Source organism: Nyctereutes procyonoides, unplaced genomic scaffold (assembly GCF_905146905.1).
Source record: "Nyctereutes procyonoides isolate TBG_1078 unplaced genomic scaffold, NYPRO_anot_genome, whole genome shotgun sequence".
Taxonomy (NCBI): Eukaryota; Metazoa; Chordata; class Mammalia; order Carnivora; family Canidae; genus Nyctereutes; species Nyctereutes procyonoides.
The window spans coordinates 22814623-22886711 of NW_026575145.1; the positions used below are offsets into that span (position 1 = coordinate 22814623).

Here is a 72089-nt window from a genome sequence, read left to right on the forward strand (position 1 = left end):
AGTAAGATGTCTTCCAGCAGTTTCTTGGTCACAGTCTGTGCTGTTTCATGTTTGGTGGGAAATGGCTTTGTCCATCCTGAAAAAGTATGTACAAACACTAGTAAATAACTGTATCTGTATTTTCCAGGTTTTACCTCAGTGTAGTCCACTTCCTAGTAGGCTCCTGGGCGGTCCCCCCGTAGCTGGGTACCCGGGTTAGATCCATGGGCAGTGGTATTAGTTAATTGGCACACGTGGCAGCTCACCACAATCTGCTCGATCTTTGCTCAAGAGTCTTTATTTATTTTTTTAAAGATTTTTTTATTTTAATTTTTATTTATGATAGTCACACAGGGAGAGAGAGAGAGAGGCAGAGACATGGGCAGAGGGAGAAGCAGGCTCCATGCACCAGGAGCCTGACGTGGGACTCGATCCCGGGTCTCCAGGATCGCGCCCTGGGCCAAAGGCAGGCGCCAAACCGCTGTGCCACCCAGGGATCCCTCAAGAGTCTTTAATAGTGATCTTTGCTTGTCATATGAGGTCTTCCATCCTTTTGTTCCCATGTGAGTACTCCGATGCATTTTGGATAGAACTCGCTGTCCTAGTTCCTCTGGCAGGATGATGCTGGAGTCTGTGGCCCTCCACCAGCCACGCAAGCACTGGGTCATAGGCAAGCTTTTGATCCAGTGTAAGTCAGCATCAGTATAGTTGGGGGTGTCCGGCAGGGTCGGTGCCCCTGGATCGGGTAGCGTGGTTGCTAAGACTTGGGTCATCGAAAGGGCCATCTCCTTTGCTTTTGAATCGGCTAGCTGGTCACTTAGTTTAGTTTGTTGCTCTTCCAGACTTTCTCTATTATTATAAACTCTTTCTGCTACTATTTTAAGTCCTGCAAGCTCTTCTCTCCGAGTCTCTCTACTCTTTGCAATTTTCTTTTGGTGTCTGGAGCGGCCTGGTTAACAAAAGCCATGATAATTGCGGCCTTTCCGCAGGGCTAGAACCTTGGTAGGTCCTGCTTTGGGGGGTAAAAATGGTTTTAGCCAAGGAGGGGGATTCTCGATCATGTCCTGCCAGGCCAGGATGTAGGGCACCTGGTCAGGGTGGCTGTCAGATTTATTCCTGAAGATCACAGCCTAAATCTGTAAGATAATAGGTAGGTGGAAAGTTCCTTCTCAGGGCCATCCCGCATCAAAGTTCGGCCATTCCGTCATGCAGTAAGTTCGAAATTTTTCTCTCCGTATGTCTGTGCTCAGATTATGAGCTCTTTCCCTAACGTCCGAGAAGTGGGAGAGCATGAGACAGGGGCTGGTTTGTGTCTGCCCCATTATGTCCCCAGTCCCACACCAAGGCACAGACAGTTATGACAGTTAACAAAGAACACAGACAAACGTTCCAGTGCGGCCGCGGAGACAAAACGGAAAGTAAACTGAAGGGCTGGCAGTCGACCCTCCTTACAGATGAGGACCCCGTCCTCCAGGCGGGGGCAAGGGACGTCTCCCAAGACCCCCGATCGACTGCCTGCCAGCGTGTCCACCTAAGCCAATGTCGACCTAATACACATTGGAATTCCTACAGGTTAAAATACAGTTTAGAGCTCTCAGAGAATATGCACGCAAAAGGTAGAAAAAGTTGAGTGCACTCACCACTCGTGGGACCCTCCAGATGGGGTCCTGGGGGTTTCTCGGATCCCAGACGAGCCCCCAAATGTCGTGCCCAAGATTGCGAATCCGAGAAACCACCAAGGAGCCGACGCCGACACCGATGCAAGCGCACGAGGGTTTATTAGCAAGCTCGAGCTTGGGTCCAAGTACACCCGACACAGTGGAGCAGGGACTTGGACCCTGAGGTGGGTTCCAGCTGGGTTTTTATGGGCTGGTCTAGGGGACCTCCAGAAGGGGTGGAGGAATTTCTTCATTCCAATATGGGGGAAAGGGTGGGGGGAGTTTCTTAAGCTCTGTTTTCATTCCGATATGGGACTTTCTGTCAAGGGCATTCTGTCAAGGGCGTTCTGCGGTTTTTCCTGTAACTGACGTAGGGTAAAGTTCAGCTCTTGTTCACAGGGGCCTGAGAGGGCTGTACTTGTGCTAACGCTAATATGCTTATGATGTTTTTGCTGGATACACAGTTGTAAGATTGTGGGCCTGGCTCTTAAAAGGTTGAATTTTTTACTGGATGTAATGGGGCTAGGAGGTGCGCAGGGAGAAACACAGGGATAATAACATAAATGAAATAGGGCTCAGTGCTTAAGCGTATTTCTGATGTCTGACAACTAAGACAGCATTCTAGACTTTAAATTGGAGGAATAAAGAATCCATAATGGGGGTTGATTTTGGAGGGAGTATACGGGGAGAGGTGGTGTCTGGAATGCAGAGCGACATCTGAAATTGTTTTATAAATTACTGTAGTTATGTAAACTATTAAGTGACCGAAATAGGCAAGAAGAGACTGACTTTTTTGAGGACCAGCATGAGAACAAAAGAATCACTTCAGAAAGGACTGTTCCCAAGTTTAGTCTGAAGACTAAGAATCCAAAATATAAAAACTTTCAGCCCACAACTTAAGAGTGTGTGGCGACTTTGGTGAAAAATCCATTTTACCGCCATCCCTTTCTTGACAGCAAAAACGAAGGTTCCTAAAGACAAGTCAGAGTTCCAGGTCCTCCTCCTCCCTGGGACAGAGGGGGGGCCTAGGGGTCTGGTGGGTCCCAAACAGGTGCTCCTTGCAGCACTTAGTCTTTGGGAACACTGGTCCGGTGTTCCGAGGGTGCCGGGCTCCTAGGATCCTCGTCTTTCAGGCGGCAAGACATCTGATCCAGCCGGGGAACAAGTTCCCGTTGGCTCTAGGCGCCTCGTTTTACAGTGACGCTGCTGACGGCTGGGCAGGCGCGGCGCGGCGCGGCGCGGCCCTACTTGTGCGTAAGGCTGGCAAGGAGATGCTGAAAAAGTCTTCCTTCAGGAGGAAGGGACGGGGAGTAGTTGCAAGGGAGTCCTGGACAATTCCGCAAACTGCGGCGGATTCCTTGGGGGACTCCTCCGGGAGGACCAGCGCTCAGCTGCTCCGGAGGTCCGGCGCGTAAGGTCGGAGGCGAGGGAGGGGGGACCGTTCGCAGCACCCTGGCCCCGGGGGACATCTTCCCTGCCCCAAGCAGCCAATCGCCACCCCAGCTGAGGCCCACGCAGCCAATAACCGACTTCAGCCGAGATTCACGCAGCCAATGGCCGCCCCCGTGCACTCCGCCGGTGCCCGCCCGCCGCCTCCACCAATCGGGGCTCGGGCCACCTTGGCACCGCCCCCGGAGCCCGCCCCACCCAGCCGCCCCGCCTCCAACTCGCTCGAGCAGGGTTGGGCTAGACGGGCGCGCTCTCGGGGACAGGGGGGGCAGTCCCGGTCCCGGCCCTCCGCGCGGGTGGGCTTGGAGCAGGCCGCACCGGGCGGGAACCCCATTCCCACCCCGGAGGCCCCCTGCCCTTTCTCCCCCTTTCCCCCCGGCCCATGGTGCGAGGCTGGGAGCCGCCGCCCGGGCCGGACCGCGGTGAGTGATCCCCAGCCCCTTCGACTTCCCCTCCCAGCCCCTGCGTGATCTCCGACCTCCGGAGCCCCATCCCCAGGCTCAGGGGGGGAGGAGAATTCTAGGCTCGAAGTCGCCCGGTTCTCTCTCCTTTCTCCTCTGGACTTTTCGGTTCCCTGTTGTAACTGGGGGAGGGTGAGTGGGTGTGTAGGGAGGAGAAGGCTGGGTTGGGACGCCCTCCGCGAGGGGAGGACCGAAATTCGTCTGCTCCCTGGGGCTCATCGCCCCAAGTGCAGCAACTTTTTGTTCTCTGACCCAGTTTGGAGCCTTGTAGACTGCCTGCGAAATGGAGGATAGGAGAAATGTTTCCTTCCCAGGCCTCTCCTCCCCCCACGACTACCTTCTGGCGACCTCAACACACGTACAGAAATCTGGCCTGCCTTCTGGGGAGCAGTGGTCTTTGGGAATGAAAGGTTTGGGAGAAACTGCCCTTTCTGACCCCCTACCCAGCCATACTCCGAACAAACCGGGAAGGTGAGAACCCGAATCCTCAGAGGTTCCTGGTTTTGCGTCCTAATCTGAGACTTCTAAACTGAAAGAAGACTCAAGCCGAGACGTGTTTGGTAATGTGGGCCCACATCAGATCTTTTACATATGAACCTCCTCACCATACATCTGAAGCTCTTTTATATTATAGGATTAGAACAGGTAAATGGCAATGATCGAAAAAAAAAGCCAGTCAGACTTGGGAATTTTTTTTAATGATTCATACGTATCTTTAATCGTTGTCATTAAAAGTATGTTCATTTCACCAATCTTTTGGGGTAGTGTCCAGGCGTTTTCTTTGTGTAAGTCTGATGATTGGAGTTCCCAATTGCCTTCTAGTATAAACTACACAAGCAAATCTCAAATCTGTTGGCACCCTGAGAACCTTTTAAAGTACTGATGCCTGGGCCCCAGTCCAGACTAAGTCAAAATGAGGAAGGTTCCCTGGTTTACGTTTCCCAGGTAATTCTGATGTGTCACCACCTCTCATCTATGATTTCTAGGTTTGGGGTTCTTTTTAATGCAGTGAAAATTTGAACACTTTTGAAGCAATCTGAATGCAGAAAACTTTTGAGAGTTTTAAGTCCCCTGCCCTTCCAGTCTTTTATAGTTGCCTACTACTCCCAACTCAACAATTGTACACTCCTTTGTATTGTCTTTCCAAAACATTTGCCTTTGTTTTCATAGAAACAACTTTTAGTGCACTAATTTTTCATAGGTTTTTGTGCTATTTAATGACATTATTATATGAATAAAAAAATATGGGCATAAACAGGTTGGGAATCACACAACTGGTCCAAGCACACAGGGCAGCTGAAGAAAGATGGTTTTGGCACACTAGAGAATAGGCCACCAGCCTCTAGTATGCAGTTCACTGTAAGGTGTTGGTCATATAATCCAGTGGGTCAGTTAAGCCCGGCTCCTGGCCCAATTGAACACCTCTCCCTTCCACTCTCTCCAATTAATATCACCAATACCCCAGTACCTTCTAGATTCTCTTGAGTCTTCCATCCACTCTTTCGATTCATTCACATCAAGCTGTATTTCCTCTTTAAGCAGTTACCATAGAAAACTGCTTTTCTAAAACATACCATAAAAAAACTGCTTTTTTTTTTTTATTAAGTTGGGAGGACATAATTCAGAAGTTCTTAACTGGGGCTTCTGAGATTATATATATAATGTGAGTTTGGATGTTTATGGGGGGGGGTAGTCATAACTTTCTGAGGGAGAGTCCATACCTTTATCTGATTCTCAAAGAGGTTCATGATCCAAAAAGTTGAGAAGCACATAAGTTGAATACCACTAAAAATTCTCTAAGGTCCTTAAAACTATCACCAAAACACATTTCAGGGAGTATTTCAATTCTTTGAATAAAGATAGAGGGTAACTTTGCAGGATCATTAGTTTTTCATTTGAACTGTCTTCTGCTTTAACCATAAGTTTAGGCTCAAGCCTAAAGTTGTGAACACCTCTTTTCCTAGACTTGTATGGACACCTAGACTGGAAGTTTAAGGTAGCCCATTCTTTTCTGCTGCCTGTCTATGGGTATGGAAAGCCCAAAGGGAAAGAAGGGTGCTGTTATTCTCTCTATATATATATATGTTTTTCTCATATTTTTTATTAGCTGCTTGATGTAGCAGTAGGGCATATCCAGCATATTTAATAAGGGTACAAATTTAGTAATTATTCAGAATTGATAATCCCACCATCACTATCATCTCTGCCCATAGGAGTCCTTATTTCCCCAGTTTTGATTCCCTTCTTTTTCTTCCCCTTCCAGCTGGAGGCGCAAGAACACAAGACACCATAGTGTCTTCACTGTGGTTTTGACTACTGTGAGGTATACCCTCCTCGTTATAGTTCTCATGAGCCACACTCTGGTTGTAGTTTCTTCCTATGTCAAAGGCAGATTCTTCCAGGGAGGTACCAGGTAGCTATACAGCTGTGCCTTGATTTAAGTCACTATTCTATATCAGGAAATCTTCCGTAATTTGTTTTGTGTAATTAGAAAACTGGATGCATACAGTACACCAAATTTGGTATTTGCATTACTGTATATTATACTGAAACATCAAACTGATACCATGGGAATCTGGAGGATAGCACACCACATGAACGAAAGCAAAATGCTTCCTTGTAAGGCTTATAGCTGTGCCTGCCTTATTTCCTGTCCGGCAGTCTTCATCCTTACACTGGACTGCTTTATTCCTTATGCTACAGTTTTCTCTTATCTAAAGTGTAATTGTGTCCTTAAAAAAAAGGACACAAATAAGGTTAAGTAGATGTCAAGTGTTGCGGTCATAAAGTATTCTCCACCTTAGGTTTGGTGGTGGTCTTAACGGGCCACAGTGTCTAAATGGTGGCTTAGCACCTGGCTGTGCAAACAATTGCTCACAGGCCACTCAGCTGTGTCTGGGATAAACTTGGAGACTAAAAGTAGAGCTACTACTACATTGGCAATTCATCTGGCAATCAAAAAGGATTTATGTCCAAATTATGGATTCAATTCTAAAGCTGTGATTTTCATCCTTTTTTTTTTTTTTTTGTTTTGTTTTAACAGCATAATCCATTCTGGAATTATTTCCAACTCCCAAAATATAAAAAGCATAAAATCATGGATATCCTGGTTTCCTCCACTGCTCATTAGAATTAGGACTCTGCAAAAACAGATTGAAAACCATGATTTTAAAGAATGTAGCCTTTGTTTCACTTCCCTCCTTGTCTAGGAGGAGCATTCCCTTATATCAGAATCACCCTGTGAGGCTGAAGTAATGAGAAAAGCTGTGCTTTATTGAGCCTTTACTTTGTTCTAGGCATCATGTCAACTGCATTTTTTCTTTTGGCCATAAACTTGTGAGGAAGGTGCTGTTTTGACTGCCTTTCTTTTCTAATAGGAAACTAAGGCTTAGGTTAAATAATTTGTCCAAGGACTGGCAGGACTCTAGGAAGAGTTAGAGCTGCAACTGATCTCAACTCTGCCTCACCCCAGACCTCCACCCCAACAGCTGCTTTAGGTCTTGCCTACACCTGACACCTAGCATATAGTAGGTACTTGGTAAAAATATATAACTTTACCAGACAGCACTGTGTGCATTTTTTACACATGAAGAAACTAAAGCTCATTTAAATTCAGGAACTTCCCCAAGATCACATAGCTGGTAAGTGGCAGAGATGGGATTCAAACTGCAGGTTGGCCTTACTCAAGAATCATATTTCTACCTACTGTGCCATGCTGCCTCCATTTACCCTCTTAAGGTTCTCTTCGAGCTGTATAGACTTTAGGATCGGATTTGCCTTTGGTTCATTAGATCCACTTGTTAAAAGGAAACCATGACACATTAAAATGCTTCCAACTTTTTCTAATCGTCATATAAAGTCCCTTGATAACCACACTGTACTATAACTTCCTGGACTTGAGATTTTCTGTTCATCATATAGCATTTACATAGGAATCCTATCCCATCCTTAACCTACCAAAAGTAAATATTTATAAACTCAGATGGGATTCCTCTAGAATTAAGGGTGACAGATGTGTCAGGGAGTTACTAGTGCCCAGACAGGGAGCTGAGTGAAAATTTGGTCAACAGACCTTTCTGGGAAATAACCTGAACAGGTATTTCAGGAACGATGCAGAGTCAAGGGCTCTCCCTGCAGCCTCCATACCCACAGTCCTGGGAGCAGTGGTGCTGCTGGGGAGCTTTCAGGACCTGGCTGCAATTCATAGTGAATCTGCCCACCTGGCCCTGAGAAGAAAGCTGGGCTGCAAAGATAAGAGGGGCAGGCCTTCCACCCTGTGTGGAGGGGCTGTTACATTCTGAGGGAGCTCTCCAGGCTCCCGGGAGAGAGAATGAGCTGTTGGAAGAGACAAAGGCTGGGGGGAGGGGCTAACCTTTGTTCCAAGGATGACTTGGTGGAAACAGTTCCCTCTCTCTACCCCCACAGGACCCCAAAACCAGGAGGAGTAAGCGCCATTTATTCTAGATATCTGACTTCTTATCCCACAGAGAGAAAAAGCTTAGGGGGGTTTGGGTTTAGGGCTTACTTAAAGGCACCATCATTCCCCTCCCCAAAGGACTCCAACACCCAGAAAGGAAGTGGAAAGGGGCTGGGGGCTGGGCAGAGGAACAGTGCTGTCCTTTCTAGATATTCCGCTTGTATTCCTCATTCGTCTTCACATTTTAGAGGTAATCCTAAATTGTCAGGAGCTAAAGCATTTGCATCAGTTCTGAGATTACTGCACCTCATGGTTTTTGTGGTGGAGTTTTCATTTTGTGACTCTTGTGAACTTTGAGGGTGAAGTGAGTTTGAATTAGAAAAATAAAGGCAATATAAGGATGAATTTTCCTCCTTAACCTCTAAAGACAGAGTTTTGTCCTGGTGACAATATACACCAGTCGTGTCACTTGGGGTTAAATTAACTTCTATGGAACTTTGTTTTTTTTTTCCATACATATGACAGGAATTATAACAGGCTCATAAAGTTAGGAAAATTAAATGAGAAATTATTAAAGCAGTGTAAAGGCAATTCAACACGGTACACATAGATGATTGAATTGGAGTCCAACATTTTGTTTGGCAGAAATTGAACAATGGGCTGAAAGAGGAGCCCCAGTGATTGAGCTGTTTCTCTTCTTATTACAGCTATCTCTGAAGGGCACAAATCAGAAAACACCATGCCTCCTAATAAAGAGGCCAGCAGTCTTAATAGCTCCCCGGCGGGGCTCATCTGCCTCCCTCCAATCTCCGAGGAGCTACAGCTTGTGTGGACCCAAGCAGCCCAGACCAGTGAGCTGGATGGCAATGAACACTTGCTACAAACCTTCAGCTACTTTCCCTATCCCAGTCTAGCAGACATTGCCCTTCTCTGCTTACGCTATGGGCTGCAGATGGAGAAAGTCAAGACTTGGTTCATGGCCCAGCGCCTCCGCTGTGGCATTAGCTGGTCATCTGAAGAAATAGAAGAGACTCGAGCCCGAGTGGTCTACCATCGGGACCAGCTCCATTTCAAATCCCTTCTGTCTTTTACTCATCATGCAGGGCGGCCCCCAGAGGAGGTGCCTTCTTCTCCAATGCCACCCCCAGAACAAATGGGTCTTGGAATAGTGCCCCTGACTCTTAGTGAGTCCACTCAGATGAAAGGATTGAAGGTAGAGCCTGAGGAGTCCTCAGAGCTGCTGAGTCAGCAGAAGGCAAAGGAACCCCTGATTGCACCTGGCAGTGGGGCATTCCCCCACCAATCAGATTTTTGGCAGAATCTTCAAAGCAGTGGCCTCTCTAAGGGGCAGTCAGGCAGGGGTCCCAACCAGTCACATGGGCTAGGTTCTGCTTCCTGGAACCACTCCACAGCTATCCACCAGCCATGTGCTCGGGAAAAGCCCCCCCCAATCTCACTACTTACTAGTACTTGTAAGCAGGAGTCAGTATCTAATATGACTCCTTCTTCTTCCTCTACCTCTTCTTCTACTTTCCCGGTACTGGCTAATGGAGCTACTGCCACCTCTAAACCCCTCCAGTCACTGGGCTGTATCTCACAGCCACTGTCACCCAATGAACAGGCACTGCCCCCACATCTGGAGCCAGCCTGGCCTCAGGGGCTAAGACATAACTCAGTACCAGGTAGGGTTGGCCCTGCAGAGTACCTTTCCCCAGATATGCAACGCCAGCGAAAGACCAAACGCAAAACCAAAGAGCAGCTGGCTATCCTCAAATCCTTTTTTTTACAGTGCCAGTGGGCACGGCGTGAGGATTACCATAAATTAGAACAGATCACTGGTTTACCTCGGCCTGAGATTATTCAGTGGTTTGGTGACACACGCTATGCCTTGAAGCATGGGCAACTAAAATGGTTTCGGGACAATGCAGTACCTGGTGCCCCTAGTTTCCAGGACCCAGCAATTCCCACACCCCCACCTTCAACCCGCTCCTTGAATGAATGGGCTGAGACACCACCTCTGCCAAACCCCCCACCCCCACCGGATATACGACCCTTGGAGAGGTACTGGGCAGCCCACCAACAGCTACGGGAAAGTGATATCCCTCAACTGAGTCAGGCATCAAGGCTTAGCACCCAGCAGGTACTGGATTGGTTTGACTCTCAATTACCTGAGCCAGCTGAGGTGGTGGTTTGTCTAGATGAAGAGGAGGAAGAGGAGGAGGAAGAACTGCCAGAAGATGATGAGGATGAAGAGGAGGAGGAGGAGGAAGATGACGATGACGATGATGATGTGATCATACAGGACTGAGTCGAGGGGACTAGGGGAGGGAAGGTCTGTTACTAAAAGATGAACCAACTTAGTAACTGTTTAAAGAAACCACATTTTTTAAATTACCTTGTGGCAAAGAACTGAAAAGCTTTGTGTTCTTGAGGTTGGGGGATTGGGAATGTAGTGAGGGTGGACCAGGGACGATGACCATAGGACCCAAAGAGAAAGGTGGGGATTGGATGGGCAGAAATCAGGGTTCTAGTCTCAATGAAGACAGTGCTAAGGATCTGGTCCATGAGCTGGGAAAAGACTTTTGGTCTCTTCAAGTCTGCTGTTCTTTTTCCTTAGTGTACTATGGAGAGGCCAGACCTTGGCCCCACATCTATAGGAGGATTGGAAAGGAGGAGTAAAGAAGTTTGATTCAGTTGATGATTACAGTGCATCCCCCAATCCCACCATTTTCCCTGAAATGTAAGGCTGCTTCGTATCTCTTCTCTCTCAGCACAAGTCCATGCCATAATACAGCTATGAGTCTTAGTATGTCCCAGTCTCATCACAAGTATTTCCTTAACGCATACCAACTTGACTGTATCTTTTACCTTCCTCGTTACTGAGTTGCACAGGTAGCAGAATGTTTTCATTTTTGATACTGGGACCATCTTGCCTTGTACTTCTTAAATCTTTTTCCAAAATCCCCATTCTGTTCACTATTTGTCTCAGGGTAAATCTTCCCCATGGAGCTTGTGAAAAGTTTAATAATTGGGTGGAGAGTAATTTAGATTGGATATTTATTGGATGTGGGAATTAGGGGAAATGTCCTTTTAAAAAGTAGAATTAGGTTATGGAGAGATAGAGAAGAGGGATAGTTTCTACTGTTCAGAAGGTGGGTGCAGGTAGGTTCCAGGTTTGGTTTTACAAACCTGAAACTCCCTCCTGCCTAGCTTGACAAGAGACTAATTTTTCATCTTTTTGGTGTTGGTTCAATTTGTGTCTGTAATTGAGACTTTTCCCTCTCTTTATAGGATCTGTCTTGGGGACAGAGGGACCCTGGTCTTTAACTGACTTGATTATTGATGTTTTAGAGTGGTTTTCATGAGGTGGAATCAGATATAAAGATATCAACGGGTAACCATCTAGAAATAAAAGTGGAAGCCCCAAATTGCTAGAATAATAATAAAAAGGCCAAAAATAAAATTATTTCTCTCTCCTCCACTTTGCCACTTCCATGGTTTAGAGATTAATGGAGCCAAATCCATTAACATTCTGATTTAGTATACTCTTTTTTTTTTTTTTTTTGGTAAAGCAGCAGGATATACTGAGGTAGATTAAAAAAAAAAAAAAAACTTGGAGTGCCTGGATGACTCAGTCGGTTAGGTGTCCAATTCTTGTTTCCCGCTCAGGTTATGATCTCATGGGTTGTGAGATCAGGCTCCATACTAAGTAGGGCCTCTCCATGAAGATTCTCTCCCTCTCTCCCTTCCCTGTTCACATGCACACATGTGCTTGCTCTCTAAAATAAATACACCTTTAAAAAAATTTAAAAACAAAAACTTTAAAAGGCAGCACATTAGTATCTATCACTGGGCGGATGTGTTGCCTGTACCTGCTATATAGCACAGGCTCTTGCCCAGAAGAGGTGTCTAGAAGTGCCCTTAAAAAAATTCAGAGCTCCAGAAAGAATAGGCAATCCTGGTTCAGCTTCAAGGTCATCCCCAGGACCTAATTTATTGCTGAGAGATGTTTGCTATCTTTATTCTTTTTCGATATTTTTGCTTATGGTCCTCCTGCAGGTGGCCGACCTATTTAATCTGTTTCTATTTCGTATCTAAAGAATACATGTTTCATCTCGGTGGTGTTCTTTGCCCATTCCACCATTCTAGAGCTTGTGATATAATACCAATAGAGCTGCAATAACAATAAGACATCTTTATTTTATCTATATACTTTAGTAAGCTGAAAGTCTGGGTCTCCAACTGTAATCCAACAGACAGGAAAATCAACATAGTTAACTAGGCATAGACAAAACTACATGCAAACAGAAGAGGTATAATAAATTAGGACAAGGAACAGAGCTGTTGCTTATTAACACTGGCAATGGAAGAATATATTCAAAGCTAAAAGAATGAAATCTAGAAATGAACCAGACTTAATGAGTATATTACCTTCCATCCTTACTGATGCCAAGAATTGTTTTTACAACTTTTAAGTTGTAGGAAATGAAAGAGTTACATGAGTGTGGGAGAGATCTAAACCCTCCTGAAGTACTAGCCTTATATAATGCCTGACCATTTTTCCAGGAGGTAATACAGGGTGTATATGGTAAAGATCAGGAGAGGTAAGGATACACAATGAAACGAGGAAACATTTTCCAAGGCCATTACACTTAATGCGTATTAGATGTTATAGGCCTTCCTTAAGCAATATGAAGAGATCAGACCTTGAAGATGATCTATCTGGAAGTAGTCCATGCTTCTCTTGACCTGGCTAACCCCATCTGTCTCTGTTCATAGAGAGTCTGCAGCAGAAGGCAGGAAGGCAGATATGGGCGATTTATAACAAGGTAATTAAGGCCCTCTCAAACCATTACATGAAATTTATCAAGACAGCAAACCACTGCTGTTATTTCTCTATAGTTTTCTCTTACTGTGTGATAACTAACGTTTCCAAACTAAGGCTTGATACATCTAGTACGACAAAGGCTTTGTTGCTAATTATGAAACTCTCTAGAACATTTTAGTGGCTTATGGTAATAATAGGGCAGACTATTTAAAAACTATTTTGGAAGACCTAGAATATCTGACTACTATGCCCAGAGACGATTACCAGGGAGGCAGGATTCTTATGCCTCTGGGGAGGTGGCACTTCCTTTAATAGTTTCTTTTTGATTTTACTATTGAAATTTTCAAAAAATACAAAATTAGAGTGGTATAATGAACTGATGAGTACCTATCACCCAACTTCAACAAATAACTATGGCCATTTTTTTTCATTTCTACTTTCTCTCTGTCCCATGTCCACTAGATTATATTAAAGCAAAACCTAGAAAGTCGTTTAACTTCCTATCTCTAAAAATTTTAGTGTGTATCTCCAAAAGATAGACTATTTTAAAAACCTTAACCACAATAGCATTATGCCTACAAAAAAAACAAAACTATTAACAATTCTTTAATACAAGTGTCCAGTAGGTATTCAGTTTTCAACCTTCTCATAAATGTTTTTGTTTTTTTGTCCTCGTTTTTGTTTTTTTACACTTTGTTTCAATCAGAATCTAATTAGGGGCCATATATTTGTAGATGGTTTATATGTCTCAGGTATTTTTTCATCTGTAGGTTAATCCCTCCATTTGTGAGGATCTCAGGGATGCTATTTCCCCAGTGTTGCCTCTTAGGGCTTAGACCCTAATTTCTTACCAATGAAAGTAAAGGGCACTTGGAGTATGAGAGCAAAATACTACCTCCCATAGTATGTCTTTGGGGTCACCAGGAGGTTGGCATGGAAAAAGGGCCTAAATATCCTCAAAACTTGAGCCATAAAAGTTAAAAGGCAAGATTGGCCTTTTCATGTTGAGCTCCTTATAAACCTCTCTTCTCGTTCATGCCCTTTTCCTCTGTAGCCTACATCATATCATAGTCCCATAAATGTATAAAGCATTATCCTAACCATCTCTAGACAAGTGCACATGGGTTTTCCTTGTTCAAGCAGTATCTCTACCCAAAAGATATATTCCATTGAAATACTTTTTGGTGGAACTTTTGGGAATGTTAGTTGTGTCTACACACTTAGTTCACGCTGGCCAAGACCTCTCACTTTAAAGCCATTCACTACCATGTGACCTAATTTTTAAACCCCTAACCAGGAAGTTAATCTGATAGTAGGATAGAATCTTTAAAATTGAGACCATCCTGGAAAATTGTGAATACATGATTACCACATTTGAAACCCATGTCATTCCCCACTGGTTACATTCTACCACCTTAACAGGAAACCAATAAGGTATTTCATGTGCGGGTCTAACCGCGTTTTCATATGCAGGCAAGTTAGACTAGCTAGGGCTCACCTGTTGGACTGGTAACTGGAAACCAGGAAGACTCTCTAGTGGGGTTCTGCTTTCCCTCTGACCTGGAGGATAAAATTGGAATGGTGAAAGATAACTTCCTTGGACAATTCTTTGGCAGTGTTACTTATGGGTCAGGGTAAATAGGTAGGTCTTAATCTGTAGAACACTACTCAGAAGGGAAAAGACCTAGCTAAGCAATTTAAGAGGCACATTATAAAGTCCATTCTTTTCCTAACTTCTTTTTACCTTGAAAATCTTCATTTTAGTATATATGTCAATGGTTGAAACTCCATTCCTTTGGGAATGTTAACATACCTGAATTGTTGGGGGTGAGGACTCTTGTGTGGCCTGAATCACTACCATTTATGGATGGTCTGAAAGAAAAAATCCCCTGTCCAGAAGAGGCAGGTGAAGGCCTAAGGAGGGGAAAGAGAAGCATCAGCAGATAAAAGGAAGGTAAAGGTAAAGAGCATGTGTAAAGGGAGAGCCTATTTATTTAGATACAAAAGGGAAAAATACCCTGCTTGCGATTAGAAATAATTTGGACATAAAGACATGATGATATTCAATGCTCTCTTGTTTACAAGGTAGATTTAGAAACTTCAGTGTTATGTATAAGCCAGCAGAGAAGTAGCCCCAGGGCTGCTGGCAGAGTGTCAGTGTGAACAGATCCCAAGTGAAAGGAAGCATAATTACTTACCTATAAGATAGGCTATGAGTAGAAGCTGGTGAAGGGGTTTCTGGAAAACATTAAAATGAGCCTGTGAGATAACCCATGAACTGGAAAAGAGATTCATTCAGGTATACTTGGGACCAGGACAAAGAAATGGGACCCAAGATTTTCAGTATATATATTAGGAGCTAAGAGCAAGTGAAAAAGCTCACAAATCACCTAGCAGTGTCTCCTAAAGGTGCTTTTCTCTCCGTTTCATGAATCTGTGGGCCAAGATCCATTACTGCCTTGATGTGCTCTAATGTATCTGTGCCTTGGTTCCCCCTCTAAGATGGGGATTACCAGAAAGAATGGCTAAAGACAAAGGTTCATTACATTGGTTTAGAATGACCGCAAAAATGGTGGCATAAAGACCGCCAGAAGTTCTCTCTATAAAAGGAATGAGAAAATTGACAAAAACTGTCAGAATCAACTTTTTCAGAGCTCTGTAAAGTAAAGGGCTTGCAGCAATCTGGGGAATATTTATTCCAGAAAAATAGTCAAATAAGGTTAAGAACAGTGAACTTTGTGGCATTTTAACTTGCCCTATTCCCATTTCTCCTCTAGCTCTGTGGTAGCCTTGAAAACCAACATTTTGGCAATCTTCGTGGGGGTTGGAACTCTTTCAAAGCCTATTCCCAGAGACTAATCATTTGACCTGTCCAGTGATTCACTGGAAGACTCTACTTACTTGCAAGGCTGCTTTTATTTGACCTGACCTGGAGCACAAACTCATCAGGATTTGGAGCTTAGAGCTCACCACGTGTGAAAAACCTTTTCCCCAGGAGTGTCTGTTGTAAATAATTAGAAGCACTTGTTTGGGCTGCCTGAGGATGTGAATATCAAGTGGGGCAAAAAAAAAAAGGCTAACAGCACAGATGAATGAGTTGCTGGTGTGGACTCTGAAAACATGACATTCCTGGGATCTAGACCATATGCATATACATATGCAGGACTGTATGCATGCTCAGAAAAGACCTGAAAAGGCCCCAGTCTCTTACCTTGAGGTCATACAAGCAGGATGAAGGCTAAGCACAGTTGTCAATTGCCTGGTTGAGTGGTGAAAGTGAACCCCAACGCACACACAGAATCCCTCAGTAAAGACTGAGAGACTCACTGGTTCCAGGTGTTTAAGGGAATTGTCCAATCATTAGCTAATCACTAATCTAACTGAATAGAGACTTTGGTGGCCCCACATGACACAGTACAGATTTTACAGAATTATTTTTAAAAAGTCACTAAAACAACAATAAACAGCAAGAACAAAAAACTCTGGCAAGGAGGGAAGAATCTGAGTCCTAGAATTGCCATGTTGTGTTACTTTAAATGTCCAATTTCCAACAAAAAATGAGGTATGCAAAGAAGCAACAGTTTCAAGAGAAACTGTCCTTGAGGAAGCCCAGACATTGGACTAAGCCCAGCCTAGACTTTGTCTAGACAAAGACTTTAAATCAGGTATTTTATTTTTTTAAAAAAATATTTTCTTTATTAGAGAGAGACAGAGATAGCAAAGAGAGCACGAGCAGGGAGGAAAAGGAAAAGCAGGCTCCGAGCCTGAGGCAGAGCTCGATTCCAAGACCCCAAGATCCTGACCTAAGCCAAAGGCAGACACTTAACTGACTGGGCCATCCAGGCACCCTAAATCACTTATTTAAATATGCTCAAATATCTTTGGAAACTATGTCTAAAGCACTAAAAGTAAGTATGAATATGGTATCTCAACAAATAGAGAATACTAATACAGAAAAATATATTTGAAAGAACCAAATTATAATAACAAAAATGAAAACTTCACTAGAGGAGCTCATCAGCACAAACAGAGGAAAAAATCAGCAAATTTGAAGTCCACTAAAACTATCCAATGTGAGGAAAAGAAAAAATGAAGAAAAATGAACAGAGCCTCAGAGACTATGCTGGAACACCATCAAGTATATCAACAAATACATAAAGGGATTTCTAGAAGAAAAGAGAGGAACAAGGGCAGAAAGAATATTTGAAGAAATAATGGCTGACCATTTCCTGAATTAGGTAAAAAAAAAAAAAAATGAATCTACACATCCAAGAAGCTCAACTAACTCCAAACAGGATAAACTTAAAGATATCCACACCTAGACATATCATAAACTATTGAAAGCCAAAAAACAAAACAAAACAAAACCCTCAAAAGAAGTCACTTACCACATGCAAGGGATTCTGAGTAAAATTAGCACTGATTTCTTCTTAGAAACCAGGGAGGTAAGAATACAGGGGTATAACATTCAGAATGCTAGAAGACTATCAACCAAAAATTAAATCCAGCAAAACTATCCTTCAAAGATGAAGGATAAATTAAAACATTCCCAGATGAACAAAAACTAAGAGAATTCATCACTATCAAACCTGCCTTATAGGAAACATTAAAGAGTCCTTCAGGCTTAACTGAAAGGGCATTGGACAGTAACTCAGATCTACATGAAGAAATAATAAAGAGGTATAGGTAATTACGTAGGTAAACATAAAAGTATAAGTGGATTTTGTTTGTAACTCTTTTCTCCTATATGATTTATATATATTTACTTTTTAAAAAGATTTTATTTATTTATTCATGAAAGACACAGAGAGAGGCAGAGACATAGGCAGAGGGAGAAGCAGGCTCCCTCTGGGGAGCCTGATGTGGGACTCAATCCCAGGACCCATGATCATGACCTGAGCCAAAGGCAAATGCTCAATCACTTAGCCACCCAGGTGCCCCTATTTATTCACTTTTTAAAAAAAGATTTTATTTATTTACTTGAGAGAGAGAGAAAGCACATAGAGGGAGAGGGAGAGGGAGACGGAGAGGGAGAGGGGGAGGGAGAGGGAGAGGGAGAGGGAGAGGGAGAGGGAGAGGTGGACCCCTCCTGAGCAGGGAGCCTGATGTGGAGCTTGATTCCCAGACTCTGGGATTATGACCTGAGCCGAAGGCAGACGCTTTACTAACTGAGCCACCCAGGTGCCCCTCTCCTATCTGATCTAAATGACAACTGTATAAAACTGTAATTCTGTGTTATGAGTACACAATTTATAAAGATATCATTTATGTGGTAACAGCACAATGAAGTGAAAAGAATGATACTATATAGAAGTGTACTTTTTGTATGCTGTTGAAATTGTTTAGCATTAATCTGTACTATATTGCTATTAATTATGATGTTAATCTTAATTTAATCATGATGCTTATTTTCGGGAAATAACTAAAAAATAGTAAATGGTACAAGGGAACTAAAATGGTACACTAGAAAATATTTAACACAAAAGAAGGGATAATGGAGGAAGTAAGGAACAAAACAGACATAAGACATATAGAAAACAACTAGCAAATGTCAGAAATCTTTCCTTAACAGTTATTACATTAAATATAAATGTACTAAACTCTCTAATTAAAAGGCAGAAACTGGCAGAATGAAGAACAAAAAGATCCAACTATACACTATCTACAAAAGACTCACTTTAAATTCAAAGACACTTATAGGTTGAAAGTAAAAAAAAAAAAAATGGAAAAAATATTCCATGTAAACAAGTAAACAAAAGAGAGTGGACTAATGTCAGACAAATGCACTTTAAGACAAAATCATTACTAGAGACAAAGGTCAAAATGATAAAATGGTCAAGCCATCAAGAGGATATTACACTTATATATGCACCTAATAACAAAGTCCTAAAATACATGAAGCAAAAACTAACAGAATTGAAGAGAAATGGAGGGAAACTATTGGACTTCAAAACCCTACTTTCAATAATGAATGGAACAACTAGGCAGAAGATCAGCAATGGAATAGAAGATTTGAACAACATTATACACCAACTAAATCTAACAGACTTCTTTAGAACACTCCAACCAACAACAGCAGAACAGTTTCTTCTCAAGTGTACATGGAGCATTCCCCAGGATAAACCATCTGTTAGGCCATACATTTCAAAGTATCTAAATTATACAAAGTATTTTATCCAACTGCAATGAAATGAAATTAAAAATAACAGGAGGAAATCGGGGAAAATTCAATATATTTTGATATTAAACAACACTGGTTCAAAGAAAAAAATCACAAAAGACATTAGAAAATACCTTGAACAAATGAAAACAAAGCTAGAAAATACTTAACCAGGGATCCCTGGGTGGCTCAGCGGTTTGGCGCTGGCCTTTGGCCCAGGGCGTGATCTTGGAGTACCACATCAGGTTCCCTGCATGGAGCCTGCTTCTCCCTCTGCCTGTGTCTCTGCACCCCCCACCCCCGCCCCGCCATGTGTGTTTGTCTTTCGTGAATAAATAAAATCTAAAAAGAAAATACTTAACCTTATAGGACACAATGAAAGAGGCACTTAGAGTGAAATTTATAACTGAAAAGGTCTACATCAAAAATGCAGATCTCAGGCAGCCCCAGTGGCGCAGCGGTTTAGCACCGCCTGCAGCCCAGGGTGTGATCCTGGGGACCCTGAATCGAGTCCCGCGTAGGGATCCCTGCATGGAGCCTGTTTCTCCCTCTCCCTCTCCCTCTGCCTGTGCCTCTGCCCATCTCTCTCTGTGTCTCTATGAATAAATAAATAAAATCTTTAAAAAAAATGCAGATCTCTAATCAATAATCCAACCTTTTGTCTTAAGAAACTAAAACTAAACCCAAAAGAAGCAGAAGGAAATAAATAAAAGGTAGAGCAGAAATAAATGAAATAGAGAACAGGGCAGCCCGGGTGGCTCAGCGGTTTAGTGTCACCTTCAGCCCAGGGTGTGGTTCTGGAGACCGCGGGATTAAGTCCCACGTCAGGCTCCCTGCATAGAGCCTGTTTCTCCCTCTGCCTGTGTCTGTGCCTCTCTCTGTCTCTTGTGTCTCTCACGAATAAATTAATTAAATCTTAAAAAAAAAAAAGAGAGAGAGAACAACAACAACAACAAAAAAACCAGAGAAAATCAACAAAACCAAAAGCAGGTTCTTTGAAATGTTCAACTAGATTGGCTAGTCTTCAGCCAGGCTGTTCAAGAAAAAAAATAAAAGCTTCAAATAACTAAAATCAGAAATAAAAGAATATTACGATTAACCTGATAAATTCTCTAGAACTTCTACATTTTTCAAAAGGTGAATATGAAAGAATTGGAGGGAAAATATTGGTGATTTTCAAAAATGGTTATCCAGAAAGAAATGTGTAAATTTCACAACTGCCTCTTGTGAAAGAAAGGGAAATCTTCTGATTAAGCATTCTCTATGGATTGGCAAATACCCTCCCTTGAAAAAAGTAATAACAAAAATAGTTCTAAGAGAAAAGAGACAAGAAATTAAGTGGGTATTCTTCACTGGATATTCTCCAATGAATATTTTTCATTCTTCAATTAATATTTTTAAGTTTAATACACACTGAAGCCTGATACCCTTCAGGCTAATAACATAAGTGGCGTCTAGTTAACCTTCCTTTTAGACCTAACTTCTACTGCCATCTTGTGGTAATTTTAAAAATCCAAATTTATCTTACTCAAGTTCTCCATCTCTTGACCAAGGGTTTCCAATGACTTTCTATTGCTCAAAAAAAGTTTTTCCTTATCAGTTTGAGAAGAGGAATATCATTATTTGAAAAGCAGTAATATGGGACACTTGGGTGGCTCAGTGGCTGAAGTATCTGCCTTTGGCTTGGGTTGTGATCCTGGGGTCCTGGGATTGAGTCTCACATTGGGCTCCCTACATGGAGCCTGTTTCTCCCTCTGCCGGTGTCTCTGTCTCTCTCTCTCTTTGTGTGTGTCTCTCATGAATAAATAAATAAAATCCTTTAAAAAAATGAAAAGTAGTAATATATCTCTGGATACCTGGAATCAGTGTCTGGAAAAAAATGGCATTATATTATGCATAAAAAATGCATAATAGCATTATATTTGCAGAGAAAACCAGAAATCTGATGGCATTTGCACAGAATATATTGGTTTCTGACCCTTTTATCCCCTTCTCACCAATATAAGAGTCCCTGGGAGTGCTTCTTCCCTGCAGGCCTCTGGCTCCCTGATGGACAAATAACAAATATCAATTAATAAATAAATCCCATTCTCTGGCTTCCATATTCTTTTTTTTTTTTTAGATTTTGTTTATTTATTCATGAGAGACACAGAGAGAGAGAGGCGCAGACACAGGCAGGAGGAGAAGCAGGCTCCATGCAGGGAGCCCCACGCACGGACCCTATCCCAGGTCTCCAGGATCACACCCTGGGCCAAAGGTGGCGCTAAACCGCTGAGCCACCCAGGCGTCCCTGGCTTCCATATTCTTTTTCTATATCTACACATTGAAGCATATGTTGTTCTGCCAGAATAGGCATGCTCATCCAAGAAGGATACTTTATTACTTCCAAAATGAATTTTTAAAAATATTTTATTTTATTTGAGAGAGAGTGAGAGGAAAAGGTAGAGAATATCTGAAGCAGCCTCCACATTGAGTACAGGACCATGCGTGGGGCTTGATCCCACAACCAGATCATGATCCAAGCCGAAACCAAGAGTTGGACGCTCAACCAACTGAGCCACCGATGCGACCCCCCAAGATGAATTATCACTGTTAATTCAGTCACTGAACATTTCTACTACTTTCCCATTTATTCTGTGTTAGCTTTTTTTTTTTTTAACGACTTATTTATTTGAAAAAGAGAGAGTGGGGGGAGGGCCAGAGGGAGGGAATCTTTAAAGCACACTCCCTGCTGAACGTGGAGTGCAATGCAGGGCTCAATCCCATAACCCGTGAGATCATGAGATCATGAGTTGAGTTCAACCGACTGAGCCACTGAGGCACCCCTCTCCGTGTTAGCTTCTAACATCAGGTCTTCATTGCCAAAAGAAAAGACAGTCCAGGCATGGCATTGGATAATTTATACCAAAACCAATATAGACATAATATTCTTTTTTTTTTTTTTTTTTTTTAAAGATTTATTTATTTATTTATGATAGACATAGAGATAGAGAGGCAGAGACACAGGAGAAGGGAGAAGCAGGCTCCATGCCGGGAGCCCGACGTGGGACTCGATCCCGGGTCTCCAGGATCACGCCCTGGGCCAAAGGCAGGCGCTAAACCGCTGAGCCACCCAGGGATCCCTAGACATAATATTCTTGCCTGACATCTTTGCCTTCAATTAACATTAGAAATCTTAATCTGGGGGATCCCTGGGTGGCGCAGCGGTTTGGCGCCTGCCTTTGGCCCAGGGCGCGATCCTGGAGACCCGGGATCGAATCCCACGTCGGGCTCCCGGTGCATGGAGCCTGCTTCTCCCTCTGCCTGTGTCTCTGCCTCTCTCTCTCTCTCTGTGACTATCATAAATAAAAATTAAAAAAAAAAATTAGAAATCTTAATCTGGGAAGAGAAGGTAAATATTACTTACTGCTCCCAAGCTACTGAAGCCAGATACTCTGTAAGGGATAGACTCCGCTGAGGAGGATCGACTGTATAAGGGAGACAAAAGAAAAACAAACCTGATGTGAAACCTGACATAGACCTAAAGTCTCCTCAATCCCTACTTCTGCCGTATCTAGGTATTTATTTATCTTCCAACTTTTGCCAGTTTTCATGTGGGTGTATAGGCTTCCTACTCACCTGACCACCTGGCTGCTATGCTGAGAACTGGGTCGTGGAGTGACTGAAAGAGAATCAAGGGAGCAATGAAGAGCTGCCATCCATGTCATGGCCCCGCCTTGCCTAGCCAATCGGTCACGTGTGGACATCTGGTTGTATGATCTTCTCATATCATATACAATATTAGGAAAATCACATTACAGTCTTTGAGAGGAAACTATCTTCTATATGGGAAAAGGAAATTTATCTCACACAGATATTTGGGGGAGAAAATGTTCTCTACCTGACTGTGATGGAGAAGTAATGCCCACTGGCCGAGGTGTGGCTGATCTGTAAGAGAAAAAAAAAAAAAAGTGGCAGCTCTAAGCAGAAGTTAAGTGCCCCTGAGAGCATCAACAGACCACTGTGGGGTTTTGTTTGTTTGTTTGTTTGTTTTTAAGATTTTATTTATTTTTTTCAAGAGAGGCACAAAGAGAGAGGCAGAGACATGCCCTGAGCCAAAGGCAGACGCCCAACCATTGAGCCACCCAGGCATCCCAACAGACCACTGTTTAAAGAAGTAACAGCTTACTCTCTGAGCACAAATTGCTTACTATGAAGTATGACCCCAAAATATGGAGGCAAATATGAGACTCCTTGGCTCTTTAACTTCCTAAGTGAAACCTTCTCTTCTGCCTGTAAGTACTCTCAATTTTACATGTATCTATCCATTTATTCATACACTAATAAATCTATCATTCCCTCCTGCCATCCTCTCATCCATCTCTCCAACAAGCATTTATTTAGTGTTTATACATCATAGATCCTGAGATTACAAAGGTAACTAGAATATAGTTTCTATCTTCAAAAGGTTCAAAGGCTAGTGGGAGAGACAAAAGTAAAAGCAATGTTTAAGTGTTAATGGGTATATCAGAAGTACGGAAGTATGAAAGACCACCAGACTGTAACTTCTGTGAGTGCAGGAGCCATGTCTCTTAACCCACCAATACAGAGCTGAAGTAAAAAACATTTAATAGTTGGTAGGGTGCAGACTAACTGGTGATGTACACTCAACATGTAGCATGGTACCTGATAAACAATAGGCATTTAATATTTGCCAAATAAATGAATGACAGAACATCAAACTCTGCCTAATGATGTCTTGACGGAGGAAATGACACGTGAGTTGAATTCTGAAGGGTGAGTTAGGATTTCATAAGAATGAGCATTACATTCAAGATTTCACTTCCACACTTTTCAGTGAGTAACTGGAGAAGTAAAAGATACATTCATCAACCGTTTCTTTCACCTTAGAGCCCACACAGGTGTTGCAGCCAAGAGCCAAGAGAGAACAGTAATTTTCAAACAGCACTAGTATGGGGCCTGATAAAACTGACCTGCTTCCTTGGTACCATTTTGGAGATTCCTGTAGGTGAGAAAAATGGAAGTGAAGGAAACTGCAGCTAGAATTAGGGTTCTAATCAATGAGTGTTACTTGCTAGATAACTAAGCTACAATGTCCTCTAGCTACAGTTGCTAAGATTCTCAGTAGGAGAAAAACTAGCAGCAATGATTCCCTAGGAAATTATTAGCTTTGATGTAATAAAAATTCAGTTCTTCATAAAAACACATTGGGAATCCTGAAGACTGACTTATGTGGGAAAATATGGAGAGTCCATAGGGGAAAGAAAGGAAAATGATAGGATAAAATGTGCTAAAATACTTATAGCAGGAGGATCAGTAAGAATGTCATATAAACACAAAGAACATTCTTAAGAAGAAAGATAGATCTAGGAAATGGAGTTAGACTGGAGGAAGAGGAAGGGTCCTGAGGAGTCCTGGGACACTTGAAGAGAAATTTTAAGCTACAACAGATGTCTCTTCAATAAGAGAGTTTCTTCCCAAATGGTATGTCATGACTTACTGATATTCAAGAATGGGTTACCAGTGTGCTACATATTGATCATTTCAGTCCTCCTAGGTCTTTTGCGGCCTCGACCACTTATGACAGTGTACTTGTATAAATATTATCAGTTATTTATTCCACGTGTGGAAAAGTTTAGGAAACATTGTTCTATACAGTGTCTAGTCAGTTAGATGGGAACAGTAGGAGAGAAAATAATAGTAAGGAAAACCTGTTTCAATTCACCTTTAGAATGGCAAGACATTTCTTCAGTTCTCCATTCTCCTTCTTTAAGACTGACAGTTCTCTAGGCAAAAGATAGAAATAATCATCTCCAGCAGGTCAATGGGATACAAACTCTGATTTTTATTGTTGCTGATACCTGGTTAATGCTTACAAAGAGAGCTTGCCACTATACAAGGTATTTCTATCAGAGATCTAGGGATTCAGGAGACAGGGGTAGAGTTTGATGGCCAGAAGAATCAGATGGACAAAATAAGCCGTCACTAGGTATAATTTCAGAGAAGTTTACAAAGAGTTCTATTTCCTCTCCACACCCATCCCTGGCCTGCAGCTGTCTGGAAACATCCATCAAGAATTCCATCTTTTGGCTGAAGATTTCCAAAATATACCCTCCTAGAGGTAACATTTCAAATGCTACTCTCATCTTTATCACTCAAAAGCTGTGCCTAGTTTCTCCAAAGAAGCAGTTTTTGACAGAAAAGTAGGAAAGCCATAAAGTGAGGTGGGCCCCTAGAGGGAAGAAAAGAGAAAAACAAAATGGGGATTTTGTCTCCCTAGAGGGGACCAATAATTCTGTACCTGATTTACCCAAGACAAACATATACACACATGCAGCAATGTTCAGGCTTTGCAACCATAAGGAAATAAGAACTACAGCTTCTCTGAAAGAAAAAAAGCTCTCTGGCAATTGAATTTGTCACTTACTTTTCCTGGCTGGTCACTGTCTGCTGTGCCTCCTGCATGGCTGCTTCTAACTTTGTAATTCTATGCTTATAAAAGGCGATGAGGAGATCTGTTTGTTTCTTCTGGAAACGCCACACCTACCAGGAAAAAATAGTTGTTTGACATACACCCCCATAACTCCTCTCCCCTTTTAGTGACAAAGGGAAACCGTCAATTCATCTTTTAGTACTGATCATGTTCTTCCAAAGCATCTGGCCTAATTCAGGACTCCACAAAACTAGAGGATATGGCACTAGAGAAAACCAAAGTTTCTCATTTCCAGGACAATGACTTTTTAATATTTTAATGAGAATATTCTGGCATGGTAGAATGGCCCTTTAAAAACATCATCTTTGGGGCACCTGGGTGGCTCAGTTGGTTGAGTGTCTGCCTTCGGCTCAGGTCATGATCCTAGGGTCATAGGATCGAGCCTCATGAGCCCCAAATCAGGTTCCCTGCTCAGCAGGGAGCCTGCTTCTCCCTCTCCCACTTCCCCCTGGGTTGTATTTTCTCCCCCTGTTAAACAAACAAACAAACAAACAAACAAACAAACAAATATCATCTTTCATCTTGAGCAAGGAGAGTTATACCAAAAATTTTTTTCAAACTTAGAATTGGTTCTGACCTAACTTGTCTACTATTAGTCTGGACTTGAACTTCCACACTCCTAGCTAGTACAGAGCACTGGTAACCAGTGAGACACTCACACAGGAGCACTTGTAGGCTGTTTATGCCATTTCAGAAAAGGGCAGAGAAGCACGGAAGGAGATTACCTATTTCTGAATTTTATTTCTGGGCATGGGCAAATAATCTTATCTTTTGCTTTGCTTTACCATTTGATATACTGATGTGCCTTTCAGGGCATTACTGAATCAGAGCAGAAGTTAATATTTAGAAAGTGTTTTAGCTTTGTCAGGCTCTACTTCTGAGTACACAGCAGTATTTATGTCTCATCTGCTTCCTCCCTACTCAGACTGTAAACCTTTTGTCTAAGGTCCTTCCCAGATCTTGGTACTTGTGTCATAAACTTTTTGTTCTCACCTAATTTGCAAGTTGCTTTTGCCACATTACTATAGAATTGTACTTAAAAGTTTAGATAGCTTCTAGCCTCTTTCCTTTTTACTCAAAAGCAAACTCACTAATTCTAGTTCCATAAGATTTCATTATAGTCTTTAGTTTTGTTTTTTTTTTTTAGATTTTATTTATTTATTCATGACAGACACAGAGGGGGTGGGGGGCACAGACACAGGCAGAGGAAGAAGCAAGCTCCATGCAGGGAGCCCGACATGGGATTCGATTCCAGGTCTCCAGGATCACGCTCTGGGGCTAAGGTGGTGCTAAGCTGCTGAGCCACCCGGGCTGCCCCTTCTTTAGTTTTTTTAAAAAGTGGTTGTTTTCATAAAAATAAAACGTACTCATTTTAAAAAATCTGAACAGTGCAGCTACAGAAAAAGTTACTCAGAATCCCAGGAGTTACATAAAGTGGCAAGGGACTGGGGAACAGTAGATGCAATGTTTAGCCAAGAGACAGTATCCAAACACCTTACCCCATTCTTGGGAGCAGTTTGCAGTGGAATTAAATTAGGATCAGGCTTGCACCAAGAAAACCCAAATCCTTAGAGACCTGCCAAAGGTCCCACTGTCTCATTAAAAAATTGATCTTTTTAACTTACTGAACTCAGACCTCCAAAAGGATAACGAAAAGATAAAGGGCAATCAGCAATCTCCTCTCAGAGCTAGAACACACGACAGATGGCCATTTAGAAGGAACTAAAATTAAGAGAAAAAGAATTCCCCTTTTAAGTTCCTCCCTTTCCTATCTCAATAAAACCAATTTAAACTACTCTCCTAATTAGAGCACCCATGAGTACACATTACTGCCTTGTCTTTCTAGATCCTATAGGAGGAAGAATTTACCCAATTTCTACTTTATTCAAATCAATAGCAAATTTGTCTAATTTCCAAATTTCCCCCACACCTCCAACTCCACCACCATGTGTTTTTTTTTTGTCAGAGCTAAAATATCTTTTTTTAGATTTTATTACTTATTTATTTATTTATTTATTTATTTATTTATTTGTTTGTTTGTTTATGAGAGCCACAGAAAGGCAGAGGCATAGACAGAAGAAGAAGTAGGGTCCTCTCAGGGAGCCCAATGTGGGTCACCAAAGGCAGACACTCAATTGCTGAGCAACCAAGGTGGCCGGAGCCAAAAGAACTTTGATCTGTTTTTTTCTTTTATTGACTGAGAACTTCTTTTGCCTGTTCCTCTCCCAGACTTCTGCATACCTCACCCACCGTGTGCACTGAAAACAGATCCCCCTCTGGAACTCCACAGATACAAAAGAGATTTTGAAGGGCCTTTTGCCTAGGCCTAGGCAGGCTTACTTACCTAAAAACTCAAATCCAAATCCTAGATCTGACCATTCCAAGAAGAGGAAAGAAAACAACCATTAGCAAGAAGCAATGTTATAGGAGAGGAAAGTAGTGCTTTTGAAGATTGTATTTATTTATTCATGAGAGACACAGAGAGAGAGAGAGAGGCAGAGACATATGCAGAGAGAGAAGCAGGCTCCATTCAGGGAGCCGGATGTGGGACTCCCAGGACTCCAGGATCAAACCCTGAGCCAAAGGCAGACGGTCAATCACTGAGCCATCCAGGTGTCCCGAACAAGTGCTTTTGTCTGATGCTAGAGTACACGTTTAGCCTATTTCAAATACATCCATCAAAGAAGATTCTAAAAACCTAATGAAATTCAGTATTTTAAAAATCTTGATTGTTAGCAAACTCATTATTCTGTTTCATTCAAATTCTTTAGTCTCATAAAAAAAAAGTTGGCTTCTTTGTTTTTCCTAAAGAAGGACAAATTTTGCTTTTTTTTTTTTTTAAAGATTTTATTTATTTATTCATGAGAAACACAGAGAGAGAGAGGCAGAGACACAGGCAGAGGGAGAAGCAGGCTTCCTGCAAGGAGAATTCCTCAATCCCGGATTCTGGGATCATGCCCTGAGCTGAAGGCAGACACCCAACTGCTGAGCCACCCAGGTGTCCCTTGCTCACTTTTCTTTTTTAAGAACTGGATTATTTTCTAAATATAATAGCACAAAGCAGATGATAATGAAAGAAGTTCTGTTGATAATAAATGCTGTCTGGATGATGCCAAGTATTAAACATTTATTTTATTGGAATAATGTATAAAACTACCTACTTCTAGATCCAGATTCCTTTCCTATATCTCCATACCAGGACCCGGTAAGGGTATCATGGTCCTCATGCTCTATAGATTCCCACTCCTTTTAGAACTGGTAACATGGAACATGACTATTTGCTGAAGACAGTATTTTAAAACTTCGGTTCTAAAATAGGCCCACTTAACAACAAAAGCCTGGAGATAGGGAGAAACCACTGAAAGATATTGAGAGAATCAGAATGGAAGGAAAAGAGGAGCTCAGTAGTTTATTATGGTAAGACATAGATATTTTGGCCCAATATGGGGTGTGCATTTTTCTGCCTTATTTTTTTTCTGCTTTATTTTTTAAAAAAGGTTCTTGTTTATAAAAATTGATGTATACTGTGGAAATGAATATTAGCTTAAGAAACTTTTTTGGATTTCCTCAGTCTTATTTTTAAATGTCAGAGGAGTTTTTTAGTTGAAGATTTATATTCCCATGCATTTTTTAATGTTTTGAACATTTGTAAAGAGGTTGCTAAGTTTATTTTATTTTATTTTTTATTTTTTTTTTTTTTAAATTTTTATTTATTTATGATAGTCACAGAGAGAGAAAGAGAGAGAGGCAGAGACATAGGCAGATGGAGAAGCAGGCTCCATGCACCGGGAGCCCGATGTGGGATTCGATCCCGGGTCTCCAGGATCGCGCCCTGGGCCAAAGGCAGGCGCCAAACCGCTGCGCCACCCAGGGATCCCCAAGAGGTTGCTAAGTTTAGAAATTTACTTCAAAGGTATTAGTAAACTCATTATCTATCTTTGACTCTAAAAACTTATTGGTTTGTCTTATCTATCTTTTTTTGGTCTTCTTTATCTTTTATGAAACTGACTCCCGGGATCCCTGGGTGGCGCAGCGGTTTGGCGCCTGCCTTTGGCCCAGGGCACAATCCTGGAGATCCGGGATCAAATCCCACGTCGGGCTCCTGGTGCATGGAGCCTGCTTCTCCCTCTGCCTGTGTCTCTGCCTCTCTCTCTCTCTCTCTCTCTCTCTCTCTCTGACTATCATAAAAAAAAAAAAACTGGCTCCCTCATTTCATAATATCTAAAGGTCTTAGTATTTTAAATTATATCTCAAGGTAATCATATAGTTGAGAAAAGGAAGTTTCTCTTTGTAGACGTATTCCACCTAAAAAAAATGAGATAGGAATGATAGAATTAAATAGCACTTTGCAGCTCCTAATGAATTAATGCGTCATTGGCTACCGTCACACAAAACAAGAGATGGAAGACTGTTATGTACCTCTTGGTCGAGCACAACACTGCTATAAAATAGGCTTGACTCTCACCCACCCTCAATCAAATGATCTGATTAAGGAAATACAAAGCACAGACAAGTATTATTATCAAATGACTTGGGTACAATGAACAAAATCCACACGGAGAACAATGCTATAGGACAAAAGACCATTTTCTTCAATAACAATAAAAAAAGGGGGACACCTGTGTGGCTCAGTTGGTTAAGCATCTGACTCTTGATTTCGGCTCAGGTCATGATCTCAAGTTCCTGAGATGGAGCCCTGCATTGGGCTCCGCACTTAGGGAGGAGCCTGCTTGAGATTCTCCCACTCCCTTTGCACATACTCTTTGCACATCTCTCTCAAATACATAAATAAATCTTTTAAAAAACAGTAAAAAAGAAATGAGAGGAAACTTACAGTTAAATAGAAATTTAAGAGATATTAACCAAGTGAACTCTATGGACCTTACTGAAACCAAATTCAAACAAAGTTTTTTGTTTTTTTGTTTTTTTTTTATTTACTTATTTATGATAGACATAGAGAAAGAGAGAGAGAGGCAGAGACACAGGAGGAGGGAGAAGCAGGCTCCATGCCAGGAGCCCGATGTGGGACTCGATCCCGGGACTCCAGGACCACGCCCTGGGCCAAAGGCAGGCGCTAAACCGCTGAGCCACTGAGGGATCCCCACAAAGTTTTAAAATAATTATGAAACAGCTGCAGAATTGTGAATGCTGGTTGATTACTTGATAAGATTGGGGGTTGTTATTTTAGTATGACATGGTTTTATTTAAGAAAAGAGTTCTCATCTTTTAGAGACACATTCTGAAATATTTACAGATTAAAATAATATAACATCTAGTTTTGGCTTCAAAATAGTCTGGAGTGGCTGGAAGTGTAGTAAATGAAGATTGGTTACAAGCTGATAATTGGTGAAGTGGGGTGACAGGTATACTGAAGCAGAAACACTAAGATGGGTAGTATGGGTTCTTGTCCTTTAGTAATTCATCACCATACAGTACAAGACATTCAGACACGTGAAACAATAAATAAAATGCAAAGTGATATGCAGAACAGAAGAAATATGTGTAAAGTATAGAAATAATGACTAAGAGTTAACTATTCGGGGGGCATCTGGGTGGCTCAGGTGGTTAAGTGTCCGACTCTTCATTTCAGCTCAGGTCATGATCTCAGAGTGGTAGGATGCCCCTTGTCGGGCTCCACACTTAGAGGGGATTCTGTTTGAGGATTCTCTTCCTCTACCCCTCATCCCTCTCATTCTCTCTCTCTCTCTCTCCCTCTTTCTCTCAAATAAATAAATCTTTAAATTAAATGAGTTAACTATTCAGTCTTCAGAGTGTGGAAGTGAGACATCCCAGGCACAGAGGTATGAAACTATATGCATAAAAGAACTGCAAAAAACTAAATCTTCCTTATAGATTAGGTAATAAATAGCCTACATAAGAATTTATGTTGGTATATAAGATGTGAGGTGGTCATTGTGAATGTGATTGGGGAAGTTAGGAGAAACCAGACCATTAGGAGAAGTAGGTGTCACTGAAAAATCTGAAACATAGCTGATAAAAAGCCACCAAAGGGTCTTGAAAAGACAGTTACATGTTCAGAGATACCATTCTGGATAGGAAAGCCACAGCAGCCCACCTGGTGGGAAGTTAAGTTGTGAGTTGCACAATTTGTTTTTTTTGTTTGTTTGTTTGTTTGTTTAAGATTTTATTCATCCATCCAAGAGAGTAGAGAAGAGAGAGGAAAGAGAGAGAGCATGAGCAGGATAGGGAGGGGCAGAAGGAGAAGCAGATACCCCACTGAGCAAGGATGCCAATACAGGGCTCCATCCCAAGATCCCAAGATCATAACCTGAGCCAAAGGCAGAGGCTTAACTGACTGAGCCACCCAGGTGCTCCTTGAGTTGCACAATTTGTGATCAAAGCGATATTACCTCTCATACCACAACGTCTTGCTCAGTAGTCATAAAAAAAAAAAACCCTCAGGTATACTGATTCAGAAGTCCTAAATATTGACAGATTACCTTCTACTTTTCAGGTAAAATAATCTTAGACCAAGTAAACCTTTCTTCAAAGGCATCATTGATTATCTCAGTTGTTCAATTTTTAAATTCAAGTAAGAGATGAAGAACTGGTCTGGTCTGTTGATGAGATCAGGCTTTGATCTGATTTTACTCAAATGGCATATGTGGTAGTTACGTATATGTTAGCAAAACAGATGACTTTAAAGTCAGCAAACTACTGACCATGGCCAGCTGCCTGTTTTTGTATATAAAGTTTACTGGAACACCATACCTGTTTGTTTACATACTGCCTATTGCTGTTTCTATACTAGCATAGCAGAGTTGAGTAGTTGCAACAGAGACTGTATGGCCTGCAAAGCCTGAAATATTTACTGGCCTTTTAAGAAAAAGTTTATCATGGTGCCTGGTGGCTCGGTTGATTGAGCATTCAACTCTTGATTTTGACTCAGGTCAAGATCTTAAGGCCTTAATCTCATGGGTTGTGAGATTGAGTTCCACATCAGGCTCTGCACTCTGCTGGGAATCTGCTTGAGGATTCTCTCCCTCTGCCCCTTCCCTCAGTTGTGCATGCTCGAGCGCATTCTATCTGTAAAGTAAATAAATCTTTTTTTTTAAAGAAAAAGTTTAACAATCCTAACACTAAATTTATGAGAGTCTTTCTCTGTATACCATTTATGTCTTTTTCTCTGTATTTGTCTTTCTTTGTGGATCAATATCTTTCCCTCCTTTTCTATCAATCTCTATTTCTGACTTTTTTTAATTAATTAATTAATTAATTAATTTATGATAGAGAGAGAGAGAGAGAGAGAGAGAGGCAGAGACACAGGCAGAGGGAGAAGCAGGCTCCATGCACCGGGAGCCTGATGTAGGATTCGATCCCGGGTCTCCAGGATCGCGCCCTGGGCCAAAGGCAGGCGCTAAACCGCTGCGCCACCCAGGGATTCCTCTATTTCTGACTTTATTTAATGTCCTCTTTTGTCTGTTTTTCCTATTTATATTTATTTAATGGACATCTGGGTTATTTGTTCTTAATTTTTAAAAGGATGGGCCCAGGGATGGATGGGTGGCTCAGCAGTTGAGCGTCTGGGAATTAGGCTGAACACCTGCCTTCAGCTCAGGGCATGATCCCCAAGTTCTGGGATCAAGTCCGACATCTGGCTCCCTGCAGGGAGCCTGCTTCTCCTTCTGCCTATGTCTCTGCCTTCTCTCTGTGTCTCTCACGAATAAATAAATAAAATCTTTAAAAATGATAAAAAATAAAAAGGATGGGACCAAAGAATGGGAGAAAATGTATGCAAAACATATATCTGGTAAGAGACTTGTACCTAGAACACATAAAGAACTCTTACAACTAATAATATAAAGGTAACCCAATTTAAAATGGGCAAAGGATCTAAATAGACATTACTTTAAAGAAGATATATAAATGGCCAGCAAACACATGAAAAGATGCTCGACATAATTTGTCATCAGAGAAATCCAAATCAAAACCACAATAAGATATCACTTCACACCATTAGGATGGTTATAATCAAAAAGACAAATAAAAGCAACAGTTGGTGAAGATGTGGAGATATCAAAACCCTCAGATGTGGAGATATCAAAACCCTCATACGCTGCAGGTATGTAAAATACTGCAGGCATTTGAGAAAATAGTTTGGCATTTCCTCAAAAAGTTAAACATAGAGTTACCGTTTGACCCAGTAATTCAACTTCTACATATATATCCAAGAAAAATAAAAATATATGCCCAAACAAAAACTTATACACAAATATTAATAGCAGAATTATTCAGAATAGGCAAAAAGTGGAAACAGCCTAAATATCTCTCAACTGATGAATGAATACGTGAAATGTATACACATCCATATAATGCAATACTACTTGGTCATAAAAATGAGTGAAGTACTAATGAAATCTTTTTTTTTAATTTTTATTTATTTATGATAGTCACACACAGAGAGAGAGAGAGAGGCAGAGACACAGGCAGAGTGAGAAGCAGGCTCCATGCACCGGGAGCCCGACGTGGGATTCGATCCTGGGCCTCCAGGATCGCGCCCTGGGCCAAAGGCAGGCGCTAAACCGCTGCGCCACCCAGGGATCCCATGAAATCTTTTTTTTTTCATTTTAAGTTTTTATTTAATGAAATCTTAATACATGCTACAACATGGACAAACCTTAGAAACATTATGCTTAGGGGATCCCTGGGTGGCACAGCGGTTTGGCGCCTGCCTTTGGCCCAGGGCGCGATCCTGGAGATCCGGGATCGAATCCCACATCGGGCTCCCGGTGCATGGAGCCTGCTTCTCCCTCTGCCTGTGTCTCTGCCTCTCTCTCTGTCTCTCTCTCTGTATGACTATCATAAATAAATAATAATAAAACAAATTAAAAAAAAAAGAAACATTATGCTTAGGTGAAAGCAGTCACAACAGATCACACATTGTAAAATTCCATATTTATGAAATGTCCCAAACAGGCAAACCTATAGAGATAGAAAGTAAATTAGTGATTGCCTAGGGCTGGGGAAGGTGGAGAAGATTTGGGAAGTGTCTGCTAATGAATATAGAGTTTTTTCTAGGGTAAAAAAAACTGTTCTAAAATTAGGTTGTAGTGACTGCATAATTATGTGAATATACTAAAAATGATGAAATGCATACTTCAAAAGGGTGAAATTGGTATGTAAAGTATATGTCTATAAAGTTGTTATTTAAAAGATAGGCAGGGGACACCTGGGTAGCTCAGCGTTTGAGTGTCTGCCTTTGGCTCAGGGCATGATCCCGGAGTTCCAGGATCGAGTCCCACACTGGGCTCCCCGTGTGGAGCCTACTTCTCCCTCTCCCTGTGTCTCTGCCTCTCTCTCTGTATCTCTCATGAATAAATAAATAAAATCTTTAAAAAAATAAAAATAAAGCTAAGCAAGTATTTTATACTTCCCTTTGGAAACAATTTACAAATACAAACTTTTTACTTATATGATCTTTAACTATTTTCCTGCAGGTTTGTGACCTTCCGTAATCTATTATGAGTTTTCCACATTCTTCCTTTTTTTTTTTTTTTTTTATGATAGTCACAGAGAGAGAGAGAGAGGCAGAGACACAGGCAGAGGGAGAAGTAGGCTCCATGCACCGGGAGCCTGACGTGGGATTCGATCCCGGGTCTCCAGGATCGCGCCCTGGGCCAAAGGCAGGCGCCAAACCGCTGCGCCACCCAGGGATCCCTCCACATTATTCTTTAAACTAATATAGTTCTTTACAGCTTTTAGAATGCTTTCATAGCATTATTTCATTGGATCTTTATAAGAATTAAGATGAGTATTATTGTTTCACATTTCGTGTGAAGGAGTATGAATGATTCAAAGAAAGTTAGAAGCTAGCAAGCAGATTTACTTTCGATATTTCTACTTCAATAATTTTCCCAGTATTACTGCTTTACCATATCCCCTTATACTATATTATGGGAAAACCTCAACAGGAAAGATTATTTTATTCATTCTTTCAAAAAATGCTTATTGAATCCTACTATGTTCCTGGTACCATGTCGGGAGTCTATATAGAAGATGAATAAAATTAATACTGCCCCTATTCTCATGTGATGACGCAGATGAGCAAACAAAATTTTAATATAATATGGCAAAATGATGTTGTATTCTAAGTACTGTGTGTACTTATCCCTGTATATGTTTGGGGACAAGAATGTTCTAGACAGATGGAACAGCATGTACAAAAGTCCAGAAACAACAGAGGAAACTATTTATATAAACAATTAAAACAAATTCAGTGTGTCTGTATTATAGTTAGGGGTTGAGGGAGAGGATAAGAGTTGAGACTGAAGGGATAAGCAGGGACTAAAGCAGGTCTGGCCTCTGGGCCATATTAAAGGTTGGCTTTTATTCTCAGAGCAACAGTTGTATTGAATGGTTTTATTTTTTATTTTTAAGATTTTATTTATTTATTCATGAGAGACTGAGAGAGAGACAGGCAGAGCACAGGCAGAGGGAGAAGCAAGCTCCATGCAGGGAGCCTGATGCCGGACTCAATCCCAGGACTCCAGGATCACGCCTGGGCCGAAGTCAGGCGCTGAACCACTGAGCCACCCAGGGATCCCCTGTATTAAATGGTTTTAAATAGGGAAATGAACTGATCATATCTATATATTTTTTAAGGATTTAACTTATTTGTTTTATTTTTTTAAAGGTTTTATTTATTTATTTGTGAGAGATGCAGAGAGAGAGGCAGAAACACGGGCAAAGGAAGAAGCAGGCTCCATGAAGGGAGCCCAGTGTGAGACTTGATCCCGGATCCCGGGATCACGCCCTGAGATGAAGGCAGAAGCTTAACCACTGAGCCACCCAAGTGTCCCTCACTTATTTATTTTAGAGATAGAGAGAGAACATGAACAGGAGAGGCAGAGGGAAAGGGATACTCAAGCACATTCAGGGCTGATCATGGAGCCTGACACAGGGCTCAATCTCACGACCCTGAGATCACCAGATCAGTAGAAACCAAGAGTCAGTCAATTAACCAACTCTGCCACCCAGGCACCCCCTAATCATACCTATATTTAGGTGATTTCCTGGCTTCAACATGGAGAATTGATAGGAAAAGAAAAGATCAGTTAAGAAGTTACTGCAATAGGGATCCCTGGGTGGCGCAGCGGTTTGGCGCCTGCCTTTGGCCCAGGGCGCGATCCTGGAGATCCGGGATCGAATCCCATGTCAGGCTCCCGGTGCATGGAGCCTGCTTCTCCCTCTGCCTGTGTCTCTGCCTCTCTGTCTCTCTGTATGACTATCGTAAATTAAAAAAAAAAAAAAAGAAGTTACTGCAATAATCCAGGAGAGAAACAATGAAGGACTGAACTAGAAGGCTGGAGATAAAATAGAAAAATTCAAATATTTTAGAGAGATTTAATGATGGATTGGATATGCAAAGAAGGAATCAAGAGGGACTCAGATTTTTGGTTTGGATGTGGATGGTAGTTATCATTTACAATAGAAACAGGAAGAGTTGGGATCCCTGGATGGCTCAGTGGTTGAGTGCCTGCCTTTGGCCCAGGGTGTGATCCTGGAGACCTGGGATCGAGTCCCACATCAGGCTTCCTGCATGGAGCCTGCTTCTCTCTCTGCCTATGTCTCTGCTCTCTCATGAATAAATAAATAATATCTTAAAAAAATAAAAAGAAACAGGAAGAGTAGCCTGTTCTCCTGTGTGTACATAAAGAGTGGGCTGGATTGAGGGTTATTAAGAATACTGAGTTCAGTTTAGTACATATGGAATTAGTGAAAATATCCAGTCAGCAAATGGATATATGCCTAAAGTGCAGGGTGGGTGCGGTGTGTACTCATTCATTCAGCAAAGATTTACTGAATGCTTCCTATGCAGTAAAATTGTCATCTTTGCATGGGATACAACAATGAATAAAACAAAGCTAGTCTCCGCCTCATAGTCTATGGAGCATACAATAAACACCACCAAAATTATAAATTATCCAAGTGTTGGGGATCCCTGGGTGGCGCAGCGGTTTGGCGCCTGCCTTTGGCCCAGGGCGCGATCCTGGAGACCCGGGATCAAATTCCACGTCAGGCTCCTGGTGCATGGAGCCTGCTTCTCCCTCTGCCTGTGTCTCTGCCTCTCTCTCTCTCTCTCTGTGTCTATCATAAATAAATAAATAAATAAAATTATCCAAGTGTCATTAAGGAAACAAAAAAGTTTCTAGGACAGGGGTACCTGTGGCTTAGTTGGTTAAGCAACTAATTCTTGATTTCTGCTCAGATCATGATCTCAGGGTCCTGGGATCAATCACTGCTTCAGGCTCACTGCTCAGCAGTGAGTCTGCTTTTCTCCCTCTTCCATTTCCCCTCCCTCTGCTCTCTAAAATAAATAAATCAATCTTTGTGGGGGGGGGGGAGGTTTCTAGGACAGAGAATAAAGGGAAGGACCTATTTTATTTTATTTTATTTTATTTTATTTTATTTTATTTTATTTTATTATTTTTTAGGACCCATTTCAAATATAATAGTCAGAGAAGGTGCCTCTGAGGTGACATTTAAACTGAGATCTTTACTGCACATAATAGAACTAGAAGTGATCCCTAAATCCATGATAACTGAAGCATGGGAATGGATGAGATTATCCATTGAGAGTGTAAGTGTCTAGTATAGAACCTGAGAAATAGAACTGTTCAAGAGATAGACAGATGAAGATAAACACAAAAGGGAGAAAGAAATTGGTTATGGTAGCCATGAAAGAATATTTTAAGGAGGCAAGAGTAGGCCTAGGTTGCTGCTGAGAAATCAAATACAAAAACAACAAAGTATCCACTGGATTTGATAACAAGGAAGCTGTTAATATCCTTAGCAAGAACAATTTCAGTGAGATGGTCTAAATGAAGCCACACTGCAGAGGGTTCAATAAGAGGTTTGGGAGGTGAAGAAGCAGACAGACTGTAAACATACACCCACCAAAACACTCCAATGTGTTTCCCTTTCTCAAGACTCTGTTCAACATGCTTTTGTGTCATCAATTACCTTCATGTTGCCAAATCCAGTCCTCCCTCCTTTGCCCTCATCTTCATGTCTCAACAGTATTTGACCCAGCTGGTTACTTCTTCCTTCTTGAAATATTTCCCTTTCTTAGTTTCTGTGATATCACACTTTCCTTGCTTCTACTCACTTATTGCCACTCTTCCTTAACTTCTCTTCTCACCTATCTAATCACTAGATGTTGAAGGGGCTCCTTCTCTGGGTGATCGCATCCAATCTCAAGACTTTAAGAACTACCTATATCCTAATGAGTTCCATATTTATAGCTCTATCCTTGACCTATGTCCTGAGCTTCAGAATAGTACATTTATGGGGCAGCCCGGGTAGCTCAGTGGTTTAGCGCCGCCTTCAGCCCAGGGCCTGATCCTGGAGACGCAGGATCGAGTCCCACGTTGGGCTCCCTGCATGGAGCCTGCTTCTCCCTCTGCCTGTGTCTCTGCCTTTCTCTCTGTGTCTCTCATGAATAAATAAATAAAATCTTAAAAAAAATTAAAAAGACAGACTGTCTTAAAAAAAAAAAAAGAATAGTACATTTATTCCCCATTGTGATTTCTCCTCCTGGAGCTCTAAAAAGCATCTGTAACCTAGTATATCCAAAATGGTATTTTACCTCAAGAGGTCTTCTCAATATAATCATCCCATACATTTGTCTTATTTTGCTCAAGACAAAAACCCAGATGTCTTCCTCTATTCCTCTTTTTCTCACCTCCCACATCTAAATCAACAATGGTTCTACCCAGTTCTTCCTAGAAAACATCTCAGATTTGACTACCCCTCTCCATTTCTTTCTTTTTAAAAAAAAAAAAGATTTTATTTATTTATGATAGAGAGAGAGAGAGAGAGAGAGAGAGAGAGAGGCAGAGGGAGAAACAGGCTCCATGCCAGGAGCCCGACACGGGACTCGATCCCAGAACTCCAGGATCACGCCCTGGGCCAAAGGCAGGTGCTAAACCGCTGAGCCACCCAGGGATTCCCCCCCTCCTCCATTTCTATTGCTACCACTTTAACTCAAGAAGTCTTGCTTAGATTATTCCATTAGCCTCTTACATGTTCTCTCTGCTTCTAATCTTAACTTCTCCAAGGCCCATTCTTCATTCAGCAGCCAGATTCCCTTTTAATATTATACATCAGATAATGCCATTTCTGTGCTTAAAACTCTTCAGTGGTGTCCATTGCCACTTAGAAGAAAATCTAAATTCCTTACCACGGCTTATAGGTCCCTATATGTTCAAGCCTCTCTCTCTGACCTTATCTTGAACCATTCCCACCTCCCTCTCAGCCTTGATGTGCATTTATTCATTTGACAAACACTTCTTATTCACTTATTTTGTGCCAAGTACCTATTAGCCATTGGGCAATACAAAGTTCATACCTGCCTTTTTAAAGTTTCAGTTTAGTGAGAAAAATAGCCCTATGAACAAATAAATTAAAACACTTTTGCAGAGGTAAGAGCAATGGTGTTCTAGGATTACAAAGAACAGGGCAAAAATCTGCCTACAGGAATCAGGGAAGGCTTTACCCAAGAAGAAAAAATTACTGGCACGCGTATCGATACTAGTTATCAATAGAGTGTAATCTATGACCTGGGATTAGAAGAAAGCTCACAGGTATATAGGAGGCTCTCCAATCCCCAAAGATACTTAGATATTTTATCTAGAGGTGAGTAAAGATTTTAAAACAGGAAGTTCTAACTACTGGCCATGGAATAGTATAGCAGAAAAATGCCCTTGACCGGTCAATACAGAAATCTGGGATGATTAAAACATAAATAGATATTTAGATCAATATGCCATTCATTTAAATGATTCATAAATCATCCATTTAACAATTTTTAAAACTTCTACTACATATTAAGAACTATCCAAAGAGCTTGCCATATAACAACAAACAAAACCTACCAAATCTCTAAATTTATGGAGCCTACACTCCAGTGCAGGATTTAGACAATAAATAAGTATATGATGTTAGAGATATGATGGAAAATAAAACAGGGTAAGAAGTAGACAGTGCTGGGGCTACCATTTGATATATGAGAGTCAGTAAAGTCTGACTGAGAAAGACAAACTTTAGCAAGAGGCCTGAATGAGGCAATCTAGATATTATTTGGATCAGTTATTCAACTTCACAGACTAGGAAAACACATTTTCAGACACTGCTGACTTCACCAAACTGGTCCTTGACCAAAGTGATGATTAACTGACCCTTTCCGTTTATTTTATCTTGATTATTTGACCATGTGTAATTGGTGCCTTGATTAGGCAGGTTAGAATTCAGACTACATATAATTTCTCTACTGATCATTAGCTAATCCTGAGTTTAATTATTAACCAAAGGTCTGCTTTTTCTCTTGTTCATGTGACCTTGTTTACATTTCTCCTTAAGTCTCAGAGAGATTTTATCTCCTCATAATGTTAAATAGTATCTCAAATATGATGGCTCACCCAAGCAACTAAAAGCAGAACGCAGTGAAAGCTTTAATTCTCCTTCCTCTACTTCCAGAGTTAGGATTGAGGGGTGAAACACCAAAAAATAATTATTTTTAAAAAATATTTTATTTATTTATTCATGAGAGACAGAGAGAGAGAGAGCAGAAAGAGAGACAGAGAGAGGCAGAGGGAGAAGCAGGCTCCATGCAGGGAGCCTGACGTGGGACTCGATCCCAGGACTCCAGGATCAGGCCCTGGGCTGAAGGCGGTGATAAACCGCTGAGCCACCTGGGCAGCCCCACCAACAAAAAATTAAATCTACTAACTTAAGCCAGAACATGACAAAGGATCATCTTCACATTTTGGAAAGGACTACTTTCCTGAGAATGAGAAGTAAGAGTACAGAAGAAAAACAGTGATAGGGAGTCCTGGGTGGCTCAGCAGTTGAGAATCTGCCTTTGGCTCAGGGCATGATCCCGGGGTCCTGGGATCAAGTTCCACATGGGGCTGCAGGGAGCCTGCTTCTCCCTCTGCCTATGTCTCTGCCCCCCTCCCACCCGTGTCTTCAATGAATAAATAAATAAAATCTTAAAAAAAAGAAAAACAGTGATAAAATCTCAGGAAACATGCCAAGATAGAAATTCCACTAGGCCATAAAATAATGAGTGGAGACTGGAGAGTGGAAGGGGAAAACCAAAGTTTTTACAATTTGGGAACTCTTAAATGGTTATTCTGTCTTTTCTCCTCTTCCTACCACATTCCTATTGCTTTTTTTTTTTTTTTAAAGATTACTTATTTACTTATTCCTGAGAGACACACACAGAGAGAGAGGGACAGAGACATAAGCAGAGGGAGAAGCAGGCTTCCCACGGTGAGTCTAACGTGGGACTTGATCCCAGGACCTGGGATCACACCCTGAGCCGAAGGCAGATGCTCAACTGCTGAGCCACCCAGGCATCCCCATTCCTAGTGCTCTTTCTTGATCAAGTCAACAGTATGCAAATATATGATGCATCAGGAAAGAAAAATATTTTCTAAAATGGAGGCAACAAATTATAAACACTAAATAAAGAATTAAATATATATGCATTACTAAAAAAGGTTACTGAAAAATGGAAATGAAGAACAAGAAATCCTTTCTTGAACACAGGTCTTTAAGCAAAAGTTTGAGAACTAGCCCACTAAGTCCTCTGACTACAGGGTCAGGCCTATATATCCAAAGCAATTTTTAGAAGATTCATTAGTCTGCACAGAAAGATGATAAAACTTCTAGAATCTTCTTTATTCTTTATCTAGAGGGAGAAGGGGAGAGAATCTTTGCTTAAGATTAAGGCTTAAGATTAAGGCTCCATGCCCAGTGTGGAGCCAAATGCAAGACTTGATCTTACAATCTTGAGATCATGACCTGAGTCATTATCAGGAGTGGGACACTTAACCAAATGAGCCACCCAGGTACCCCTAGAGCCTTCTTTATTCTTAAAAATTACTTAATAGAACCAGGAAGTATAAGGTAGGATGTCAGCTACGTAGTGGGGTTTATTTTTTAGATTTTTTAATTTATTTATTCATGAGAGACACAGAAAGAGAGACAGAGAGAGGCAGAGACACAGGCAGAGGGTTAGAAGCAGGCTCCATACAGGGAGCCCAATGTGGGAATCAATCCCGAAACTCCAGGATCAAGCCCTGGGCCGAAGGCAGGCGCTAAACCGCTGAGCCACCCAGGGATCCCCACATACTGGTTTTTACAGTCTATCACAGGTTTGGGGTCAGTAAATAAGTTTACTGTTGAGATTTGTATCATCAGGGAAGAAAGCAAATAGCCAATTCCCTCCATTTGTGTATAAATGCAGTCTAAAGAGAATCTTTGATTTTTTTAAAAAGACGCAATTAGAATTTGCCTGGTGAATCTGATTTTCTTTACTTTTGCTTCTCATACCTGAGAGATGTGACTAAAATACTGCAGGGCTGTCTCCACAGGGCTTTTGAAGTATATCTTCTCCTGAGGTTTCAGCTATGAAGAGAGTAAGACAAACATTGAGCATATCCACAAGGGAATGAAATAAGATACTGGCAAATATGGCAAAGGATATACCTACCACCTTCCCTAAAGCATCTGGTATTATTTCACTATTCTAAGTTAAAGGAAGCTCACCACTACCCTATGTAATGTAGATTACATGTTCTAATCCTCCTTACCTCATGCTTCTATAGCAACAGCCACAAATAATTCTTCTGTTGTTTACCACCTCCCTTTTTAAAAAAAATTGCTACCTGTGAGTTTTGTTTCTTTTCCTTCTTTTTTAAAAACTTCAGTGCTTAGTCATGCATCAACTGTACTTCCTATAGACCAGGAATGGGAGACGATGGTTTGTGGCAGGGGGAGAAAAACTTACATTACCAGAAAGAGCCAGATGCTTGCAAGCAGTTCCACAAACAGTACATTTTTCTAAGGGAGAAAGGGAAAAATAAGTTTGGTTCTTGTGGGCAAGGAGTAAGATCTTCCTAAAGTATATGGTCAAGTAGGCTAGTAAGAAACAGGTTCTCACTGAATTTAGAATATTTTTGTGCTATAAAAGGACATCATCTTGAGCTCTGTTCTCAAAATCAGTATTTCCAAACTTGTATGTTGATGACAAGTAAGACCTTCACACTGTGTAGCTCTATCCATCTCCTCTTTTTTTATTTTTATTTATTTTTTAAAAGATTTTATTTATTTATTCATGAGAGACACAGAGAGAGATAGAGAGAGGCAGAGACACAGGCAGAGGGAGAAGCAGGCTCCACACAGGGAGCCTGATGCGGGACTTGATCCCGGGACTCCAGGATCATACCCTGGGTGGAAGGCAGGCACTAAACTGTTGAGCCACCCAGGGATCCCCTCCTCTTTTTTTTTAATTTTTAATTTTAATTTTTTTTAAAGATTTATTTATTTATTTATTTATTTATTTATTTATTTATTTATTTATTTATTTATTTATTTATGATAGACATAGAGAGAGAGGCAGAGACACAGGAGGAGGGAGAAGCAGGCTCCATGCCAGGAGCCTGACATGGGAATCGATCCCGGGACTCCAGGATTGTGCCCTGGACCAAAGGCAGGCACTAAACCACTAAGCCACCCAGGGATCCCCCTTCCTCTTTTTTTTAAAAAAAGGATTATTTTGAGAGAGAGAGACTGTATGTGTACAAGTGGAAAGAGGGGCCGAAGGAGAGACAGAGGGGGGAGAGAGAATCTCCAGCAGACTCCCTACTGATCTGGGAGCCTCATGGGGCTTGATCTCAAGATCCTAAGATTATGACCAGAGCCAACTGACTGAGCCACCCAGGTGCCCCTATCTATCTCCTCTTTATGAATTTCCAGTTTTTTTCTGCGGACGGGGGGGGGGCAGTTCTAACCCTCCAGCAAGAGCACTAGAGTACATTTATGAGAGTAGTAGGAAGAACACAAGAGTACCAAAGGTTTCAACTGTAGGTTGCTCTTTTTTTTCCCCATCTACCTAACAGCAGGCACACTATAGCTACTGTAAGAAACTCCCCAATTATTCCTGCCCTGTTCTCACTTTGCTAATATTCCTGGAACTTGCTTTGAAGCTCTCCTGTTTGCATTCTCTTATTAACCCAAACTAAAAGACATAAAAATTAAAAGTCTTAGTCTTTTTTTTAAGTTAAAACTTTAGTAGTTGTGCTAGTTATTAAGACAAAGGCCACAAGCGAAAACATCACATGACATATGCTTCACTGAGACAAACCTCTCCAAGGTAAGCTGCTGTTACCATAGTAAACAGTTCTGCTACTTTAGTAGATAAATTAAAAGGGTCATGAGATCCATATAGAGAAAAAAAAGCTTATCCAGATGCTAGTAACCTCACTCTTTCTTGAGGACTAAAGATTTTTCACTGTCTTCCCTCCATATTGCTGCCAGAGTGAACTAGCACGTACAAAACACAAAACAAACTTTCCCAGCTCTCTACCACCTGCAGGATAAAGTTCAGGCTCTTCAGTCTTGTTTATAGAACCTTCCATTATCTGGCCATTACCTACCTCTCTAGCCTTATCTCTTAACCATTTCTTTATTATCTATGCTCTACCAATCCTAACCATGTGCAGCCCCCTGCACTATGAGTTTGTAATGTAGTATGCCTTTATACATACTGTTCTCTTAAACGAGAATGATCTTCCCTGCCTTATCCACTTGGCAACTCCAGTTTACTATTCAAAACCTGTCTGGGTGGCTCAGTGGTTGAGCATCTGCCTTCGGCTCAGGTCATGATCTCGAGGTCCTGGGATCAAGTCCCACATCGGGCTTCCTGTTTGAAGCCTGCTTCTCCCTCTGCCTGTGTCTCTGCCTCTCTTTGTGTCTCTCATGAATAAATAAATAAAATCTTAAAAAAAAAAAACTCTACTGAAGCAATAGCTCTTCTATGAAATCTTCCTTGATCAAAGCACCCTATCCTACATCCCTCTTCTGGGCAATTTCTATACCTTATAAGCATGTTGGTGTGAAAAAAGACCCCTTAGATTCATGTCTCATTTCTAAGACTTTAGCTATAAGAAGTTGGTCAAAACATTTATCCTTTCTGGACCAGTTCCTCATTTGTAAAATGAGTCTACCAATAATTACCTCCGGAGTTATGATAAGGATACATAAAATTCTTACATGTGGAAAATACTTTTTGTTTTTTTAAAAAGATTTATTTATTTTAGAAACAGAGAGAAAGCACAAGTGGGAACAGGAGCAGAGGGAGAGAGAGACAAGCAGACTCCTTGCTGAGCACGGAGCCCGATTTGGGGCTCAATCCCAGGACCCTGAAATCATGACCTAAACCGAAATCAAGAGTCTGATGCTCAACTGACTAAGCCACCCAGGAACTCCTGGAAAATACTTAAAAAAAAAAAGATTTTATTCATTTATTCATGAGAGACACAGAGAGAAAGAGAGGCAGAGACACTGGCAGAGGGAGAAGCAGGCTCCATGCAGGAAGCCCGATGTGGGACTCAATCCCGGGTCCCCAGGATCAGGTCCTGGGCTGAAGGCAGCGCCCAAACCACTGAGCCACCCGGGCTGCCTGGGAAAATACATTTTTTAAAAAAAGATTTATTTTTCTATTTCAGAGAGAGAGAAAGAAAGAGAGGGCATGGTGGGAGGCAGAGGGAGAGAAACTTCCAGCAGACTCCCCACTGAGCACGGAGCCTGATGGGGCTCCATCCCATGACCCAGAAGATCACAACCTGAGCCAAAACAGAGTCCAACACCTAACCAACTGAGTCACCCAGGCACCTCTGGAAATACTTTTTAAATTGCAAATATATCACTACTATCACCATGACCATTATCATCTTATTCATCATCATCATCATTTCTATCAATTTGAAATGGGTCTAGACCACTTCCCATTAGAAATGACTCTTGTTATTAACCAAACTTTCCCCAATTACTATTCATTACTCTTATTTTTTCTTTTTTCTCTAATTAGTCTGATAACCATGTGGCTTTCCCTGGCACAGACTTCAAAACACTGGCAAGTACCTTTTGGTGTTCAAGTATTAGATATTCAATTTGCTAAATCATTCTTTATTAATGGATGCCTCAAATTTCCATAATCAACAGTTTCCTACTATATCTATACCAGCTTTGGCCCAATATGTGATTTTTATCCCAAGTCACACAGAGAAATGGTTAATCATTATTTCTAGGTTAAAAACATTTTTTGCCTGAATCTGAAAACAGTTAAGACACTCACCCAGAGTCACACACTTTTTACAGAAAATATGCCCACAGCTGGTGACAAAGAAATGGTCCCCATCTTTTCGGAAACACTGGTTACAGTGAAACCAATCCATTCTGGAACAAAGAGAAAGAGGAAAATAACCTGGAGCGTAATATAATTGTAGCTGTGCCAAAACGTATGGAACGATATTTGCTTAGCTTCTGTTATCTTTTTGGGATGCAGGCACTATTATTGTGGGTATTCTAGTTGGTTGTCAGGAAGAACCTATACCTCTCAAGTGAAAAAAAGCAGACCACAAACTATATTTACCATTTTTAAAAGAGAAAAAAAATGTATATATTTAGAAAAGTAATGGGACAATGAGATTTCTTTGAATGGTAAGATTATGGATATTTGTGTGTGTGTGTGTGTGTGTGTGTGTTTGACCTTTACACTTTTTTTGTTTTCAAGTTTTCTGGATTAGTTCATGCACCAATTTGTAATCAGAAAAAACAATCTTTTAAAAAATCAATTTCTTTCCTAATAGTTCCCTGTGATACAGTGAGATGGCGTAAGGAGAAGCAGTGGATCAAATAATAGAAGATGTCGTATTAGCCACTTGGGACATATTTTGTCTAAGGGAAACCTGGTTCATTAATGATACTGTCTCAGCTTGTACACTTTCCCTTCTAGTCTACAGACAGTCATAGATCTAGAAGGGGCTTCAAAAATCATTTAACATTTTGTCCAATCCCAACACTGTGCAAAAGTTATACCTTATGTTCCCTGAAATTCAATGACTTGTCCAAAGTTCCATCTTTAATGTCAACTCTAGGATTAGAACTCAAGTCTTCTTTCTTACTCCCGGTGTCAAGTTCTTGCTACCACATCGAATAAACCTTTGTGTTAGATATGGCAACTATACACCCTATATTTTCTGTCAATACTAATTCTATCCATATAATTGGTGAAATACGTAATTTTGTAAATGTGACTCTCAGATTTTTAAATGAAGAAACTATTAAAAATACAGAAGTGAGCTGATACATATTGAACTGTAATTAGTCATATGTTTAATTCCATGAATATGTTGTCGAAGAATATAATATTTATTAGTTTGATTTCCTTTAAATTTACATTAGGAAAATAACCACAACGGAAGGTAACATTTTTTGCCCCTTAAGTCTTTTGTTTAAAAACAGTTTGTAAGTAGCTTACGGAGAGATTTGCTAAAAGAATGATGACTAGTTTGCACCACACTTCAACATTTTTGTCACAAAAGAAAAGATTCGCGATAAAAACGTGCTGAATAATCAGTTCAATACAAAGGCATCATACAGAGCCATGAGCTTTAGATTCGATTTCCTGCTCACAATACACTAACTTCTGCCAGGAGGCGAGCCTGAAGAACTACTGAAAAGGCCCTACTATATGTATCCTGCTCTGTGTAAGCACAGCAACAACAATTAATGGGTTAATTAAAAGGTTGTACAGAGGATCCCCTTCTCAGAAGGGCAGTTAAGGGGCTGTGAGGGCAAGGCGTGCCGGATTTCTAGAGGTGATGGCAATTCAGTAGTCTCTTTTCTAGTTACATTCCCTACCCGCTTGGCCGCCATGGTCTCAGAAGCCCTGGGGTCTCACCGAAATCATCCAGTTCTCCTCACCAAGAGCTGGAAATGGCGGGAAAATACACAGCAAGCCCGGCACCCGGCAGAGGCAAGAGGCTGGGCGGGGCCGCGACGGCTTGTGCGAGGCGCGGGCAGAGCTCCAGGCGGCGGGCTCAGTGGGAGGGCCCAGCGGCGCGCGCGCGCGGCGGGGGGCGGGGCTCCGAGTCTGTGGGCGGGGCCGGGCCGGGGCGCCGAGTCAGTGGGCGGGGCCTGGGGGACCGCAGGCGGCGTGGGCGGAGCCCATCGCCAAGTACTCGGCGGGAAAGTTGGGTTGGCGGTAGCTGGCACCAAGGGTGCCTCTTCTTGGTAGATGAGGACAATTTACCTCATTTAAGAACGGCAACAAAGAGGAATGCGGCCTAATCCCTTACAAATTATTGTGGAAACAGGTAAGAGTAAACCTGATAATGTTCCTATAAATAATAATACTAAAAAAATGTGGTGACAAAGCAGATGAATATTTCAACCATTTTTTTTTTAAGATTTCATTTACTCTTGAGAGACACAGAGAGAGGCAGAGACACAGGCAGAGGGAGAAAGAGGCTCCCTCCGGGGAGCCCGATGTGGGACTGGATCCCGAGACCGTGATCATGCTCTGAGCTGAAGGCAGATGCTCAGCCGCTGAGCCACCCAGGCATCCCGTAATTTTTTTTTTAAAAGATATCTTGAAAGAATAGCATAAATCAGGGACGCCTGGGTGACTCAGTGGCTGAGCGTCTGCCTTCCACACAGGGTGTGATCCTGGGGTCTTGGGATCGAGTCCTGCATTGGGCTCCCCACAGGGAACCTGCCTCTCCCTCTGCCTGTGTCTCTGCCTCTCTGTGTCTCACGAATGAATAAATGAATAAATAAATAAATAAATAAATAAATAGATAAATAAATAAATCTTAAAAAAATAGCATAAATCAGAAAAGCCAAAAAGCAACCTGGATAGAGAACATAATAAATAAGAACTAACAAATATCAGGAAAAAAATTTATAACTTTTTTCAGAAATGAAAGAAAGAAAACACAATTAATGGCTGACAGGAGAGTTGTTTTTCTTTAAAAAAAAAAAAAAAGAAAAGTTTTTAAGAGAAAGTGATCGATACAGAAAATAAGCAAAAGAGGTTTTACATGCAAACACATTTATTCCTCCAAGAAAAAACAGAGAACAACGTATTAACAAATATTTAAAACTTGGAACATGGGCAGCCCGGGTGGCTCAGCGGTTTAGCGCCTGCCTTCAGCCCAGGGCATGATCCTGGAGACCTGGGATTGAGTCCCACATTGGGCTCCCTGCATGGAGCCTGCTTCTCCCAGTGCCTGTGTCTCTGCCTCTCTCTCTCTCTGTCTCCATGAATGAATAAATAAAATCTTTAAAAAAAATAAAATAAAACTTGGAACAAATTTTCCTGAAATAATATAAGTCTTGGGATGCCTGGGTGGCTCAGCGGCTGAGCACCTGCCTTAGGCCTGGGGTGTGATCCTGGAGACCCAGGATCGAGTCCCACGTCCGGCTCCCTGCATGGAGCCTGCTCCCCACTCTGCCTGTGTCTCTGCCTCTCTCTGTGTGTCTCTCATGAATAAATAAATAAAATCTTTTTTTTTTAAAAAAGTCTTAAATCTACCTATTGAAAGGGCATACTGTATATAGGAGAAAACTGATCCAGGACAATCAAAACCAAAACGTTTTCTAATAAAACAATTAGTCTTACAGATAAAGAAAAACCCCTCTGAACATCCAGTTGAAAAAGTACTAGTCACTTATAAGGCAAAGAAAAATATATTGACATCAGACTTCTCTACAGCAGCATTTTATGCTAGAGACAATGTGACAGCATTTTCAAGATTTTCAAAAAGAAAATATGATCCAAGAACTTTATTTCTCCCCGCATTGTGTTCAGGTATAAAAGGCTGCCGACAAAAAATGTAGACATGAGCTTTCCCTGAGGAATCCACTAAGCAGTGGTTCTCAAACTTTTTGGCCTTAGAACTCTTTTACATTTTATTTATTTATTTTATTTTATTTTTAAAAGGTTTTATTTATTTATGAGAGACACAGAGAAAGAGAGGCAGAGACATAGGCAGAGAGAGAAGCAGGCTCCCTGAGGGAAGCCCAATGTGGGACTCAATCCCAGGACTCCATATCATGCTCTGAGCGGAAGGCAGACGCTCAACCACTGAGCCACCCAGGTGCCCCCTCCTTTACATTTTAAAAATTACTGAAAACTGAGGATCCCTGGGTGGCGCAGCGGTTTGGCGCCTGCCTTTGGCCCAGGGCGCGATCCTGGAGACCTGGGATCGAATCCCACGTTGGGCTTGCTGCGAGGAGCCTGCTTCTCCCTCTGCCTATATCTCTGCCTCTCTTTCTCTCTGTGTCACTATCATAAAAATAAAAATTACTGAAAACTCTCTTCCCAAAAAACTTTTGTTTATGTGGATAGTATCTATCATATGTATGGTATTAGCAATTAAAACCAAAAAATTTTTTTAATTAATTCGTTTGAAAACAACAATAATAAACCCATTAAATAGTAATATAACCTGTGAAAAATAGTTATATTTTTCAAAATAAAACAATTTAGTGAGAAGAGTAGCGTTTTATGATCTCTTACTATTTGACTTTATAGAAAGCAGCTGTGTTTGTGCATTTCCTGCTACATTCATTCTATTGCGGCAGATTGTTTCAGTTAAAATGTGTGAAGAAGATCTGGACTTACCCAAATATGTAGGTAGAAAAGGCAGTAGTATTTTAATAGCCTCTTCAGATAATTGTGAAAATTTTTCTTTGACACTCCACCAAAATGATGGGAGTTTGTTAAAAGCTAGTTGTGATGTGGGATGTAGCACTATATTAATGAATGTGTAACATCTTATGTTTAGACCAAATGAGTCATTTGGAAAATATTGGTTCACTAAGTTATATACATTTACATATTTCATTATGTAATGTTAATTATTGACACATTTTATTTTATAATTTTAAAAATCATTTTTGTTGATATTACTACCTGTTTCATCAGAAAAATCTTCGAATATTGGAAAGTTGTCAGGCTCACAGTTACAGATACAAGTTTTCCAAAATTCTAATTTTTCTCTGAAATCTTTAATTTTGGGACTCCTGGCTGGCTCAGCAGTTGAGTGTCTGCCTTCGGCTCAGGGCATGGTCCCAGGGTCCTGGGATCGAGTCCCACATCGAGCTCCTTGTGGGGAGCCTGCTTCTCCCTCTTCCTGTGTCTCTGCCTCTCTCTCTGTCTCTCATGAATAAATAAATAAAATCTTTTAGAAAAAGGAAATCTTAAATTTTATCATTGGCAACAAATACTGTCACTGTTTTCCTTGACGTGACAAACTCATTTTGTTTATTTTTGAGAAAATGTCTACCAAATATCCAGGTCAGAGTAACTATAGTTTTTTAGTTGTTCTTTCAAGTAAAAATGGTGTTCCGTAAAATGAGTGATTAGTTCAGCTCACAACTCAAACCATCACATAAATGGCTTTTCTAAATATAATCTTAATTCTATTTAAATATTCTGGCCATAGAAAAAAGAGATTAAAAAAATTTATGAAATGAACATTGACGGGAAAAAATGAAAAAGATTGCATACATACATAAAACAATAGAATAGGCCTACTTGAAAATATTGATGCATTGGGGATCCCTGGGTGGCGCAGCGGTTTAGCGCCTGCCTTTGGCCCAGGGCGCGATCCTGGAGACCCGAGATCGAATCCCACATCGGGCTCCCAGTGTATGGAGCCTGCTTCTCCCTCTGCCTATGTCTCTGCCTCTCTCTCTCTCTCACTGTGTGCCTATCATAAATAAAACAAACAAAAAAATTAAAAAATAAAAAAAAAGAAAATATTGATGCAGAGAACTTTTTTTTTTAAGGTTTTATTTATTCATGAGATACACAGGAGAGAGAGTCAGAGACACAGGCAGAGAGAGAAGCAGGCTCCACACAGGGAGCCCGATGTGGGACTTGATCCCAGGACTCCAGGATCATGCCCTGGGCTGAAGGGAGGCACTCAACAACTGAGCCACTCAGGTGTCCCAACGCAGAGATCTTTAAATAAGATATTAGCAAATAGAATCCAACAACACATTTTTAAAGATATACATTATGGCCAAGTGATATTCACTACAGGAATGAAATAATTCCAATATTAGGAAATCCATTAATGTAATTGATTATATTTCTAAGAAAAAATATCATGATCATCTCCACAGTTGCCAGTAAAACATTTGTCATAATTCACACCCATTTCTGTTTTTTATTTTTTAAGAGATTTTATTTATTCACGAGAGACACAGAGAGAGGCAAAGACAGAAGCAGGCTCCTCACGGGGAGCCCAATGCGGGACTCGATCCCAGAACTCCAGGACCACTCCCTGAACCTAAGGCTCAACCACTGAGACACCTGGGTGTCCTCATACCCATTTCTGATTTAAAAATCTTATTGAGGGGATCCCTGGGTGGCTCAATGGTTTAGCGCCTGCCTTTGGCCCAGGGTGCAATCCTGGAGTCCTGGGATCAAGTCCCATGTCAGGCTCCTGGCATGGAGCCTGCTTCTCCCTCTTCCTGTGTCTCTGCCTCTCTCTCTCTCTCTCTTTCTATGTCTATCATCAATCAATCAATCAATCAATCTTAAAAAAAAAAAAGAAATCTGGGATCCCTGGGTGGCGCAGCGGTTTGGCGCCTGCCTTTGGCCCAGGGCGCGATTCTGGAGACGCAGGATCGAATCCCACATCGGGCTCCCGGTGCATGGAGCCTGCTTCTCCCTCTGCCTATGTCTCTGCGTCTCTCTCTCTCTCTCTCTCTGTGACTATCATAAATTTAAAAAAAAAAAAAAAGAAATCTCCCTTTTTAAATAAATAAATAAATAAATAAATAAATAAATAAATAAAAATAAAAACCTTATTGAAAGGACGCCTGGGTGGCTTAGTAGGTTTGGCGCCTGCTTTTGGCCCAGGGTGTGATCCTGGAGTTCCAGGATCGAGTCCCTCATCGGGCTCCCTGCATGGAGCCTGTTTCTCCCTGTGCCTCTGCCTCTCTCTCTGTGTCTCTCATGAATGAATAAATAAAATCTTAAAAAAATAAAATAAAATCTTATTGAAGTAGAAATCAGTGGACATTTCCTTAACATGATTAAAAAATGTGTGTGTGCATGTGCACATATGTGCACAAAAACTAGCATGCTTTTGTTTTTTTAAGTTTTATTTAATTTGTTTAAGAGAAAGCATGTACCAGTGTGGACCAGCACGTGAGTGGGGGTAGGAGAGAGACAAGCAGACTCTGCTCTGCGTGCTGGGCTGGGCTCCGGGCTCCTGGCTCCGTGGGGGGCTCCATCCCCCCCCCCACGCTGGAATCGTGACCTAGCCAAAATCAAGAGCCGGCTGCCCAGTGGACTGAGCCACCCAGGTGCCCAAAAGCTGGAATGTTTTTTAATGAAGAAACACTTGAGGCATTCTTGTTACTTAGGAATAAGGACAAGAATGCCACTACCACTAAACAAGGTATCAATATTAATTTAAAAGGGCAAAATAAAAACATCTTTTCTTAGAAGATTCTATCATGTTTATCTGAAAAATGGAAGAGAATCAATAGGAAAATGTAAATAATAAGAAAATTTAGTAGAGTAAGATGTTATAAAATTAACAAAGGAAATATAGTAACCTTTCTATGTTCAAATAATAATCAGAAGATGTAATAGGAAAGAAAAGTCTTTAAAATAACAACAAAGTATGGGATGTCTGGGTGGCTCAGTTGGTAGGCAGCTGTCTCTTGATTTTGGCTCAAGTAGTGATCTCAGGGTCCTGGGATCAATCCCCGTCAGACCCTGTGCTTGGTGGGAGTTTCCTTCTCTCTCTCTCTCTCTTCCTCTCTGCCCCTACTCCTGCTTGCACTCTCTGTCTTTCTGAAGAAAATAAATCGTAGGGAAGAAAACTAAAAATAAAATATCCACAAGCAGTTAAAATGCTTAGACAATAATTTAACAGAAATATACATATGCAAATATATATGAAGAAAACTTTAAAATATTACTAAAAGAGACAAAAATCAACATAAACAAATGGAAAAATAAGTCCTGTTTTTATTTATCTATTTATTTATTAAGATTTTATTTATTTATTTATTCATGAGAAACACAGAAAGAGAGAGAGAGGCAGAGACACAAGCGGGCTCCCTGCAGGGAGCCGGATGTGGCACTTGATCCTGGACTCTGGGATCATGCCCTGAGCCAAAGGCAGACACTCAACCACTGAGCCACCCAGGCTTCCCAAGTCTTTTTTTTAGATAGGAAAAGTCAACATCCTAATGATGTCAATTCTAAGTTAATTTATAAATGTAACATGATCCCAATGGAAAAATACCAACAGGTTGTCTTCTGGAATTAAACAAATTGATCATAAAGTTCTCATGGAAAATGACTAAACAAACAAACAAAAGTATCCAGGAAAACCCTGAAAATGTTCAGTGTCCTATGGGATGGATAGCTAGCTACATCTAATATTAAAATGTATTATAAAACCTCTGTAGGGATACCGGGTGTCTCATTCGGTTAAACATCTGCCTTCAGCTCAGGTCATGATCCCAGGGTCCTAGAATCAAGCCCCGAGTCAGGGTTCCTGCTTAGTGGGAAGTCTGCTTCTCCCTCTCCCTCGGCCTCTACCCTGGCTTGTGCTTTCTTGCTTACTCACTCTCTCTCTCTCAAATAAGTAAATAAAATCTTTTTTTAAATATTCTATCTATTTATTCATGAGAGACACAGAGAGAGAGAGAGGCAGAGATACAGGCAGAGGGAGAAGCAGGTTCCACACAGGGAGCCCGATGTGGGACTCGATCCTGGGACTCCAGGATCACGCCCTGAACCAAAGGCAGGCGCCAAACCGCTGAGCCACCCAGGGATCCCCCTAAATAAATAAAATCTTAAAAAAATAAAGCCTCTGTAATTTAAAAAGTATAATATTGGCATATGGATGAACATCTAGACCAGTACAATAAACTAGAAAGTCCAGAAATAGAACCATGTACATTTGGAAAATTTATGATAAATGTGGGGAATTCACTTTGGGGGGGGGATTGAGTTTTTAATAAACAGAATTGGGACAACTGTATAGCCATTTGGAAAAAAAATAAAATTAGGTCTATATCTTACATCATTCATTCATCAGGGTAAATTTCAAATGGGTCAGAAATCTAAAGATGAAATGTACAAGTACTGGCAGAAGACATTAATGAATACTTATAACCAAGAAGTGGAAAGCTTTTCTATGATTCAGAAATCTAGAAGCAATAATGGAAAAGAATGATAAATTTGACTAAAAGAAGACCTTTTGTATGGTCAAATTCAAACACACACACGCACACACACACATACAAACACATGCTCCACCATAGGTAAAGTGACAAATTGGGAAATAATATCTTCCACTTAAATCACAAAGTACTAATGCCTTTAATGTACAAATAATGTTTTTTTTAAACCCAGTGACAATAGAAATTTGAGCAAAAGATATTTAGCCTCACTTTTAGTTAGAATTTAATTAGGATTAAGTTGATAAATAATTAATTCCGTATTGTCACCTCTAAGATGTTTCCTGCCTACCTCTTTAACCGTTTTATTTTTTATTTATTTTTTATTTATTTTTATTTTTTTAAAAGATTTTTATTTATTTAATCATGAAAGACACACACAGAGAGGCAGAGACATAGGCAGAGGGAGAAGCAGGCTCCATGCAGGAAGCCCAATGTGGGACTTGATCCTGGGATTTCACAATCACACCCTGAGCGGAAGGCAGATGCCCAACTGCTGAGCCACCCAGGCATCCCCTTTAACCGTTTTTAGTAATTTGTTTTATCTTCTAGTGTTTCTGAAATTAAAATTTTAGAATTTAACTTGTTATATAATTTCATCTTTTGGAAATATAATTGTTTTATGTACATATTAAAATATAATTTAAAAGCAATTCCGAGCAGCCTGGGTGGCTCAGCGGTTTAGCACTGCTTTCAGCCCTGGAGTCCTGGGATCAAGTCCCACGTCAGGCTTCCTGCATGGAGCCTGCTTCTCCCTCTGCCTGTGTCTCTCCCTGTCTCTCTCTCTCTTTCTCTCTGTGTCTCTCATGAATAAAACAAAACAAAACAAAACAAAACAAAAAAACCTGAATGTCTTTTTAAAAAATAAAAAAAAATAAAAGCAATTCTTAAAAATTGGAAGGGGAGGGACTGAAACAAATTTAGCTGTATATCAGATTGGTGACTTTTTAAACAAGTTTATTGAGATAGAATTGCAATGCAATCAACTGTATATATTTAAAATGTACGATTTGATAAGTTTTGACACCTATACCCTTGAAACTATTACTACAATAAAGATAGTGAAGATATCCATCATCCCCAAAAGTTTCCTCATGCTTCTTTGTAAGCCATTCTTCCCAACCCTCCCAACACTTCAATCCTCAGGTAACCCAGGTACTTTCTTCACCACAGATCAGTTTGCATTGTCTAGAGTTTTATATACATAGAATCATATGTACTCTTTTTTGTCTTGTTTCTTTCATTCAGCCTAACATTTTCTTTTTTCTTTTTTCTTTTTTTTTAAGATTCTACTTATCCGTTCATGAGAGATGCAGAGAGAGGCAGAGACACAGGCAGAGGGAGAAGCAGGCTTCCTGCAGAGAGCCTGATGCAGGACTCTCTCCCCAGTTGGGGATCATGCCCTGAGCCGAAGACAGACGTTCAACCGCTGAGCCACCCAGGCATCCCTCAGCTTAACAGTTTTGAGATTCATCCATGTTGTTCCATGTATTGATCGTTCCCTTTTTTTTTTTTTAAGATTTTACATATTCATTTGAGAGAGCACAAGAGCGAGAGAGTGAGAGAGAGAGAGAGCACAGCAGGAGGGGGGGGGCAAAGGGAGAAGGAGAAGCAGATTCTCTACTGAACAGGTGCCTGACCTGGGATCATGCCCTGAGTGGAAGGCAGATGCTTAACTGACTCAGCCCACCCAGGCGCCCCTTGATAGTTCTTGACTAGTATTTCACTTTACTTCATTTCACGTTTCACTTAGTAGTGAGTAGTATGTATATACCACAATTTGTTTATCCTTTTTTCTGTTGACGAACATTTGAGTTGTTTCCAGTTGGGAGCTATTACAAATAAAGCTGCATTAAGTGTTCATGCACAAATCATTGCACCTATGCTCTCTTATCTCTTGGGTAATTTCCTAGAAGCTGAATGGCTATATCATATAGTAGGTATAGTAAGTATATGTTTAACTTTTTAAGAAACTCCTGAACTTCTCCAAAGAGATTGTACCATTTTACATTCCCACCAGCAATGTATGAGAATTTCATGTTTTCCACATTATTGCTCGCACTTAGTATGTTCACTCTTTTTAATTTTAATTATTCTAATAGGTATGTAGTAGTACCTTATTGTGGTTTAACTTGTGTTTTCCTCATGACTAATGATGGGGAACATCTTTTTATCTTTTCATGTGCTTATTTGCCATCTATGTATATATATATTTTTGGTGAAGTTTCCAAATCTTTTGCTCATTTTAAATTGGGTTGTTTATTTTCTTATTATTGATTTTGAGAATTCTTACATGCTGACTCCTTCATCAAATATATGCCCAGTTTGTGGCTTGTCTTTTTAGTCTCCTAATAATAGTTTCTGAAAAGTAGGTTTTATTTTTTATAAAGTCCAGTTTATCAAATTGTTCTTTTATGGAGCATTTTTGGTATAATATCTAAGATATCTTTGCCTAAACCAATGCACAAAGATTTTCCCATGTTTTCTTCTAGAAATTCTAGACATCTGAACTATATAGTTTTGAATTTATAGTTAGGAATATGATTCATTTTGAGTTACATTCTTATGTGGTATGAGGTGCAGATTAAAGTTTTTTCATGGGGGGCAGCCTGGGTGGCTCAGCAGTTTAGCGCCTTCAGCTCAGGGCGTGATCCTAGAAATCCGGGATGGAGTCCCATGTCAGGCTCCCTGCTTGGGGCCTGCTTCTCCCTCTGCCTGTGTCTCCGCCTCCCTCTCTCTACTCTCTGTCTCTCATGAATAAACAAATAATATCTTAAAAAAAAATAAAGTTCTTTCATGTGGGGCACCTGGGTGGCTCAGTGGTTGAGTGTCTGCCTTTAGCTCAGGTCATGATTCCGGGGTCCTGGGATTGAGTCCCACAGCAGACTCCCCACGGGAGCCTATATCTTCCTCTGCCTATATTTCTGTGTCTCTCATGAATGAACAAATAAAATCTTTAAAAACAAATAAAGTTCTTTCATGTGTATGTGTGTGTTGTTTTGTTTTTGTTTTCTGCATATGGACATCCAATTATTCCAGCATCATCTATTGAAAAGATGATCTTTTCTCGCCTAAATTGCCTTTGTCAAAAACTTAGTTGTCCATAAAAAAAATCCATTTATAATAGGATCAAAAAGAATAAAATACTTAGTAATAAACTTAACCAGGAAGGTGCAAGACTTGTACATGGAAAACTACTTAACATTGTTGATAATTCTACCCAGGATGATACACAGATTCAATATAATCCCTATCAAAATGCCAATAGTATTTTTGCAGAAATTGAAAAGCCCATCCTAAAATTCATATGGAATTTCAAAGGATCCAGAATAACCAAAACAATCTTGAAAAAGAGGAAATGTGGGGGATCCCTGGGTGGCTCAGCAGTTCGGCACCTGCCTTTGACCACGGGGCGTGATCCTGGAGTCACGTCGGCCTCCTTGCATGAAGCCTGCTTCTCCCTGCCCGTATCCCTGCCTCTCTCTCTCTCTCTCATTAATAAATGAATACAATCTTAAAAAAAAAAAAAGGTGAAGAACTCACATTTCCCAATTTCCAAACTTACTACAAATGTAGTGTAGTCAAAAAATTGTGGTGCTAGCATAAGGGTAAACATATAGACCATGGAATAGAATTCAGAATCAGGAAATAAACTCTCACATCAATAATCAGTTGATTTTCAACAAGGATGCCAAGACCAACGGGGGGAAAGAATAATCCCTTCAGTAAATAGTGCTGGGAAAACTGAATACCCACATGAAAAAGAATAAAATTGGACCCTTACCTTATGCTATATACAAAAATTAACTAAAAATTGATCAAAGAGGGATCCCTGGGTGGCGCAGCGGTTTAGCACCTGCCTGTGGCCCAGGGCGCGATCCTGGAGACCTGGGATCAAATCCCACGTCAGGCTCCCGGTGCATGGAGCCTGCTTCTCCCCCTGCCTAGGTCTCTGCCTCTCTCTCTCTCTCTCTCTCTCTCTCTCTCTGACTATCATAAATAAATTTAAAAAATTTAAAAATTGATCAAAGATCTAAATGTTATAGCAAAAACTATGAAACTCCTTGAAGAAAATATAAGGGCAAATCTTCATAGCCTTGAATCTGGCGATGGTTTCTAAATATGATGAATGCACAAGCAACAAAAGAAAAAAATGGATACATAGTACTTTATTAAAATTAAAAACTCCTGTATATCAAAGAACGCTATCAAGAGAGCAAAAAGCCAATCCACAGAATGGGAGAAAATATTTGCAAGTGATATATTTGATAAAAGTTCAATACCCAGAATATATAAAGAACTTCTACAACAACTAAAAGACAATTCAAAAATAGAGCAAGGGCGCCTGGGTGGCTCAGTTAGTTAAGCATCCAACTCTTGATTTCAGTGCAGGTCATGACCTCAGAGTCATAAGATTGGGCCCCACATCAGGCTCTGTGCTTATTGTGGAATCTGCTTAGGATTCTGCTTGGGATTCTCTCTTCCTCACCCTCTGCCTTGTCCTCCTTCCCACCTCCTCATACATTCAATAAATAAATAAATAAATCTTAAAAAAACAACAACAACACATAGATGCCAAGTGCGGTTCTCGTCACATCAGGGGGTTCATACTATCAACCTGACAAAATGCTGATGTTAAACTTCATGATTTGATTAAGGTAACATCTGCTAGATTTCTGCAAAATTCAAATATTACTCCCTTTCTATATTCCTTGGAAGCAAGAATACAAGGCCAGCCCACGCTCAAAGTGGGGGAGAAGTGTTTAACCACCACTTTCTATTAAGGAAAAATATCTGCATACATAATTTAAAGTTCTTTTGTAAAGATTTATTCCTACTCTACCATTCAGTTATGTTTTCAATCATTTATTTTTTAAAAAAGATTTTATTTATTTATTCATGAGAGACACACAGAGAGAGAAAGACAGAGACACAGGCAGAGAGAGAAGCAGGCTCCACACAGGGAGCCCGACGTGAGACTCCATCCCGGGTCTCCAGGATCATGCCCTGGGCTGAAGGTAGCACTAAACCACTGAGCCACCCGGGGTTCCCTCAATTATTTATTTATTTATTTATTTATTATTATTTATTTATTTATATTTTATTTATTTATTTATTCATGAGAGACACAGATTGAGAGAGAGGCAGAGACACAGGCAGAAAGAGAAACAGGCTCCATGCAGGGAGTCCAATGTGGGACTCGATCCCGTATCCTGGGATCCCGCCCTGGGCCAAAGGCTGATCCTCAACTGCTGAGCCATCCAGGCGTCCCTGGAGTGCTTTTATTTAAGCAGACTGAGAACCTACTATGGACCAATGGGTTGGAGATACAGAGTAGAACACAAATGAGATAGCCCATATGGACTCTATGTGTGGGGTGAAGGAAGGATGCAGAACATAGGCAGGCACAGAGTGTTGCCTGTGCTAGAGGAGGATAATCAATCCAACTTCAGGGTCTGGGGAAGTTTCAGGAACTTGGTGAGCTCTGGAGGGCCATCAAAATGGGCAGGTAAAGGTGGAAAGGCAGCAGACTGTTGGAGGCAGTGAGTGAGAAGAGCATGTGCAAAATCTTGCAGGTGAAAGAAGGTGGTACTTTCAGAAGAATCTGATTCCATCTGGCTAAAAGTGTTAGAGGTCCGGAAAGGGGTGAGTGCAGGACAAGGCCTCAGGGCCCTATGAGCTAGTCAGACACATCAGGACTGTCATCCCAGGTCAAGGATGAGCCAGAGCCCTAGTGAAATCTGTTAGCATTCTAGTCACTGTCAGTGAACTGATTGGGGTGGGCAGTGACGGGGTGAGGGGTCTGACTATGAGGCTGTGAACAAAATCAGGCAGGAGAGGATGGTGGCCATAGGGAGGAGGAGAAATGAGAAAAGCTTGCTATATAACACAGAGGGCCCACATAACAGATGATCACTGAACATTAGCTCCCTTCTATTGCTATGCTAGGAATTAGGAGTCTGAAGCACCGGATTCTGGTCCTGTCTGCAAGCCACTTCTCCCTGCTTGTGACCACAACTTCACAAACTTCTGATACAGCAAGTTGGGCTTGGGATGATTACGACGGCCTGTCTCCTTCGAAAGACGCTTTATCCGTACTCCATCCTGCCCAGCCTCCACAACCAGGCTGGCCACAGTCCTGTTGAAAAGCTCATCCCACCAGTGGTCCGTGAACTCCTTGGCAGGGTCATGTCCCACCCCGTGAGTGTCCTGCTTCAGTGTCACCCTTAGGGCCTAGGTGATGCCGTTCTCGTTCCGGCCTAAGCCTTTGCCTTGCGTCCGTCCATGCTTTAGCAGCTGTTCCTCAGCAAACTTCATCCCATGACTCTTGATCTCTGGGGTGGCACTCATGGTGAGAGAAGAGTCACTATCCTCAGGCCCTCACCAGAGAAGAAATCACTATCATCCTGTCACTGCAGGTCCCTCTCCGCATGAACACATGCATTGCCCATCACAATCATTTATTTATATCAATATAGACACATCTGTATTTATTTTACACTTTGGATTTTAACCTAATACTATAATATTTTATTGCTCAAATTATTCCATTTGGCTACTGGGGAACACTTTTAGGTTGACTCCTCTAATCCTTTGAAATTTTTTTCCTTTTTGGTATGACAAGATGCTCTAGACTTATTTTGTATTTTCCTTTTCCCAGTTCTAAAATCAGATGGTTCTCCAAGGATCCTTGGTTGCTTCTATTGGAGAATGATATTTTGAAACCAAAAGCTAGGCACAAAATGTGATCATTCCTACAAGGATGTCATTGCTAGGCCCTCTCAGTGGACAGCCCTAGGTAATATATATATACTAATTCATGTATACATACATTTCTATCGTTTTTTTAATCTATATATGAATTAAGTTAAACATGAGTTCATACTGATGTCTCCAATTCTAATCCATTACTATAGGATTCATTCTAGGCTTTACTTCTTGCTTTTTTCCTGTCTTCTTTCTGACAGTGAGAACCCTGGCTCCCAACATCCATTATACATTTATTTATTAAATCAACCCCAGTATACATGTAAAGCAGTTTCAAAATTGTTAATCTGTAACCTATAAGAAGTAAATTTACCAGCTAGAGTGAAGTGTTTATATATAGTATGTGGGCCTTTCTTGACACACTGGAAATTTGATTATGGACTGGATATTAGTTGATAATAAAGAATTATTGTTAATTTTTTAGCTATGATAATGGCCTTGTGATCATGTAAGAAAATGCCCATATTTTTAAGAGATGCTTCCTGAGATATGTAGGGATGGAATGATGTCTGGAATTTTCTTTAAAATATTTCAGCAAAGGTGGACCTGGTGGCTTAGTTGGTTAAGCATCTGACTTGATCACAGCTCAGTATTCATCTCAGGGATGTGAGTTCAAGCCCCACATTGGGCTCCATACTGGGCATGGAACCACATAAATAAATAAATAAATAAATAATAATAAATAATAAATAAATAAATAAATTTCAGGAAAAAAGATAAATTGAATGGGAAAGAATAAATAAAGCAATATGACAAAATCTTAATAATTATAAAATTGGGGTAATGATTCTGGGATATAGGAGTTCATTATATTCCTCTATTTTTGAGTATATTTGAAATTCTTCATTTTATAAAATGTTCTATTATTGTAAATTACATTTATTTTTGGTAGGCAAATTACTTGTGAAAGCTCAAAAGTTATCAAAGGATATGCAATGGAAAATTAGTCTTCCTTTTTCCTCAGTTCCTAGCCACAAAATCCTCATTTCCAAAGGCATTAATAGTGCTGATTCCTGTATATCTTCCCACAGATAATTTATATATTTACAAATATATGTATACATTCCACTTTCATACACACATAAATAGTAGCATACTTTATATTCTGTTCTATACCTTTTTATTTTTCTATTTTTTAAGAATTTATTTATTCATGAGAGACACAGAGAGAGGCAGAGACATAGGAAGAGGGAGGAGAAGCAGGGTCCATGCAGAGAGCCCAATGCAGACTCGATTCCGGGACTCCAGGATCATGCCCTGAGCCAAAGGCAGACTCTCAACCACTGGGCCACACAGGCGTCCCTGTTCTATACCTTTTTAAAAAGAATCTTTAGGGGTACCTCGGTGGCTCAGTGGTTGAGTGCCTGCCTTTGGCTCAGGTTGTGATCCCCGGGTCCTGGGATCAAGGTCCCACATCAGGCTCTTCCTGCTTCTCCCTCTGCCTATGTCTCTGCCTCTCTCTCTGTCTCTCATGAATGAATAAATAAAAATTTTAAAAAATAAATAAAAAACATTTTCATAATTTCAGACTTACAGAAAAGTACATCGAATTTCTATTTACTTTGATCCAGATTCTCCAAATGTTAGCATTGACCACATTTGCTTTGTTAGTCTCTATTACTGTTTTTTCTTTTCCATTTGAAAATTTGTAGGCATAATACCTCATTACTTCTTAAGTGTATATTTCCATAAACACGGATATTTTCTCCCATAAACACAGTGCCATTATCAAAATCAAGAAACTAACATAAAAAAGGAAACTAACATTGATATGATACATTATCTAATCTAGAAGCCTTATTCACATTTCATCAATTGTCCCACAAATGTCCTTATAGAAAATTTTTTTCTATCCAGAATCACATATTGCATTTAAAAATTAATTGTCCGTTAAAAAATTAACACAAGTTTATAAATTGGGAAGTGAAAGCCTATTACCCTTGATTATATTCCCCAAAGACAAACATCGTTGATAGCTTTTATATAAATCCTTCTATTTTTTTTTACAATTTTATTTATTTATTTTTGAGGGGGGTAGAGAACACAGAGGAAGAATGAGAAGCAGACTTGCCGCTGAGCAGAGAGCCCAATGTGGGACTCCATCCCAGGACCCTGAGATCATGGCCTGAGCTGAAGGCAAATGCTTAACTGACTGAGCCACCCAGACACTCCTGTATAAATCCTTCTAGAATTTCTTTCAGTGCATATACCAACACACATACATGTTGTACACCCTTAAACAAAAATATGGTATACATAATATCTACAGTTTGTTTCTGGTTAATATTTCATTTTTTATACATCATTCTTTTTATTTATTTCACCCAGTCAACAAATAATTGAATACCAACTGTATATGGTAACAGATATGGCTCTTGCCATCAAGTCACTTCCAATATAGTAGAAGAAAAAGACATTTTTAAAAAATCTCACAAATAAACATATAACCATAACTAAATATTTAAAAGACAAAACACCAGGAACTATGAGAGCATGTAATTCAGGAAGGCTTCCCTGAGGGAGTATGGAGTACTATGGGAATGCAAAGAAAAGAGAGGCCAAGCTAATTCAGACAGATTTCCAGATAAACAGATATTTGAATGAGTCTAAAACAATGTTAAAGTTTCATCCTGCAGAGGTGGAGGGAAGGGGATTTCCAGGCAGAGAGAAAGCATCAGTAAAGTCATTAATACGGGAAAGTACAGGGTGGTCCAGTGTGATTGAAGGGTAAGAGTGAATGGGACATAAAGAGTGATGGTGAGGAAAAGAGAGATTATGAGGAAAACCTGGAGAGATGGACTGAAGCTTCTATACAAGAGTTCAGACTTTATTTTACAAGTTAGTAGTTCCTTCAAGCAATAAGGAGATCCACTGAGTTAGAATCTCAGAATTTGATGGGTGAAATGAAGATAGGCCATTGCATGAAGTTGCCACCAGAGGGTACCATAGGAGAAGGTCTATCTGAGAAATTATTGAGCACCTCCCCTGTGCCAAATATATATTTCCTTGGGTAATGGTAGTGCTCCTTCAGCCAGCTATAGGGAACCCTGCTTTATCCAATGGAGAACCAGCAGAGGCTTTTGGGCAGGAGAGAAACATAATAAATATGATATTTTATAATACTGGGGACAGAATGAAGGGGTGGAAGGTCACAGGCAGGAAGATTAGTTGGTAGCCTATTGAAGTGTGCCAGAAGAGAGAAAAGAGTTTCTGGAATAGGGCAACAGCAATGGGATAAGGAAACAGTTGTGAAACAATTTTCAGAGGTGGAATCAACAGGGCTTGGTGACCGATTGGATATGGGGCTACAAAAAGAGAGGGAGGGAAAAAGATGAAGGTCTTAGGCCTGGGTGATTAAGACCATGGTACTATGATAGTAAGATACTCAGGCCATGACTGCAAGTGGGAAGACAGGAAAGAAGAGCAGCTCTGTCTGGAGAGCTGAAAGGAATTTGGTTTTGAAACCAATTACCTAATGGGGGTTCATAGCTGGGTCCTCTATTCTCGCTCTAAGCACCCTTTTGAGTATATGAATTGTAATTTTTTGGAAGTCTTCTTCTGCTCCTTGCATCATCCATGTTTTTTAGTCTATGGCTTTCATGCTAGAGCTTTCCTCAAATGTCCAATGATCCTATCTTGGAGAGTCCAAGTAACTAAGCTGTGGACTTCAGGAGGAAAGAGAAACAACTAAGCCATCTGTATCTAAGATCCTTGTATTATGCAAGGTTCTGCAGAGAAACAGAACCAGTAGGGGAAAATGGATGGATGGATGGTTGGATGGAGACAGAGGCATGCCTAGTTTTGTTGCACTTTGCTTTATTGCACTTCACAGATACTGCATTTTTTTACAAATTGAAATTTGTGGCAACTCTGGTGTCATTTTTTCCAACAGCATTTCCTCACTTGGTGTCTCTGTGTCACATTTTGGTAATTCAGTACTCCAACTTTTTCATTATTATTATATTTGCTACAGTGATCTGATTCCGTGATCTTTAATATTACTATTGTAATTGTTTGGGGATGTTACAAACAGCCCCCACATAAAATGGCAAACTTAATTATTAAATGTTATATGTTTTCTCACTGCTCTACTGATCAGCCATTCCTTCATCTCCCTACCTTTCCTTGGGCCTCCCTATTCCTTGAGATACAATAGATTTTTTTTTAAAGATTTTATTTATTTATTCATGAGAGACACAGAGAGGGAGAGAGAGAGGCAGAGACACAGGCAGAGGGAGAAGCAGGCCCTATGCAGGGAGCCCGACGTGGGACTCGATCCCGGGTCTCCAGGGTCACACCCTGGGCTGAAGGCTGCGCTGAACCCCTGAGCCACCTGGGCTGCCCCGAGATACAATAGTATTGAAATAAAGCCAATTAGTGACCTTACAATGCCCTCTAAATGTTCAAGTGAAAGCAAGAGTTGCACATCTCTCACTTAAAAAAAAAAAAAGATTTTATTTATTTATCTGGCAGAGAGAGAGAAAGCACAAACAAGGGAAGTGGCAGGCAGAGGCAGGCAGAGCAGGGAGCCTGATGCAGGACTCGATCCCAGGGCCCTGGGATCATGACCTGAGCCAAAAGCAGATGCTTAACTGACTGAGTCACCCAGGTGCCCTCCCCCTGCCTTTTTTTTTTTTTTTTTTTTTTAGCAGAAGAAAGAGAGTGGGAAGCAGGGGCAGAGGGAGAATCTTAAGCAGGTTCCATGCCCAGCGTGGAGCCTGACATAGGGCTCGATCTCATGACCCTGAGATTATGACCTGAGCTGAAAGCAAGAGTCAGATACTTAACCGACTAAGCCACCCAGATGTCCCAAACATAGCTCTCACTTTGAATCAAAAGCTAGAAATGATTAAGCGTAAATGGGGAACACATGTCAAAAGGTGAGATAGGCTGAAAGGTAGGCCTCTTGTGCCAAACACTTAGCCAAGTTATGAATTCAAGGTAGAGTTCTTAAAATAAAAAGTGCTACTCCAGTGAACATGGAAATGATAAGAAAGCAAAATAGCTTTATTGCTGATATGGAGAAAGTGTCAGTGGTCCGGATAGATCAAACCAGTCACAACATTCCCACAAATCAAAGCCTAATCCGGAGCAAGGCCCTGACTCTCCTCAATCTTTGAAGGCTGAGAGAGGTGAGGAAGCTGCAAAGGAAAAGTTCACAGCTAGAAAAAGTTGGTTAAGGAGGTTTAAGGAAGGAAGCCATCTCAATAGCATAAAAGTGCAAGGTGAAGCAGCAAGTGCTGTTGTAGAAGCTGCAGTAAGTTATCCAGAAGATCTAGCTAGGATAAAATAGGTAGCTACCCTAAAGAACAAATTTTCAATGTAGGTAAAACAGCCTTATATCGGGTGAAGATGTCATCTAGGACTTTCATAGGAGAGAGCATCATATGCTACAGAGAAATCCTTTGTGAAAAGATGAGTCAATAAATGTGGCACACTTCATTGTTGTCTTATTTTATGAAATTGCCACAGCCACCGCAGCCTTCAGCAACCATGACCCTGATCAGTCAGCAGCCATCAACATCAAGGTAAGACCCTCCACCAACAAAAGATTATGACTTGCTGAAAGCTCAGATAATAGTTAGCTTTTTTTTTTTTTTTAGCAATAAAGTATTTTATAATTAAGGTATGTAGGAATGCCTGGGTGGCTCAGTGATTAAGCGTCTGCTTTCAGCTCAGGGCGTGATCCTGGAGTCCTGGGATCGAGTCCCACATCAGGCTCCCTGCATGGAGCCTGCTTCTCTCTCTGCCTGGGTCTCTGCCTCTCTCCCTCTCTGTGCCTCTCATGAATAAATAAAATCTTTTTTAAAAGATTTACCTAAAAAAAGGTATGTACATTGCTTTTTTAAAGACATTATGCTATTGCACATAGTAGACTACAATATAGTTTAAATGTAACTTTTATATGCACTGAGAAATAAAAAAATTCATTTGACTTGCTTTATTGCAATATTTGCTTTACTGGAACCAACCTGCAATATCTCCAAGGTATATGCCTGTATAAGTACAGGTAGAGGTCAAAATAAGACGGAGATGGAGATAGAGATTTATTATGATAAATTAGCTCATGTAATTATGGAGGCTGAGAAATTCCACAATCTCCTATCTGCAAACTGGAGCCCTGAGCAAGTTGATAGTGTAATTCACTGAGTCCAAAGACCAGAGAATCATGGGAGGCAACAGTTAAAATCCCTATCCAAAGGGTAGAGAAGATGAGAAGATGAGATGTTTCAACTCCTTCAGGCAGATTTAAAACAGAGGAACAGGGACAAATCCCTTTTTTCTCTGCCTTTTGACCTATTCAGGCTCCCAACAGATTGCATGATAATCACTCACATTGGGGAGAGCAATTTACTTTACTGAGTTTACTGATTCAAATGCTAGTCTCATTCAGAAACATCCTCACAAACACACCCATAAATAATATTTAATCTAGGCACCCTGTGGCCAGTCAAGTTGACACATAAAATTAATCATTACAGTGCATGAGGTCCTTGAAGGCAGGTCTTTGTTCACCATTAAATTCCTAGTATCTAGCACAGTAAACAGTTGATCAGATTGGCTGAATATGTTAATGAAATTAATTACACCCAATTATGTATAATCCAATTTCTATTAGAATTTCTTTCTCTATTAGTCTAATAAATTGTGTAGTATTGGAAATTTCCTAAAAAATACATTTTCTTTTATGGATTTTATATTCAATATCAGTGATCACACTGTAGCCCGGCAAAAGTTGCAAATGATTGGATCCATAAATTTTCACCCACCTAGACTTTTGTATTTCCTTCCCAACTTTCCTATACATTTCTAGTATAAGAGATCACAGTTAATTATCATCATTTGGTGAGAAAGAGGAAAGAAAAAAATAAGCTATATTTTTAATTGGTCTTTTTAAAAAATTTTACTTATTTATTCATGAGAGACAGAGAGAGAGGCAGAGACATAGGCAGAGGGAGAAGCAGGCTCCTCACAGGGAGCCCGACTCAATCCCAGAACTCCAGGATCACATCCTGACCCAAAGACAGATGCTCAACCACTGAGCCACCCAGGTGTCCCTAAAAATTGGTCTTAAGGAGAACAATTAAAAGCATATCTATCACCAAATTAGCTGCTATAGTTTTGGGCATCCCCACAATTCAGGGTCCAGAAGGGAATACTCTTTGTAAAATCCTCCTTTGGAATTTAAAATTTAGATTTTCAACAATTGGCTGTAAATGATTAAAATTTATTTTGAAAATATACCTTTATGCTTCTGATTCATTATGTAATGATGATTGAATGAATATGTATTTATGAATTTATTAAAAAGCAAAATTCAACTAAGTAAATTTGAAGATCTATTTGGCTTTATTTAGCAATTCATGAATCAGGCAGCATTCTATATTGAGAATGGAAAGAGACTCCATGGAGCTGTACAAAATGGAAGTCTTTTATAGGCAGATGGAGGCAGAAAAAGGAATTTTCTAACAGAGTAAATTATTTCAGGGGAGGTCACCTTCCTTTGGGGAAAAGGCAGGGGTCTATCAGGAAGATTACCTCACTAGTGTTGATCAAGTAATACCAGATTGATTAAAGGTCATATTTCTGGGAGAGGCTGAAAATGCAATTAGATTAGATGTAAAGCCTTGGTTTGCTGACATAGGTTTTAGCACAAGTGACTCCATTTTGAGCCTGTTGTCTCTCTTTTTTTTATCTTTAATAAATTCCTCTTATATGCCAAGAACTGCTTTAGGCATTAGAAACAAGCCAAGTGGGACACCTGGGTGGCTCAGTGGTTCAGCATCTGCCTTTGGCTCAGGGCGTGATCATGGAGTCCTGGGACTGAGTCCCATAACAGGCTTCCCAATGGAGCCTGCTTCTCCCTCTGCCTATGTCTCTCCCTCTCTCCCTCTCTGGGTCTCTCATGAATAAATCAATAAAATCTTTTTAAAAAAAGAAAAGAAAAAAGAAGAAATAAGCCAAATTTTATTTGTTTGTCTGAAGGAATAAATTTAAAAATATATAAGCCAAGTGGGACACCTGGGTGGCTCAGTGGTTGAGCACCTGCCTTCAGCTCAGGGCGTAATCCTTGGGTTCGGGATCAAATCCCACATTGGGCTCCCTGGGAGGAGCCTGCTTCTCCCTCTGCCTATGTCTCTGATCTCTCTCTTTGTGTCTCTCATGAATGAATAAATAAATCTTAAAAAAAAATATATATATATATCAAGTGACTCATATATATAAGGCAAGTGACTCCTATCTATCCACCATCCATCTTAAATAATATCAATTCATAGTTAATCTTTAATAACCTACCTTTCTGTCCCCCCTCTATATTAATTTGAAGCAAATCCAGGATGACACATTATTTCATCCATAAACATATTGGCATATATCTCTAAAAGAGAAGTATTCTTTAACCATAATCATAATCCACATAAAAAAACAAAAAATTCAATAATCTAAAGCTTACGTTCTAACAGGAGAGACAAAAAACAAACAAACAAACAAATGAGATTAAGCTGTGATGATCAAAATGAGATCCACTGGGTAGTCAGAGCAACCCTCTGTGAGGAGGCAACGTTTACTGAGGAACATGTATAACATGATGAAACAAAGCGTATGACTGTCTAGAGAAAGTGTTCCTGAGAGGCCCTAGCTAGTGCAAAGGCCTGAGGCAGAGCTCAGTGTTCAAAGAATAGTAAGAAGGCCTGTAAGTCTGGTAGGACTAAGTGGAAGGAAGAACAGAAGAATATAAATTTGGAGTGACCACTGGGAGCATGATAAAGATGATTTCTGATCAGGCTCTTAGTATGATGGGCAGCCACTGAAGGGTTTTGAGCAGGGAGTGACATGGCCTGATTTATGATTATAAAGGATCATCCTGGATACTGTGCTGAGAACAGTATAGGGGAGGACATTTGTTGCAGAATAAGTATGGAAGTGGGGAGACCAATTAGAAAGCTATTTCAATAGTCCAGGGAATTGCTGAGGGTGAGATGGTGATAAACTAGGGTGATAGCACTGGAGATGTTAAGAAGTGATTCATTTCTAAATAAGAGTAAATCTACAGCTAACAGGATTGGCTGACAAGACAAACGTAGGGTACATTAGAGAGACCCAAGTCAAGGTTGACTTCAAGATATTTGGCCTGACCAACTAGTGCCATTTCCTAAAGTGGGGAATACTGGAAGAATAGCAGGTTTGGAGGTGCATGGAGACACTAGATATATTAAGTTTGAGGTGCCTATTCAGAGACATCAATTAGATAGCTAACTCTAGCGTTTATGAGAGAGAAGAGGGCTGGATCTAAATATTTGGGAAATATCAGTGTATAAATGTTTTTGAAAGTCATAGATAGGACCGGATGAGATCACCCAGTTAGGGAGGTTAGAGAAGAAGAGAGTTTGGGAAGAAGACAAATCCAGTCAAGGAGCCTGAGAAGAGGCCAGTGAGAAAAGGGAAAGCCAGGGACACCTGGGTGGCTCAGTGGCTGTGCATCTGCCTTGGGCTCAGGGCATGATCCCAAGTCTGGGGATTAAGTCCCACATTGGGCTCCCTGCGGGGAGCCTGCTTCTCCCTCTCCCTATCTCTCTGCCTCTCTGTGTGTATCTCTCATGAATAAATAAATAAAATCTTTAAAAAAAGAGAGAGAGAGAGAGAAAGCCAGGAGAGTAGATGTCCAGGAGCCATGCTGCAGTGACACCGATAAAATGAAGATTGATAAATGGTCAGAAGATTGGATTATGTGGTGGCTATTGGTGACTTGACAAGAATGGAGTCAGTGGACTGATGGGG

The 72089-nt window shown here is 40.8% G+C and overlaps 2 protein-coding genes across 2 annotated transcripts; one reads left to right on the forward strand and one right to left on the reverse strand.

Annotated features, from left to right (window-relative positions):
* The first annotated feature begins 3313 nt into the window (after window positions 1-3313).
* Window positions 3314-11443, forward strand: HOMEZ (homeobox and leucine zipper encoding). The gene is made up of 2 exons (XM_055309148.1): window positions 3314-3508; window positions 8672-11443. Exons 1-2 carry the CDS (start codon window positions 3469-3471, stop codon window positions 10270-10272), a joined length of 1641 nt encoding a protein of 546 aa, XP_055165123.1. The 5' UTR covers window positions 3314-3468; the 3' UTR covers window positions 10273-11443.
* A 93-nt stretch (window positions 11444-11536) lies between these two features.
* Window positions 11537-48336, reverse strand: RNF212B (ring finger protein 212B). Its single transcript, XM_055309149.1, has 15 exons — window positions 48220-48336; window positions 46612-46712; window positions 43264-43316; window positions 42807-42881; window positions 25380-25495; window positions 24678-24738; window positions 23926-23954; window positions 22833-22879; window positions 22571-22613; window positions 22359-22419; window positions 20950-20998; window positions 14991-15030; window positions 14606-14706; window positions 14291-14352; window positions 11537-12748 (listed from the first exon to the last, which is right to left on the reverse strand). Exons 2-15 carry the CDS (start codon window positions 46709-46711, stop codon window positions 12683-12685), a joined length of 903 nt encoding a protein of 300 aa, XP_055165124.1. The 5' UTR covers window position 46712; window positions 48220-48336; the 3' UTR covers window positions 11537-12682.
* Window positions 48337-72089: the final 23753 nt, after the last annotated feature.

What these genes read in the sequence shown, in the direction of transcription:
- HOMEZ (XM_055309148.1), top strand. Translation starts at nt 3,469, where the DNA reads ATGGTGCGAGGCTGGGAGCCGCCGCCCGGGCCGGACCGCG. An exon ending in GCCGCCCGGGCCGGACCGCG is followed by an intron (nt 3,509 to 8,671) that starts GTGAGTGATCCC and finishes TTCTTATTACAG; the next exon opens with CTATCTCTGAAGGGCACAAA.
- RNF212B (XM_055309149.1), bottom strand. Translation starts at nt 46,711, where the DNA reads ATGGATTGGTTTCACTGTAACCAGTGTTTCCGAAAAGATGGGGACCAT. An exon ending in ATTTTAGTCACATCTCTCAG is followed by an intron (nt 25,496 to 42,806) that starts GTATGAGAAGCA and finishes TTTTCCTGGTAG; the next exon opens with GTGTGGCGTTTCCAGAAGAA. An exon ending in AATGTCTTGCCATTCTAAAG is followed by an intron (nt 23,955 to 24,677) that starts GTGAATTGAAAC and finishes TCTCACCTACAG; the next exon opens with GAATCTCCAAAATGGTACCA.